The 72,089-nt window shown below is 36.0% G+C and overlaps 6 protein-coding genes and 1 pseudogene across 6 annotated transcripts; 2 read left to right on the top strand and 5 right to left on the bottom strand.

Annotated features, from left to right (window-relative positions):
• Positions 1–7,915: 7,915 nt before the first annotated feature.
• Positions 7,916–14,039, top strand: LOC143544669 (U11/U12 small nuclear ribonucleoprotein 59 kDa protein-like). Its single transcript, XM_077036719.1, has 9 exons — positions 7,916–8,151; positions 10,206–10,548; positions 10,639–10,722; positions 10,820–10,885; positions 11,020–11,092; positions 11,224–11,612; positions 11,984–12,024; positions 12,162–12,296; positions 13,916–14,039. The coding sequence occupies exons 1-8, from the start codon at positions 7,988–7,990 to the stop codon at positions 12,235–12,237; spliced, it is 1,236 nt and encodes a 411-aa protein (XP_076892834.1). The 5' UTR covers positions 7,916–7,987; the 3' UTR covers positions 12,238–12,296; positions 13,916–14,039.
• Positions 14,040–15,269: 1,230 nt separating this feature from the next.
• LOC143544662 (RING-H2 finger protein ATL67 pseudogene) lies at positions 15,270–15,914 on the bottom strand (annotated as a pseudogene).
• A 1,617-nt stretch (positions 15,915–17,531) lies between these two features.
• LOC143544673 (late embryogenesis abundant protein Lea14-A-like) lies at positions 17,532–18,851 on the bottom strand. The gene is made up of 2 exons (XM_077036722.1): positions 18,646–18,851; positions 17,532–17,799 (listed from the first exon to the last, which is right to left on the bottom strand). The coding sequence occupies exons 1-2, from the start codon at positions 18,849–18,851 to the stop codon at positions 17,532–17,534; spliced, it is 474 nt and encodes a 157-aa protein (XP_076892837.1).
• Positions 18,852–23,296: 4,445 nt separating this feature from the next.
• Positions 23,297–29,458, bottom strand: LOC143544672 (uncharacterized). Its single transcript, XM_077036721.1, has 10 exons — positions 29,185–29,458; positions 27,516–27,652; positions 27,260–27,433; positions 26,150–26,386; positions 25,969–26,069; positions 25,171–25,243; positions 25,025–25,093; positions 24,837–24,944; positions 24,642–24,767; positions 23,297–23,835 (listed from the first exon to the last, which is right to left on the bottom strand). Exons 1-10 carry the CDS (start codon positions 29,456–29,458, stop codon positions 23,641–23,643), a joined length of 1,494 nt encoding a protein of 497 aa, XP_076892836.1. The 3' UTR covers positions 23,297–23,640.
• Positions 29,459–49,681: 20,223 nt separating this feature from the next.
• On the top strand, positions 49,682–53,632 carry LOC143544667 (3-methyl-2-oxobutanoate hydroxymethyltransferase 1, mitochondrial-like). Its single transcript, XM_077036716.1, has 5 exons — positions 49,682–50,107; positions 51,198–51,404; positions 52,141–52,287; positions 52,482–52,535; positions 53,263–53,632. Exons 1-5 carry the CDS (start codon positions 49,694–49,696, stop codon positions 53,500–53,502), a joined length of 1,062 nt encoding a protein of 353 aa, XP_076892831.1. The 5' UTR covers positions 49,682–49,693; the 3' UTR covers positions 53,503–53,632.
• LOC143544668 (probably inactive receptor-like protein kinase At2g46850) lies at positions 53,500–55,989 on the bottom strand. The gene is made up of 3 exons (XM_077036718.1): positions 55,194–55,989; positions 55,026–55,109; positions 53,500–54,747 (listed from the first exon to the last, which is right to left on the bottom strand). The coding sequence occupies exons 1-3, from the start codon at positions 55,987–55,989 to the stop codon at positions 53,663–53,665; spliced, it is 1,965 nt and encodes a 654-aa protein (XP_076892833.1). The 3' UTR covers positions 53,500–53,662.
• A 5,354-nt stretch (positions 55,990–61,343) lies between these two features.
• On the bottom strand, positions 61,344–63,533 carry LOC143544661 (WRKY transcription factor 22-like). Its single transcript, XM_077036713.1, has 3 exons — positions 62,806–63,533; positions 62,323–62,433; positions 61,344–62,042 (listed from the first exon to the last, which is right to left on the bottom strand). The coding sequence occupies exons 1-3, from the start codon at positions 63,207–63,209 to the stop codon at positions 61,658–61,660; spliced, it is 900 nt and encodes a 299-aa protein (XP_076892828.1). The 5' UTR covers positions 63,210–63,533; the 3' UTR covers positions 61,344–61,657.
• Between the last annotated feature and the right edge of the window lie 8,556 nt (positions 63,534–72,089).

Raw genomic sequence — 72,089 nt, 5'->3', positions numbered from 1 at the left:
TATGTGGATCCCACGCCATGGAGATCTTAGAGGTCTAATCTTAGACGAAGCTCATAAGTTAAGATATGCGATTCATCCAAGAGCTACAAAGATGTACCAAGACTTGAAAAGAGATTACTGGTGGCCAGGAATGAAGAATGGTGTAGTAGATTATGTCAGTAAGTGCTTAACTTGTTTACAAGTCAAAGCAGATCACAAGAAGCCTTATGGGAAGATGCAACCTTTGGAGATACCAGAATGGAAATGGGAACACATCACCATGGATTTCATAACTAAGCTACTTCGTACAGCTAAGCATCATGATACCATTTGGGTGATAGTGGATTGTTTGACCAAGAGTGCTCACTTTCTGCCAGAGACCATCTCATCAGAAACGTTAGCAGGTTTGTTCATCAAAGAGGTTGTATCTAAGCATGGTGTACCGTTATCGATCGTGTCTGACAGGGATACTCGATTCACTTTGAGGTTCTGGAAGAAATTCCATGAAGCTATGGGAACGAGATTGAACATCAGTACGGCGTATCATCCTCAAACCGATGGACAATCTGAAAGGACGATCCAGACCCTTGAGGATATGCAATGTGCTTGTGTTTTAGACTTTGGTGGAAGTTGGGATAATCATCTGCATCTAGCAGAGTTCACCTATAACAACAGTTACCATTCAAGTATTGGTATGCCACCGTTTAAGATGCTTTACGGTAGACGATGTAGAACCCCAGTATGTTGGGGAGAGATTGGTCATAAGAAGATGGGAAGTTTAGAAGTGGTTCAAGAAACATCTTCAAAGTTCGATCAGATTAAAGCAAGAATGAAAGCTGCTCAAGACAGACAAAAGTCTTATGCTGATAAGCGGCGACGACCTATTGAGTTTAACGTTGGTGACAATGTGATGCTTAAGGTCTCGCCTTAGAAAGGGATTATCCGTTTTAGGAAAAGAGGAAAGTTGAGTCCGAGGTTGTAACACCGTGAAAATTTCGAGTTCAAAAGTATCAACTTTCCAAAGTCTAGAGACTAAAATTTCCAAATTCCAAACTAGAGGGTTTAAAATGAAAATTTTAATTTCCTGACCCGTCGCACTACGCGATGAGTCAGAGGAGAGCCCCATCGCGTACCGCGATGGGGTGTCTGACACATTGTGACACGTGTGCCACGTGGCACACGGTGGCACTAGGTGCTGCCACGTGTCACCACGTGCAACACTGCCGACACGTGTCGCCACGTGGAGCGGCGACTGCCACGTGTCGACACATGGCAGGCCTATATAGGTGACTCACCTGGGCTACATCGCGGTACGCGATGGGCGCCCAGAAGCCCATCGTGTACCGCGATGGGATCCGATTTTTCGTCTATAAATAGCAAGGTCCGGGTTCTCATTTTCCACACACCAAACTGAGTTCTCAACTCTCTCTCTAACATCTCACTAAAATACCAAGTTCGTATAAACAATTCACCTCGATTAGCATGCCCCGAGTCCTTGTTTGTGTATCGTTTCCTTGAAAGTTTATACCACCCTCCACCCACATACAACCAAGATGGTGTTGGTTCTTGAAGCTCGAGTTCACGAGTGTTGAAGATTTGGCATTCCTCGATTTGCGTGTCGAGATAAGTAAAGCGGCGTCGGAGTGCTGCTTAAGTCCCTAGAGTTTCCTTACGCCATTTGAGGTTAGGCGTAATATCGAATTCAATATAATTAAATATTATATTCAAGGCTTAAGCCTTAAATCGGGGTTATACTCGATACCTCGATAAAAGAAGAAATAATCATAACAAAGAAACAAATGAAAGTATGATCATGAATATAATGAATACGTATATATGTGTGTAAGTATATATGTATATATTCTTTGTTATGAAATTATTATTTATTGAATAAGAGAATTCTTAAATAATAAAAGAAAATGATTACGTTTCTTGGAGAAGAAGAAACGTCGGATTTTGAATATAAACTAAAGGTTTATAATTTACTTTTAAACAAGAGGTTTTCAAGTAAATAAGAATTGAACTAAATGTTCAATCGAGGATTGAGATATAAGACTAAAGGTCTTAAGCCGGATCGTGTATCCGACTAACAAATATTTATACTCGTAACTATAGGTTCGAGATAAAGTAAGGGAAAGACCCTTAGACAGTGAGTGAAGCCGATCCTAAAGAGACAAGGTGAATACGCCCCCAAACTTTTAAACTTGTTTTCAAATTAAGTCAACTTGTTATATGAAATTGTTTACAAGGGACTATGTGTTCCTAAAACCGTTATAACTATGGGTATAAACCTAGCCCTCAGGCTGTGGTATACATATGTCTGGATCCTTACATAGGTGGTACTATGCGATGTATGGGCATGATCTCACCACCCTTGGTCGTAGGACACTCCACTGCAGGGAGTACGACCCTATGTGTATATTTACGGGTACTTAATTGAAGTCGAACGCTGCGGTGTTCGTGATGTGACCTAGTGTAGAGGCTCTGGTTTATAATGTGTTATTTGACTTGGTTATTCCTAAGCCACGTTGGGCTGAGGCAGGCGTAGCCTCGAGGGGTAATTAAGTAAAAGAATTATTTTGCGTCAGCGTGTTCACCAGCATTCGTTGCTGACGTATTTTATTACATTTTGCAGGTGAACAAGTTTAGCACTTGGAGTGACGAAGTGCTTAGATATATCCGATGGCTCGGATTTCTTTTTGTAAACTTAAACATATGATGGTTTGTAAATTATAAACACATAAATTTTTTGTTAACTTAAACGGGTGTTTTAATCCCGACTTTTGATATATGTAAATATTACATTTTCGATCCTTAAATTTATAAGTCTTCCGCTAATTAGACGCAACTCTGATTTATTTACAATTATGATACCAACTTATGAGTCATACTCCTAGGCCTTAGATGGGGGTGTGACAGAGGTAAATTGGACCGTTTAAAATTTTAGATCGCGTGGGTGAAGTAGCTTATAAGCTGGATTTACCCGGTGAGTTAGTGGGAATTCATTAGACCTTCCATGTTTCCCATCTGAGGAAGTGTCTAGCTGATGACACGTCTCACGTGCCATTGATGGATATTGAGGTTGATGAACAGCTGAACTACATTGAGCAACCGATAGAGATTGTTAATCGCAAAGAGAAGCAACTTCGTCACAAAGTTATACCATTAGTGAAAGTGATATGGAAGTATCGCAAAGGGTCAGATGCCACTTGGGAAGCTGAGGATGAGATGCGAAAGTTTTACCCTAGTCTGTTTAAGTAATAGTTAGGTTTCGGGTACGAAACCTCTTTAAGGAGGGAAGACTTGTAACATCCTAAAATTTCAAGTAATAATATTATTGCTTATAATAACCGAGTTCACTTGATTTGGTAAAGAAATAATAAAATAATGAAGGAAAGATAAGTAGGCTAATTAAGGGAATTAATCATGGACTAAAAAGGAAATATGAGCCTTAGGTCCATGGGCTTAAGGGAGTATAAATACCCCTTAAACCCTAAATCTTTCCATTTCTATCCATTCTACACATTTGCCTACACTTTAAAACACACACTTAAGCCAAATATACCTCCCTTAGCCGGCGGCCACCATCCGAACTCAAAACCAAGCTTTGTAATATTGAATCTTCGATCATACAAGTAAGCTAACAAGTCCTAGATCACGTACCAAGCTACACACGGTTTGGAGAGAATTCTAAAGGTACGTTTTAAGCTTAAAGGTTACATTTTTATGAACGTTTTGCCATGAAACTTGACCCTAGAATAGATCGGGTCTAGATGTTTCATAAAAATACAAACTTGATGATTAAAATGGACGAAATGGACTCAGAGGTATAAACGGTTCATAAAGGAAACCCTAGATCTAGCCTAGGACGTTTTAACCCTATAAAGGTTTGAGCTTTATGTCTAAAACAGGTTAGATCTTGAAGCTGGGGTGGTAATTGGTGTAAAACAGTTATGAATGATGGCAAAAAGGGGTTAAAAGTTCATGAATTGAACCTTAGAACAGTAACTGAGCAAGGTAGAAACATAAAAATGAAAAGATGAGCTGAACTGGGGGTTCTCGGCCAAGATTGAGGGTTCTCGGCCAACCCATGTCCTCGGCCAGATACGGGATCTCGGTCAACGAGAGTTATCGGTGACCTGGGTTATCGATGACTGGGGTACTCGGTCAATATAAGATCTCGGTCAAATCTAAGTTCTCGGTCAGATCAGTGTTCTCGGCCATCTCTGTTCTCGGTTCTCTGTTTGGATTTGGGCCAGAGTCCAGTTAGGCCCAGATACCATAATGGACAGTTGGGCCTGAATCAGCTAAGTCCACATGAAGCTAACCCCATATCCAATTTAGACAAACTAGCCCATTATCTTGGAGCTTATCTAGACAAGGCCAACATAGATAATGATTTAAAATGATAATGGAAAACGTGTTAAGGCAGTTAATGAAAATAAAATTTTTCCAAGTTGACCTGACAGTTTAACCCCAGCCAGGGGCTCTGCCCCTTGGACCCCGCTAGGGGCTGCCGACCCTAGAACCCCGCTGTCAGGGGCGCTGCCCCCGGACCCCCGTTCATTGTGGGTTATATAAAGATAGAAATACGATATGAGTGGTAATAGTTAATTGATACATGTAAATGTTATACAGTTAGCCGTGCACAGCTCAAGAAGGGAATAACTATTAACGGTGAACGTAACCGCATTCAGGTGAGTTTCTAGCCCCATTTCCTTGTTATGTTTTCGGGGCTATGTGTATACTCGATGTGATAGTTAATGCACTTACTTTAATTGGTAAGTGTATGCCTTATATGGTTTATATGTTATGTATGTATATATTAAACGTGAATGAAAGCTTGTCGGTACGTGAACGATCTTCGGATATTGCACGTGCCAACAAGGGAGGTATGTTTATGATAGATGAATGTGTATGATATATATATGTACGATATATGAATATGTATGAATGATTAAAGAAAGTATGTATGTTATGGGTATGTAAAGACAGTATGTACGAAGATGAAGAAAGAGGGACCAGATCCTAATAATATCTGAGATAGAGAAGAAAGGGACCAGACCCTAATAATATCTGAGATAGAGAAGTAAAAATGGACAGACCCTAATAATATCTGAGACAGACAAGAAAGGGATCAGACCCTAATAATATATGAGATAGACAAAGGAAAGAGGGACCAGACCCTAATAATATCTGAGATAGAAAAGGAAGGGATCGGACCCTAATAATATATGAGATAGAAAAGGACGGTAATTTATATATAATGAAAGTAATAAAGTACGAACGTATGTATGAACTTATGAAATGAAAATAAATTAGTAAAGTAATTATTATGTATCTTCGGATGCATAATGGAAGGTAAGTGTATGTATTGTATTATGTGTGATTAACTAGAACTCACTCAGCGTAGCTGACTTTTAGTATGCACGCGGGTGAGTAGGATGAGACAGCTCGTTTGAGGGGACACGTGGCATTGAATAAGAGGCTGGCATCGGAAGACTCAAGACGTTTAAGTTTAATGTTTTGTTTATTGTGAAGGACGAGATGTTGCTTTAAGACAAGTTATGGTTTGCTATGACATGTTTTATGAAAGTTTTTATATTCCGCGAATGTTTTTATTAACTTTGATTATTAGAACCATGTTGATGAGTAAATCCAACGTCCAAATGTGAGGCACCGGTAACGGGGTGTTACACTCGTTTTCAATCGAGCGAAAAAGCGAGCGAGCAATTTTCGAGCGAGCGGCGAGCGAGTTTGAGCGTCGAGCGGTTTGGACAGCTCTAGAGTAGTAGATGTCTATTAAAGATTTCAAGATCCATTCTACTGATGGGCTTTTATGGACCCTATGCCTAATAATCAGGCTTAATGATGGGCTTTTATGGGCCTCAAATTGCTTAGCATTATTTATGACACGGAAAAGTTAACACGGTACGACACGTGTTTTAACAGGTTTGGGTTTGAGCTTAGCATGTTTCGTGTCTTAAACAGATCGACATGTTTAAAACATGTTAAAATTAGTGTCCTAACAGGTTAAAGACATGCTAACATGTTAGTAATCTGCGTAAATTTTTAATTTTAAACAAATAAATAAATATACATTCTTAAGGTCCTAAACCTAAGTAATATATATATATACACACACACACGACATTTCACTCATGTCCATCAAAACCCGTATTATATTTTTAATGGATGTTCTTATTTGTGTCATAACAAGTTAAAGACATGTTAACCTATTAGTAACATGTGTAGATTTTTAATTTAAAAAAAATAAAATAAATATACACTCTTAAGGTCCTAAACCTAAATAAAAAATATATATACGGCATTTCACTCATGTCCATCAAGCCCGTATTATTTTTATGAATTTGTGATTTTTTGTTTCATATATGTTAAGTATTGTGGTTTTTTGTTTCAAATAGGTTATGGATTATGTATTAATTTATGGCTTTTATGCTTGTTTTGAAAATTTTTGTTTATGTATTATTTATTGTATGTTTAAACACATCTCTTAACATGTCTTAACATGTTAACCTGTTACTAAACATATTCGTGTTTAAAAAAAATGACACGATTAGTTATCGTGTCGTGTTCGTGTTTAGTACAACAACCCTATTTAACACTTCACTATATGTAAAATGTAAATATGTAATAATAGGCAGGAGTGACGGCCTTTAAAATTCAATTCTAAGCCCAGTAGGAGGTTCACAATCGGGTCATTCATTTGATTATTAAATGTGCTCGGACTAATTTGAGCTTTAACAAATTGTTTCCGAGTCCTTTTCAATGATAGAAATGAAAAGAAATAGAAAGAAACAGTAAATAGTTGTGTTTCCAAGTTTTCTAAATGAGAAAAAAATAGATATAAAAGCTTTTAATAATTTTCTTTCCTAACTTTCTTCCAAAATGATAGGGTTTCGAGATAACTTAATTACCCTCCTAACATCTTTCAACATTCTTTAATTCCTTTTTCTTTCTTTCAAACTCTAAAACACGAACTTAGAGCAATTATAATGGAATTCTCTAAAGGTTAATCTTGGTTGTTTATTTAATATGATTGTTTGATCCGCCTAGGCCCAACATCCCCGTCTTTCCCCCCCACACCCAAATTATAAGAAAATTACGTGATTTTATTCATTTTAACTCCCACATTGAAGATCATATCCTTATACCTCATATTATATGGATCAATCAACTAAACCCCCATATATGGATGACCATTATTCATCATGTATCCTTTATTTTAATGTTGTTGTGAGTGAAAATTTGTATTTTTCATTGATTATTACTTGATGAGTACATATGGGAAACCAGATATATGATGTCTTTAAAAAGTGGACAATTTTATATGAAATAGTATATATTTTAGTTAAAATATTGGGATAGAAGAATGAAGCTCCATTGTGAATGCTCTCAATATTTATCTTTTCTTTTCCCTATTTTTTTTTTGAAACGACAATGCTTACATCATTTTAACTTTTAAAAAAGGGGGCATGCAACCCAACAAGACTGAAACAAACCAACCAATCAAAACATACATAACGAAACACCATCATCACTACACTACCTCCAAGTTAAAACAAACCAAAGCCTCCATTCCCCTAAAGGCGTATTGAAAAGTCAAAGAAAAGCTAACTAAATAATATCCCCAAAACTTTGTGTTACGGATAACTCTGACCATTAAACAGTAAAGTGAGTAAACACATTCTCATTACGATTATTTCAAAGACTCCATAAGGTAGCTTCGCCATTAAACACCAAATTTTCTTTTATCTCCTTAATTTAATCATTTACTAAACTCGAGAACACAGTAACAAACCAGTCTCGAGTAGCTCAGTAAACATTATATTCTACACAAAGGTGCATTCTGACGTCATAAAATGTTTGTTTACAGTTTTTACCCAACAACCGCTAGGGTTTACCCAAATAGCTGAATTACATGATTCATAACCGGTGATAATATTATTATTATTTAGCTCTGCTGAATTCATAATTGTTTGTATGAATGAATCCAAATCCAAATCCAAATACAATGATGATGCGGCCAATGATTCCACCACCGCCGTGGTTTCCACCGGCACCGCCGGTGACTAGTGGTTTCTGGAACGCCGATAACGTGCAAGGCTCTCTGAAGGAGCTTCGAAACACTCTTAATCTCGCAGAAGCAATGTGAGTATAAGATTTGAAACTGAACCTATTTATTTTGCCCTAATTTTAAGTCAGTTTTATACCTGTAAACAAACCGAACGAACACGAACTACGGCGTGTATGTCCGTGCTCGTTTGTTTGACTTTAAACGAACACAAACACGAACACGAACACTTAAATTAATTGGACAAGTATGTGTGTGTTCATGTTTATGTTCGTTTGTTTAAAATCTAAACGAACATATGACGAACAAAAACGAACAAAATTTGACAAAGATAAACGAGCATATATGAACAAACATAAATGAACATAAACAAAACATAGCTAAGCGAACATAAACGAGCATATATGAACAAGTATAAATGAACACAAACAAAACATAAATAAACGAACATAAATGAACAAACCGTAGTCACATAACGCAATTCGCTAGTGGTGGCGTATTCGGTTAGTAGGGGGTAGGTTCACATTGGTATGAACCGGTACGGTGTACCATAGAGGTCGGTTCGATCTTCCCACTTCAAAACAGAAGTTACCAAATTCCATAATTCAAATTACCAGAACATAAAATACAAATGGCCAAAATATAAATTGATTTTATTTCTGTAAACTGGTATTGATGAATTTATGTTTTATAATATAAATTGCTCTAAACTATAAACTGATTTAGTGCGGTAACTTGGTTGGTTATATTTGGAAACTAGTGGAAGGTCGGCTGTAAATTGATCGTCTATTGAATACCTAAGAATCGTTTACGATTGGAAACGAGGAGTTGCCTTATTTGCCGAATGCCGACCAAATTGATTGAATTGATTAAGTTGAAATCCGTTGGCTAAAAAAAACGATCCTGTACAATCGATTTCAGTTTCAGTCAGAACCGACGAACCAGTTAATTGGATTCCTATTCAATATCGATTAGAAACGCCGCACCAGTCAACTCAAAATGGTGATTGGGAACGTTTTGCGATTTCGATTGGGAACAAAACGATCAAATACGAAATACACGGCCTTCTTAGCGAATTATGTGACTATGATTTCGATTGGGAACAAAACGATCAAATACGAAATACACGGCCTTCTTAGCGAATTATGTGACTATGGAACAAACATAATTGAACGTTCACAACATAAATGCACGAACGAAACACGTGTTCATGTTTGTTCGTTTAATTAAATGAACACAAATTTTATGTTCATGTTTGCTCGTTTAATTAAATGAACACAAATTTTATGTTCATGTTCGTTCGTTTATTAAATAAACGAACATAAATGAACTTCCCGCCGAACAGTTCATCGAATGTTTGGTTCGTTTACAGGCCTAGCTAAAGGTTCTTAAGCTATTATTAGGAGGCTTCTGAAAGCATGAATTTTTGGTCTAGAAGTGAAATTGAACTCCATTGAAGTTAACAGATACCAGCTATATGCCCCTAATATTAAATTATCAATTTCATGTCTAGCCAACGGTTCTTAAGCTATCACCAGAGAATCGTGTCAAGCACATTAACTCAAGTACGACACGCGTACGCTACTCGATTAACCCAGTATTTTACCGTGGTTTCTAGCATCTTTATACTCTAATATGTACAAATTACAACCAAAGATACAAATGTATATAAAACAATTACGATTAAATGTCAAATATTATTCACATTTCTCTTTTATCTTCTAAATCTTTGCATAGAATGCCCAATCGGTTTAAGCTATGACATAAAACACATATGTTGTCAATTATAATATACAGCCAACCCATGGGTTGACCCGAAACTGACCCGAAGCAGTTTAGAGTGAACTTAAAAATGTGAGTCTCGTGTTAAAAATTCACACCCCTACTATAGTTGATTTTTCCAATCCGTTCGTTTTGCCACCTAACATTTTGAATCATAGTTTGATGTTTACGTATCATTAGGGATGTAATATGGATTATTGGTAACAATGAAGTTAAACAAAAGTAATCAAACTGAGATGCTTATGAATTTGTGATAACTTGATTAAGATAGGATCATTTTGAATATAGGAATTACCTTATGTGATTACAGTTGGTGTGATAGATCTCTAATATTTAGGGTTTCTTGCAGGGAGAAAGAGTTGGAGATGCTTATTGCAATGAAAGGCACCGAGCAGCATTCTGAAGGAACAGATGACAGAGCAAATGAAGCTGCTGTTGAAAGGTTTTCTAAGTTTCTAGAGAAGAACAAGATATCACTGGATACACAACAACAAATCACACAGGAAGCAGCTAATGGTCTAATAATGAAGCTTAGAAATGAACTTGAACCATTTAGGGTTATAACTGATGATAAAACACCATGGGAGGAGAGATCTGCAGCAGTTAGATTGTCAAATAAAATCCAAAAACACAAAAGAAACAAACTTTGGCGGAAACGAAAGAGACAGCGTGTCGGTGAAATGTTTGCAAAGGTGATAACTGAATTTGCACTTTCTTTTCTTTTCTTTCTTTTTCTTTCATCTTTTAGTTGTAGTTTGTGAAACTATGAGTTTCTACAATAGGAACGAGAGCGTTTTGATCAAGTTGACCAAGAAGCCGATGAATGGAGGGCTAGGGAAATTGCGAAGGAAACAGCTAAGCGTAATGTAATACTGACTTTTTTGTATTCTTAGCTTTTCTGTTATTTTTGCTATATCTTTAATTTCATGATCTGCAATTTAATTAGGGCAATTTTTTTTTCAGGTTGAGAAAATGAAGGAAATTGCAAAGCAAAAGGCTAATGAGGAGAGAAAGAGATTAGAATCTGAGGTGATAATCTTGTAATGTACAATAGTAGTTTATATATTGTTTATACGAGGTTGCTAGCAGCTGATGCTTCATTAGTTGTATTAAAAACATATGTTTTTTCTAGTTTGTTTAGATGATGATTTTCTCTATTTCAGCTTGAGCTTCTGTTGATTGTGGAGAAGTTGCAAGAGTTACGGTCCATCAGGATCCAGAAATTAACAAAACAAGGTTTGCAGTAGATTTTATTAAATAATAATGCTTTGCTATGATCAATGCATCATTCACAAACTCACTAATTTATGTTTACAAATAAGATTATCAACATGTGAACATCATTTACATATCTAATGATCATGCAGGCCATTTTCTCCCGGATGAGGACAACAAATTTATGGAGAAAATTCGTGCCGCTGTTGAGGAAGAGGAGAGGCAAGCAATGGCGGTCGCCGGCACAGATGCCGCCAAAGATGCCATTGCAACTGCTGAGGAATCTCGAAACGCAACAGGTGCAGATGCTATAAATCCAGAAGATCAAAATAATGTGGAAGATGGAGATAAAATAAATCAGGAAAAAACAACCGAGACTGAAGCAAAAGGTAGCTCAATGGCAGCCGTTGATATGGAATCCGGGAATCAAAGATCTAAAGTTGCAGCCTCGACAAGAGGATATGATTATTCAGCAAGTTTACCACTTGAATTTTATCATTATTATCATGGAAGCAATACTGATATGGGAACATTAATCGAGGCAAGTTTTATAATTTTTATCGTACATATCACTGTTAATTAAAAATCAAAATTGGGCTGAGTGATCATTATGATTTCTGTTACCTAGCTGAGTGAAACTATGAGATTATTTGGAAAAAAAATACACTGATGGTCTCTGGCCAGATAGCGGTTGAAAATTACAACTATATTCTATAGTCCCCCATTGTTCACTCGGTTGTAACACATTTGGTTTCTTTTTTACCAACTGATATTTAAATTCTGTTAACGTTTTATGAGATGACTATCGCACCACACTTATTTAAAGCAAAAGGAAAAACACCCAAATAACCCAAAAGAGTTTATGGATTTATAAACAAAATGGCTGATTTTAGACGATATTTTTTCTTACAGGTCAGACGAATGTGGGATGCATATATAAGACCTGGAGGAAGGCAAGCACGTTATTCTTAATAATGCAGTTAAAATCTGCCAGAAGCATCTTTCTTTGAGCATTAGAAAATTTCTTACATAGATACCTATCATCTCTTTGTAGCTTAAATTATTTGATTTCATTTGGCTTGTTTTGCAGTCGAATACCTGGTCATTGGGTTCAACCACCCCCTCCAGCTGATGAAATATGGGCATCCTATCTCGTGAAACCCTGATGATCTTCATATTACTTGCATTACACTGCTTAAACTTGGTAGCAGCTGCTGTATTGTTGGTATGTTTTTTTTAATGCTTTAGCAACTGTCAACACATTGCCTTTGTGCCTATCAATGAACATCTATCAGCCATTAGTGTATTTTATGTAGGTATAGTTTGAAGGATATAATCTTGATTTCACATATGAACACGGGTTTAGTATGGACAACCGAGAAGTGCAAGGGGTGAACTGAATAAAGTTTTTATAGATAAAGAAGATAAAGGTTAGAGACTAAATTGAATCGTTTATTTATTATTATGAGATAAATTGTTAAAAGAGTTAGAGATAATGGTTAGGGACTGACTAGGATTGTAGTATAAATAGGGATCTTTGTGATTTTGAAGGGTTTTCTATTATAGTTTGTTACTTAATAGTCTATGTTAATTGTGGGAGGGGGTAAGTGTAATTTCTATTTCTATAAATAATAATCAATAGTTATTTAGGGGGGTATGAAGAGATATTATATAGTTGTTAGGCTCATTGCAGTAGCGTGAGAAGGGCATAGCCCTGGACCACTTTGGTGGTTAGTTACCCAATTGTAGATCCTTGAGATCATCTTCTTCAATTCAATATATCTTACACTTTTGATTTCATCTCTTCTATATTCAGTTCCTATCAGTTCTGGTGGTGTTTTTGTTTTTCGGTTTATGCTAATACTAAAAGAGTCGAATGAGTTGTTCAAATTGCATGTGTTTGTGTTTGGTTAATAGACCTGATATCCAACATAGTTTTACTTGATAGGATACTTGTCTATAGGTGTATATAACTTTTGACAGAAATCCCTATTTTTAATTATTCGTCTCTTTAACCTGCCAACCCAAACATGACTTGTTATTCCATTTATCTAAATGAGTCATATGGTTACCGGTTGTAATCAATTTATAAATGGGTTAAAGTGTTAAACGGGTCATAAATGGTTGACCTTCTAAATATTTTTTGTTGCATTTATATTCTATTTGGCACTAACACAAGTTGACGGGTTAACATGTTTAATTCAATGGAATCAAGCAAGGCCGAGACTAAACACAACCCATTATGGGTTAAAAACATCAACGCGAACACCCTATTGATTAAACGGGCTGGACACGACAACCCAAATCATGATTATTTTCACGTTAGGCTCGGGTTTTACTATCCCCTTAGGCACTAGCTAATTCTTCTGTTTTAATGTCATTTAAAAACGAAGTTGATGTTCGACTGATAGTCTGATACTCAAATGCATCTAGAAAATTTTTGGTCATTGTACATTACATGTCAATCCCAATTTTCACCTCTATTATTTTCCTGTCAAAAACAAATATAATTTAAAATATTCTCTTTATATTCATAATGTGATCATAGTTTGAATAGAGGTAAACCCGACGAATGACAGCTGTTTCCTTGTTTTTTGTAACATGGCATCCACAAGGGGTTCATTACTACCCCCCAGGGTTTGACACAAACATTACAATTATAAAACTTACTTCGGTGCTACATATTATCACTTTTTACACTGGGTTGATACATTAAGTTTATGATTACATGATATTATTAACATAGATCTTTTTCTTACCCGTATAATATTCAATTGCACGGCTTTGTGTATGTACAGTTTTAATATGGGTTTAATCCCGTTTTTTTTTTGGTTTTAATACCAGATTTGTGCTAGCTTGGAAAAACAGACGAAGCGCGCCGGAGAACTCAAATGACAACAGCCACTTTGTTAATCTCTTATCTCTCTCCATTTACAAGCAGAAGTTTAGGCATAGAGATGTTTGCTAAAATACTGTTGAATCCACCAGAATCCAGATCACATCTGTTCATAAGCGGTTACGTCGTGTGGCTGCCAACAGTTTCCAGCAGCTCTGAACCAAAACAGAGTGTACCGGCCGCTATCTGAACGGTGAACATTTATTTATTTTTGTTAATTTTTTCATTATGATCTTATTAGCATTTGTACATTCTGTTACAAAGATGATACCTTTATTTGATGTGGTTAAGAAAAACACTAGGGAAGATAACGCCTGGTTAGTCTTTAAAAATTGGCGAATTTGAGTTAAGGAATTGAGATAATGGTATTTGAATCTCCTCGAGAAACTTGCAAAGAGAGACTTTAGATGAGCCGAGTGGTTAATGGGCTACTTGAGATTGGCTAGCTAAAAATTCACATTTAGTCGAGTTTGAGGTGGAGAATAATTTAAACTTTATTTTTTAAAGAGCTCAAGTTTTATATACCTAGTCTGTTTGAATATAAGAATATCCGTTTAGCATGATAAATTGTAGGCAAGTGAATCGGGAACATAAGAATGAGCATAAGAATGTAACGTGGTTTGTTCTAACTTGTCCTACGTCTACGGCTGCATTAAGGTTCTCTTTTTTATTATTTGGTGCTCAAGGAATAATAAATAAATTAAACAATATATATTATGGCAAAAGTAAAATTGCACTAATTTTGACGTTATTTTACTAATCTCGTGAAAATAACGTTAAAAGTGGCGGAAGGTTAATCAGGCATCATGTGGTGGCGTTGATAGCCGAAAGACAAGGGCACATGCACCGATCAGCCGGTGTCCCGATGATTGAGTGCTATGTGCCTTATGTCCAAGGCTTGATGCAAAACTACTATCGAGCCGGGGGTCTCACCGGAAGCAGCCTCTCTATCCCTATGGGATAGAGGTAAGGCTGTCTACATCTTACCCTCCTCAGACCCTACCATAGCATTGCTATTGGTGGGATATACTGAGTACGATGATAATGATATTATGATTCATAGAGAACTTATAATCATTATTATATATAAAACTTGGTCAAGTTTGTGAGGCTAGTAAAATTTGATACATGAAGCTTGGTCACAAACTCATTTATTAGATGAGCAACAGTTTAAGATTAAGCTCGAGCTTGAGACGGACCCGGCTCATTTACATCCACGATGTGCCTAAAAAAGAAAAAGATCACCATGAAAAGAACAATTCGTGAATAAATCTAATGAAAGTAACTAAAATAGAAGCTCCAAAGCAATCTGGATTTACACAATCACAAATAAAACCAACAATCAAAACCTAATAAAATTGACAATTAATCTAGGATAACAATTAGCAAATTAACAAGATCACCTCAAGTGACGACCATCGGAGGAGTATTGAGAAAACAGGAAAACCTCTGCCAACGGACTTGACGATGGCACCTGCAGAGGCCGGTTCCGACTAACAGGACAACTCGCTTTAAGCTCCAACCAAGCATCAACACAAATCTGGTGAAAACAGTGCTTACAATCCGGCAACATCCTCATCATCTCTGCCTCCCTATACTTGGATAAACATATTGCACACATCGGATCAATATCTTTGACAGTTCTCTTCAAGAATGGAAACTTAGGGTACGAATTGATCACTGGTTGATCCAGTCTAACATCATGAATCTCGTTGACGTTGTCGTTGTCGTTGTTACCTTCACCTATGATTATTATTCTCGGGTCTCGGTTAATACGCCAGTGATTGAAACATATGCAGCAGGATAAGACTGACAAAAATAGGACTAAGAAGCCAAAGGCGAGGGCAATTAAATTGCCAAGACTGAGGTTTGCGATGTAGTATTGTGAGGCGCTCGGAATTGGTGGTGGTGACATGGTGGTGAATGATGGTGGTCCATCTGTAGAGAGAGGAGAGATTAAGGGGGTTTAGAGGGGGGGGGGGTGGTGGTGGTTGGGACGGTGAACTGCATTATTAAATGGCAGTAATAGAGAAGGTCATTAATGACCAAAAAACCGTTAGATGTTTATATGTGTTAAAAAAATTATTGAAAACGGGTCGGGTTAAGTTTAATTTTCTAGTTGATGTTCAGATAATCATAAGAATTCTTATGGTTATATTGGAAAAGACTTTATTTCCGTGAATAGACTTTTAGAGAGTGTATCGCAATGATAACTCACATTTATAACATCCGTCAATTGCGAATAAATAACATTGCAAAATGAACTTTTATAACAAACAAGCTAGAAACAACCTCAGCTAAACGAGGAATCAGTATATTCATAACATCTTTTATAAAAGATTTGGTTTTGCAATCCAGAAGGGGCTAACGGCTTGACACAATTGGTACCTTATAATCAATAGTGTTTCCATATTCATGTTTGTAACTTGTCCATTTACCTTATATTTTGATTGATGTAAATTAAATCAACTTTTAATATAAAAAAGAAAAGAAAATAAACTTTATAAGGTTACTTTTTTGACACAATTGGTACCTTGGATTTCTACAATTCACACAATTGCAGGAAACTGACAATTTTAGTAGTTTACAACAACTAGGGTTGTGCATGGTGCGGTTCGGTGCGGTTTTGGGCTAAAACCGAACCGAAAACCAAAACTTCAGTTTTTGGATTTTTTTTGAAACCGTTCGGTTTCGGGTTTTTCGGTTTTGGTTTTGGTTTTTCGGTTTTCATTTTGGTTTCGGTTCGGTTTCGGTTTTTTTCTGTTTTGCCATTTAAGCTTAAAAATTTTAGGCCGCAAAAAAAGTTGACAACAAATTTATGAATTGAAGTATATATACTTATGTTCATTGTTAACTAATAGACTATTATATACTTGACCAAAAATATTTGAATTACATATTTATTAAATTGTTATAAATTACTTAAAATAAAAAATAAATATTTAGTAATTTGGTTCGGTTCGGTTTTTTCGGTTTTAATTAAATGGAAAACCAAAACCGAACCGTTAGTTCGGTTTTTACAAAAAACATAAAACTAAACCGTCGGTTTTTTGTTTCGGTTCTGTTTTTTCGGTTTGGATTTTTTGGTTTTTTCGGTTTCGGAACGGTTTTTTTCGGTTTATTGCACACCCCTAACAACAACAACAACCATATCCAGTAAGATCCCACAAATAGCAATGCTATAAACAGGTTCTGGGAGGGTGGGATATAGGCTAACCGTACCTCTGTTCCAAAGAACAATGAGTCTTGGAAGTGTTGATTTTAAACAAGATCGTGTATCGAACAACCCCACTCGCTTCTTTTTAAACAAATTTCCCACCATCACTTTGACAAATCTCTTACACTTAAAATACAAAATGGTTAAACAATTTCATGGTGGGTGGAAGGTAGTTTCATTATAAAGAAATGTGTTGTTACATATCTTCCTTTGGAATTCAAGTATATATATACACACACACACTATAAGGTATTTAAAACAAACGTATATGTATACGTATAGTATAGTCGTATACAAGTCTCATATCATATGGCCATGAAATCCATATTGGGTATTCTCATTAATCGTTAAACCGTCTTTGAAGATCCGAATAAACTGGATAGTGTAGGGAGTTTAATCTCCCCAACACTGTTCACCGGAATGTTGAGGTTACCAACGACCGGGAGATCAACGGTGAGAATGATATTGAGTTCATAATCTATATCCCAATCAGCACCAATGTCCTTTATTAGGCTTATTAAAACGCTGTGTGGCACCTTAACTCCCACGTCTAGCATCGTGTCGGCATTTGCCTTTAGCGAGCCTGGGTCTGGGATGGAGCCTTCAGCAATCACCCTGATTTCATAAAAAAATAGCGCATTCGAAACAATCATAGATCAGAAATTGTATATAAGAATCATGTTGATCATAAGTAATAATTGGGATTAATTTGGTTCGATTAATCGTACTTATGATTGTACATTTATGTTCGTTTGTTTTTTTATTTATACATAAACGAACAGTTCATGAACATAAACGAACAAATGAAATCACAAAACACAAACGAATATAAATGGAAAAAACACAAATGAATATGGAGGAAAAAACACAATCGGACGTAAATGAACAAATACAAATGAATATTATTCATAAACAGACACCAAACGAAGTCCAACATATGTATAATAGTTTCTAAAAAAAATTATGAAATTACATAGCTGAATGGGTTAAAGAAACATAAACAAATGGGCATCGACGAACAAATGGAAATAAACGAGCTTACATGAACGTAATTAACGAATGAAACATGTGTTCATGTTGACATGTTCCTTCATTTAATTGCAATGAACAGAAAACATTGTTAGCGTTCGCTCATTATATAAATGGACATAAAGAAACGTCTTGTGAATGTTTCTGGGTCTAATCATACTGAAAGGATAGGCATTGATTAAAATTCAAAAGTAATAATCGTGATTCATTCGTTTGAATCAATCATATTCGAAGAATGATGCATCGTCATTTCGTCCAAAATCACATATCGGAATGTGTGTATAATAATCGTATCGATCAAAAACAAAAACCATGATCAAATTGTCTGACTCATTTGTGATCTATCGATCATTTGATCTATCCATTTGCGATTTTGCATAGAATCCGCAACGATCATACATGCATGCAACAACATGAACAAAACAGACGAACCTGCCGGCACTTTTGAATGTATACGAGATCTCACATATCGGAATAGCAGTGCTGTAAGGATTTGAGACATTGACGTCGGCTTTGTAGGTGATGCATTCGCGGCTGATGTCTTTGAGATTGACATTTTTCACGGTCGCCTCCGGTTTCTTCATGTTGGCGACCTTCTCCGCCACGAATTCCTTGGCCTTGTCTACCAATCCAGCCATCTTGATTATGAAATTAGAAAGAAAAAAAAAATAGAAAATGTATGAGTTGGTTAGGTTTGGATGATGAATTGGTTGTAAATTGTAAATGCTTGTTGTTAAATATGTATATATATGTTTGTTATTGGTTTTGGATGCGGATGGTGATGATTAGACACGTGTTGCTTTAGAATTACAAAAGTTTGTTACTTTTTTAATTGATATTACCATATACACAAACTAATATGTGAAATAATAACGAATTAACAACACAATATTGATAGGCCTGTATGCATCAAAGACACTGCATGAACATTTATGTGTATATTTATGCATGCGAAGTCATTTGTTTTTAGATATTTACTTCTTTTCGTTGAAGTGACATTGATAGAGACCGATTCGAGATGGTCAATCTCCCAATATACCCGTAGAGTGGGTTAGGCTCCAAGAACAAGAAAGAATAAGAGAAATCAAACTTGAGACAATTTTCTTATTTTTTTTCTTAAGCAATGATTACAATTTATAGGAAAACAAATATATAGAAATAGAAAAAGATAAATAAGAAAGAAACCTAGTTATAATATGATAAGGAAACTAAATAATAGATAAACTTAATTAATATATTAAATTCAAATAATAGAGAATCATGTATCGGTTCAAACATGAACATGTATGTGCCAATTCTTGTGATTCTCAATATACTACTGGTTCTGAAAAGAACATACCCTATCACATGTAGGTGTGTATCTTGTTTGGGACGTATTTTCATCCGATTAACTACGTATATTATAAAACCGCAAGAATCATATAAACACATGACATGTACATAATAATAATAATAAAAATGGTTTATTTGTTTTTTCTTACTTTTCTATGATTTTATCTCATGATTTATTTTAAAGTATACAAAAATAGCAAATGTGCATATATGTATGTGCATGTGTGTTTAGAAGAAAAAGAACTATCAATACCCAAATCTTTTTAAAGAAATTTCGAACATAATGAAATCTATTAAATGAATTGGCCTAGCGGGGGCTTTGGCTTTGCGACACCAAACTTTTAAATTATAATATATAATAATAATAATAATAATAATAACTACATTAAAACAATACAAGGATCACGGACCAAATACCAAATAAGTCTCCTGTGCATGTCTAACCAGCGAGAAGGGTGTGGTCATTGGTTGCGAATGGTCTTAAGAGCATATGCATGGGACTTGCGACACCCACTCTCCATGTTGGATGCTACCCTTAAGTACTTGACGAACTGGTACTTGTTTTTCTCCTCCCACAAATGGAGAGCCATTTCTCTCATTTTCCTCTCACAAAAGCACGGCCTTCGACTATTCTCCCCCATGAGTGATTCTTTCACCGAAAACCTCTTTCCTACATGTCTGTTATATATATATATATTCCATTTTAGCCATTTCCCATACAAATCGGCATCAGTGGACGTCGAGAGACCCCGTTCTCTTACCACAAAGCGAGGTTAGATTTTACCTTTTAAGGTTCATAATAATCCAGTTGGGCCATCAAGCAGTGTGATGACAAATAAAGTTTTTCATTTTCAAGGTTACTCAAATAACCAAGTCGGCATTATTTGATGATGATCACCAAATCGTATCTTAAAACTTCCATTACATGTAAATGAACCGATTAACCCATTAACTTCGAGATCACTTAGCTAAAAGCTTTAATTGAGCTAAGCCTAAGGATTATGAGTCAACCTAAAGCTTATATTAATTATATGAATATAATAATAAATTGATCTGTAAGATTTTTATTTTATTTTATTCTCAAATCGGCAACATTTTACAAAATATATAACCCCAAACTCGCACTTGGTCAGCAGTCCCATGGCTGAAACTGGTAACAAACAAGTTTGAACCAGGCAAGATCTAGGTTTCATTGGCCTTGACTTCCCGGTTTGAGTTTCGTCTGTAACATCCCGAAATTTCAAGATAATATTAATTATATTACTTAATAATAGAGGGAAAGTTTACTCGGGTTATCAGGAAATAAATAAAAGAGTAGGAGTTGGTATGGGTCGGGCTAGTGTCGGGTAATGGACGTTGGTTATAGATTTGGATTAATTGAGATGGGTTAAATGAGAATGGGATTTCAGGGATATAAATACCCCCAAAACCCCAAAATATCTTCATTTACGTCTATTCCATTCACACACTCAAAACACACACATTCAAACCGATCAAGATTCGAAGCCGAGACCCGAGATTTTGTTGATAGATCTGAGTTGGTAAGGTAAGAACAAATCCAACAAAGCTAATATTACTGAAAATGGTTAGGATTGGATGGGTTAACCGGACCCGAAACCCAAACTGCCCAAATCGGACCCCTAAAACGTCGATTTTAGGCCGATTTGATGGTTGGGATTTGTAGGCGCCGATCATACGATTCCGTGGGTACCAAAATCGAGTTATTTGGCTAAGAAACGAAGGAGTTATGGGCAAACAGATCTGCAGCGCGATAACTTCGCCTGCAAGATTAAGTTCGCCTGATGAACTTCGCCTTCAAGCGTAACTTCGCCTTCAAGCGTAACTTCGCCTAAGGTTTAACTTCGCCTGAAGCCAAGTTCGCCCGAGGTTTAACTTCGCCTGAAGCCAAGTTCGCCTAAGGTTTAACTTCGCCTGAAGCTAAGTTCGCCCGAGGTTTAACTTCGCCTGAAGCCAAGTTCGCCTAAGGTTTAACTTCGCCTGAAGCCAAGTTCGCCTAAGGTTTAACTTCGCCTGAAGCTAAGTTCGCCCGAGGGTTAACTTCGCCTAAAGCCAAGTTTGATTAGAAAATAAATTATAAAGCGATAAGTTAAAGTAAGCTAATACTAGGCCACCAGATTAGATCAGACGAGTATTGATACGTGTAACTTGTACAGTCAGTCGAGCTCAGATAGAGAAGGGATTTACAGCTATCAGAAAAAGAAGCAGAATTCAGGTGAGTTTCTAGCCCCATTCCTTGTTATGTTTTCGGGGCTGTGTGCATACTCGATGTGTTGTTAATACATTTATCCTAAGTGATAAGTGTATGTCATATGTGATATGTGTGATAGATATGAATGATTGCTTGTCGGTACGCGAACGATCTTCGGATATTGCGCGTACTGTCAGGTTAAAAATAAAGGTACGAACATTATATATCGAAGATGTATGAACATTTCAAATGAACACTTGTCGGGGCGTGAACGATCTTCGGATATTGCACGTATCGACAAGGGGTATGGTTAAATGAATGATGTAAAGAACGCCTGGAGTGTTCTTATGTTCTAATGTAATTATCGTATATGTGAAGTATGTGTATATAGGTACACGATTGGCATGTGAGTTCTATGTTCGACATGATAAGTTAGGATGGCAAATCCCTCTAGCTTCTGTCGGACATAGACTCGGCAGGTGATGGCGTAGTTAAGGACTGCGAGCCTTATACGTGATGTAGATGATAGATGTAAATGTAGATAGGTGTCAGCATAGGAAAGGGCTGTGAACCTTATACGTGCTGGTTTTGTAGCATAGGGGAGGACTGCGAACCTCGTACGTGCTATGAGTTAGGTTGCAACATAGGGAAGGACTGCGAACCTTGTACGTGTTGTGGATGTATGTCAGCATAGGAAAGGGCTGTGAACCTTATACGTGCTGGTTTTGTAGCATAGGGGAGGACTGCGAACCTCGTACGTGCTATGAGTTAGGTTGCAACATAGGGAAGGACTGCGAACCTTGTACGTGTTGTGGATGTATAATGGTATAGGGAAGGACTGCGAACCTTGTACGTACCATAAATGGTGAACATAGGTAAGGACTGCGAACCTTGTACGTGTTCACGACCTTGAGTACAGGTATAGACGGTGAACTATGAACGTACTCTCGGTAGACTGAGGTTAGTGATTGTAGATATGTATGTATGTATGGTAGCAAGTATGTATGTAGAACAGAAGGGTAACTAGTGAAGTATGGATACGTATCTACGGATATGTATGTATGTGTATGTATTGTATGGCGTTCGATTAACTAGAACTCACTCAGCGTAGCTGACTTTTAGTATGCACGCAGGTGAGCTGATTATAGAGTTAGCATGAGGATGACACACGGCATGGATTGAACGGCTGGCATCTGAAGAAAGAAGTAAAGATGTTTTAAATATAAAGTTTTGTGATGTGGTATCAAAGAAAAGATTTAACGTTTTGTAACAAATGATTGATGTTTTATATTCCGGAAAAAGTTTTAATAAACTCTGATTTGAAGAACTGTGTTTATGAGTAAATCCGACGCTAAAGTAGGGTCACCGGTTTGAGTTTCGTCCCAATGAACTTCCCTCGAAGACCGCTTCGCTAGCCGTTACATTTATGTTTTCTTGTGGAGAAAACTTGCTAACTCTCCACAACTTTTTACGAATCATCAAATCCCTAGAAAGACCTCAAGGATACAAGCACAACAAGATTAATTGAGATTTGGTTGCACTCATATCAAGCCGGGATTTAAGGAGTTCGAGCTTGAGCTTTATACACCTAGCTTGACCAGGCTCGCAAGCCTAAACGAGCATAATCGTTTATATAAATATAATAACTTATATTTAAAATACCAAATATATATTATACAACTCATTTACACCCTAGATATGTAAATGGAAGTGCAAAACATAAACACAAGCCTGTATGGAACTCATAAACAAAACATCTAAATTCTACTGTAAAAAACTTGGCCCGAGGGAGCGTCGTACGATCCAACCAGAAATCTGACTGGTATGGAACTATTTAACAACTAGAAGCAAAAACGGATAAATACAGTCAAGTCAAGACCTTGCATTCAAAAAAGTGGCTTCTTGCCGTTTAACAATCCCGTCAGATGATCCAAAACATGGGTCGCCCCATCACGGAGACCCGAGTGCATGTATTCATTAGTCACCCACAGCCGTATGCCTGCTATCTCTGCAGCCGTCTCCATTGCCAGGTTGAAGTTAACAAACATATCTTCATAATAAACTGCAGCAGCAACCGGCACCTGTCCAGTTTTTCAAAATTACATCAACTTCAGAAATCAAAATAACAAAATTTAGGAAAGTTTTTTATATAGAGAAAACCGGCAACATCATATGTACTCAAGAAAAGTGAAAACTTCCATGATATCATATTTATTCAACCAAAAAAACTGATATTAAATATACCCATTCAAAATACTTTCATTATATACATTTTATAGTATGACCATTATACCCTTCTCTATCTCCTTAAACTCCAAACTCTCATCCTAATGCAAGTTTAAAGGAAAGATATGAATGTCATAAATTCAAAAAGGGTATTAATAATTTAGGAGTGTTCACGATTCTAATATTCTATTTGGCCCGGTCTTGATGAAGACTCTAGGCTGAACCGCTAAATGTGGTTTCGGGAAACGGCAAACCAAACTGGTCCAGTTGGGTGGGTCGGCTAGACCGGATGGTTCTACTAGTTTGGCGGTTTGAGCTAAGTTTCTTATTTTTTTCAAACTCATTAGCTTGTATTAAAAATTTAAAAATGATAAAAATAGTTTGTGATTATAACACATAAATAACTATTCCAATAATGAAAATAACATTAATTTAAAATAAATAATGAAAGTTAAACAACCCGCTCCAACTTCCAAATCAGAAACCGTCAAAACCGAACCGTTTGGATCCCAACATGCTTCAGAAGTTCAGGTTGGACAGTTCATTCGGTTTCAACGGTTTATGAACACCCCTATTTGATATTACGATTTTTTTTTTGTATAAACATGAAAATGCAGCAAGTTTTGATAGACATAAGAAACTATCCCTAGAAAACACATACCGTGTTCTTATTCAATGCTGTTTTGTTATACAGAGGAGGCCAATCTTTCTTCTCAGCCAACAAATTAGCCGCTTCCTTAAACGGCCTCAAAGCATGAATTTCATCAAACATCCACGGGAACACCATCTAAACCAAGCAAACGATCAAACGCCTTTGAATCTAAATATATTGAAAATAAGGTTTTTTCTTAATTACCTCTCCGGTTAGAAATATGGGCCGGCCTTCTTTAGCAGCCTTTACAGCATCAAGTTTATGTCCATGTTCTTCCCTTATTCTATGAGCAGCCCACCGCGATGCAGCCCCCTTCGCGTTACAATCAAGATAAAGTATAACACAATAGCTTATAAAATAATAAATTAAATTCGTTTATTTAGTGCGCTCACCTGACAATATATAGACTCGTGCAAAAGAGCATATAGTGGGTTTGTATCAAATGAAAGCCACGCCTCAAACTGCATATTAGTGACATGTCAGCAAACAAATTATTTGCAGACATAAAAGGTAGACAGGAAAGGAAACGTGTTGTTACCGCGTTCAAGAAGTAATTACTGATTTGTTTCTTTCCTCCAGGAACGATGACCGGGTCCCACACTCTCTCAAACCTAAACAAAAAACACAACATCAAAAAACAGCTAGCTGTGCGCATGAAATAAAAAAAACAATCCGTAACCATAAACTGGCATAACCGAACCCAAAATTTTTAGGCCCGAATGCGTGGTAATTAACTAATCATTAATTAACAAAAGAATTAGGGCCAAAGTTTCAGGCTCAAATTCATTATTTTTGGCGCTCTTTTTTCGGCCTAAAATTGTTAAGCCCAAATGGCAAATCCAGAAAAGCGAAACCGAACCAAACCCATTGTGAAAACCAAATACCAAAACCGAACGGTTTTCAGAAACCCAAAACCCAAATTCTTGGTTTTTGGTTTGTTTGAGCTCAAAACCAACTCAAACTGGCCCATGCACACCAATTAAAAACAAATAAAAACCGTCGTCGTTTTCGCCCTTAAAAATTAAGAAACTTTGACGATTTTCATTTTAAGGAGGTCAGGTAATTTAACCTTTTGTAAATGTTGGCTTTTCTTTGCTGTGTTAACTATATCAAGGTTAAATGTTTCCTTAAACATAAAGATTTAGAAAAGTGTCACACTTTTTCATGGGAGAAAACAAATTTGGCTTATTGGCTACCCAAAATATAAGTTGAACCAAAGTTGATTACAAGTTTACGCAAATTAACCCATTGATTAGTAATCAATTAGTCAAACAATGCCCTTACATCGAGAAATGCAAGAGTATTTAAGAACAGAAGTAAGTGAATGAAGGCATACAAGTAATGCAAGCGCTCAAAACCCGTGCTAGATCCTAAGCCTGTAAGTCCAAGGAGTTGTAGGCCTCGGGGGGTTAATATACCACCAGATGGAAGAGGAACCTATAATTTACAAAAATTCACGATTAGAGACAATGTGCTGATTTTTTAGAATGAGTTGTAGAATTGTTTATAAAACTCACCCCGCCTCCCTCGGACTCCTGTAAATAATTTACAACATCACGAATGATCTCAATATCCTGAGGGTATCTCTTGTAGTATTTCTCATTTTGGGTAATAACTGGACCGATGCAAGCCTTGTAGACCGCCTCTGCTGTACATCCATCACCGATTGGCGGGATTCCACCCGTTAGATAGACTTCTTTCAGCCCTTTTGATGCAAAACTTAGATAGGTCACTCCACAAAAGCCACCAAAACTCTATGCATGAAAAAAATTAGTAGTTAATATATAGTGTAAACTTTAATGCAATAACTTCCTACGGCAATATGATGGTGAGCTATGGTCAGCTTTCTAATCACACTTAATTTGCAATTTCAGTAAGGGAAAACTTCACCCACTAGTAACCAAGTGTTCCACTAAAGTCACTCAGCTTTCATTATATGTTCAAATTCGGCGTAATTATTTTATAAAATGTTTAAAGTTTTATATATGAATCTCGGTTACTGATGATTAATAACTTTTTTTTCAACTAAGTTAAAGAAGAAGATAGTAGTGAAGAAAAAAATTCACTAAATAATAACCAAGTTTCATAATTGTTAAAATTAAGTCAGATTGGAAGAAAAGAAAATTGATCACTAAATGCTAACAAATATAAGTTATGTTTCATTTGGCTCACTTAATCTTGATAAACTTACATTTATGAAAAAATTACAAAGGATCAGAACACATAATGAAAGTAAGTTGAGTGACGCTAGAGAAAAAGAAAAAAAATAAGTTTTGAGTGACTTTAGTGGGACACTTGATTACTATTGTGTATACATACAACTTTTACAAATTTTAGTAAGAAAGTTCAAATTACTAAAAACTTCGGTTTAGGGAAAAAATGGCCGGATCAACTTGTCAACATGGTGACGTGGAAAATGATGACCATATTGACTTAATTTGCTGACGTGACGGTTTCCGGAAGGAGACTAATTAACTCACAAGACTGCCCTAGACAAAAACTTTTCAAAAGTTCAAGCCTTTTGTATGGTGCCCCAAACAGAAATCCAACAAAAGCACATTACTTTTTTATGCAACTTGCCTAGCTAAATATAAACCGAACATAAAGAACAAAAACAGTTATTATACCTGACCCAAAACCTTCCAAGGACCATCTTCGGGAACAACACGTTTTCTAATAAACTCAGCATCATTCACAATATTATCTGCCCGAAAGTATTTCAAGTAATCAACCAACTCTTGTGCAGACTTAATTTGAAGCATAGATGATGTGGTCAAAGGAGTCGACAGCCCTGTTCCACGCTGCATTTGATCACGTCAAACGACAGTATAAAAGTTAAACAACCATATTAACAAGCATGTAGTAAAAGTTTAACAAGCATGCCTGATCCAATAGAATAACACGATGTGCTTCACATGCTTTACTCAACCACCCGCTAGATTCAGTTGGCCTCGGTGATTCAAAACCTGGTCCACCTTGTAAGTATAACAGGTATGGCATATCTTGATCTTCCTTTCCAACTGCACCACATAATTTTCATCAGTATATGTTAAAAGCAAAACTTAAAACACTAACTGTCACAGTGTCACTCTAATATTTGTTTTACCTTCAAATAACATCAAAATCCAGATCCAACAAATTTTTCACATAGAAGTTAAGAATTTATACAAAACTCAACTTCTAAAGGCAAAAATTAGAAAATTCTGATGCAATTTCAAATTATTTGGGACTATAGTAGTATAGTTTAAGTAAGATCAGTTGTGTTGCAAAATTTGAGATTAGGCACTGATTAATCGAAAATCGATAGGGCTGTAAACGAACCGAACCGAACCGAACTGAACAACGCCTTGTTCATGTTCACGTTTGTTCGTTTAGCATTAAACTTGTTCACGAATGGTTCATGAACGCTAATCGAATGGATAATCATGTTTGTGTTTGTTCGTTAAGGATTGAACTTGTTCACGAACGGTTCATGAACGCTAATCGAATGGATAATCATGTTTGTGTTTGTTCGTTAAGGATTGAACTTGTTCACGAACGGTTCATGAACGTAAACGAGCATGTGCTATTTAAAGGAAAAAAAGAAATAACACAACATTCTTAATCCAAAACATTTGGCATAATCACCTTAACTAAGTATAAAGTTGAGCACTTGAGATAATTATCATAAACATAATCATTCCACAATTGGCAGTTTTATTTTAATAATGTCAACAAAGCACAAGTTAGATTTATTGTTAGTTAAAACATAAAAGCAAGACTTTATAAAACAAACCACTAACGAAACGAACTGAACATAAAAAATAAAATTATAAAATTTAAATATTAGGTTGGTTATTACAAAAAATAAATATTATAAAATTATAACACAAACCTTTAACTAACGAACACAAACAAATTAACACACTACCATACATTCACAAACACAAATAAACAGACGCAGCCTCCGTTCATGTTTGTTCATTTAACTATACGCATGAACGTAAACGAACTTCCAGCTGAACGGTGCACGAACTGTTCGCATAAACGTTCGGTTCGTTTACAACCCTAGAAATTGGAGTGCTACCGATTCAATTTCACCTAATCGGACCCAAAAATTGTTACCTGTCAAAATTGGTAAAAAAAACTTCAACCAAAACCGATCAAATTTGGTCAAAATCTTTAAAAAGTTATACTTATTTAGAAAAATTATATGTAGAATTTTGTGTGTGTGTGTGTATATAATTATGAGAAATTACATATACAATTCAATCGGGTTAATCCGTATTAATGGTACCCCGCAGCCTAAGCTGACCATAATTAGGAAAGAACAATGGCTTAACTTTCAACTAACACGTACGATAATGAATCCAAACAGTAAAACAAACTCAATGACCAGAAACAGATAACTGTTGTTGTTATTAAACTATTAACATAGCACCAAAATTGGATATCAGTTTGCATGTACATTATTATTATTATTAGAAAACACTTGGTTCAATTCTAAACAATATTATTATTATTATTATTATTATTCATTCCTAAATAAAAAAATAAATAAGTGTATTATTACCAGAAACAGCCTCGCGAGCGAAGACGGAGATCTTAGGAGAAGACTGAGATTGAGAGTAATCGAGTGGGACCGTGAAGCGGTGGTCTCGAAGACGGAGGTCTGGAACGGAGTACCATGGTCCGGTGACGTGGTCTGACTCGTGGTGGTTCATGGTGGATCTGAATCCGATGATCAAAGAGTACAAGTGTTTGGGGCGGTGGAACTGGAAGAGTTTGAGTTTGAGTTTGAGTTTGAGTTTGACGGGGAGTGATACTGATGATAGTGTAGTTTGCATCGTCAAGGGGTTGACTTATCATCACTTGCATTCACAGGATTATCCGTTTTTACTTTTTTAAAAGTCTTATAATGTCTTGTTTTAACTTTTCAGGTTTTCTTTTATACTAAATTTTTTTGTTCGTGTCATATAATACTTGATGAAAATTATATCAATGTAAAATACATTTAAAATCCAATTCATTCATATATTTTACATCAAGTATTATATAATACAAACAAAAATATTGTCGGTTAAAGTTAAATAAGAAAGACTTGAAAAATCAAAGTAAGACACTTATAATAGGACGGATGGAGTATTATTTTGATTTTTCAACATATCCTTCTCGTGTTGTCTTTGTAGTTTAATAGGATGTCAAACAAAATGAAAACCGAGTTATTCCAAATTCTCGACGCCCATGTTCGTGCTTATTGTATCTTCTCATGTTTCGTTGAGCTTGTGTTTTTGATAGAAAATTACTATCTAAACACACATGAGAAAATTACTATCTATTAAATAAACCACATATAGAAAATTTAAGCAACAAATTTCGTTAAACAAAATACATATTACAATCAACCTTGACTGACTTCATCTTTTGAAAACAATCAATTACAACTTTATTCGTAACACTTGCAAATGTTTCTTTCTCAACACTACAAATTGCACATGCGTTTAATAAGTTCACGGATACGATTACAGAAATTTGTAATTTGTCATTATGATCATCATTTTCGAAAAAAACCTCTTTCAATCGGTGTGGTTGTTGTCACACCCCGACCAAAGGCGGAACATGCCAGGGTGCAACGTGATTGGACAAATACACAAGACACTATTTAAAGTGACAATATTTAATCAACTCATTTATTTCATAAATCAATAATCAACGCATCTCGTTCACACAAACAAAACTGAATACAAGTAACAATTATATTATTTGTTTTACTAATACCCTAATAGTCTTGGTAACGTTTTCATCAAGTCCTCAAGTCAACAAAAGTCAAACCTGTAACATTTCATAAAATAAAGTTTGTCAACACAAAGGTTGGTGAGCAATTCATAAGTTTGAGCATATAAGTATATAGTAATAAAGAGCCACAAAACTTGTATATAAAACAATAAATAAAAGCTATAAATTTGGATAAAATAGTTATCGCTAACAAGTTAGCGACACCTAACTATAAGGGGTTGCCAAATAGTTTAGGATTTTGTAGACAGTTGCTAAACACATTAGCACCACCTAGCTACAAGGGGTTGCCGAGTAGTCTAGGATTTAATAGTCATCGTTAATTGCATTACGTTAACGATACCTTGCCATAAGGGGTTTGCCAAATGGTATATGATTTATAGTTCCACCATCCAAAAGCGATAAATACATACGCATATAAGCATGTAAGCATAGAACACCAAATCGAGCAATTATTCAAGTAAGGTATACAATCACATTTGTGGGTTTAAGATTCAAGTAAATAAAGCATTTAGTTTGATAAGTATGAAATGTCATCCCAAAACGAAAGATGGAAAAAGAGGTATGAAAGTACTCACATCGATTGACGAATCGGGAAATAATAAATGATCGACATATAAAAATCTTGTGAACGAAACGAACGAATCCGACTTGAAAGCTAATTGAAAACGAATAAATAAAATATATTAATGAACTTGAAACCATAATGAAACTATATTGGAAACATCGAATGAGACGGTCCGATTGTTAATCGGGTTACCGGTTAGTTTGTTAATGATTAGGGACTCGTACATAATTAATAATTAGAATAAAAATAATATTATTTTATTGGGGCTTTTAAATAACTAAACCAATATTAAATAGAAACAAGACGGGTTTTAAATCAAGAGTTCGGTTTCATAAAATGAATTGATAATAAAGTTTATAATAATATTATTAATGATAAAAGATAGAAATAATAATAACGATTTTAAAGTAGGTTTTATATATATATATATATAGATATATATAAGATAATGATGTTAATAATAATAACAATTATAGTATAATTATTCTAATAATACTAATATAGTATAACAATATATATATATATATATATATAGATATATAGTATAATTATTCTAATAATACTAATATAGTATAATAATTATAACAATAATTATTATTAATAATACAATTATTAATAGTTATAGAATAAAAATCTTTGTATTAATTATAATGTTGTTGATAGAAATTATAATAATAATAATAATAAATAAATAAATAATATTGATAGTAATAACGATACCATACTCGATGTCGGTTCGATTTTTAAACGAGTTCACAAAAAAAACTATAATAATATTGTTGCTAGTAATTTATGATAAAGTATGATTTTAATAGATAATAATAATATGATCCTTAATAATATTAATAACAACTTTAATATTTATAAAAATGATGATAATAACAATATTTGTAATAATAATAATAAAATCTAGATAATAAATATAATGTTAATATTAACTTAAATAACTTGATAACAACAACAAACCAAAGTTGGTCACATAAGGAAATCGAACCCGTGACCCCGAATTTAAACACACGCACCAACTAACCGCTCTAAACGACCATCTAGTTAGAATTTAGGAAGCATTAGTCTTAACCCTTACACGTAGCATCATCATTTCCAAAACAAATTAAAACCCAGATCCGATTAGTTCGATTAATTACCAGTTAATCTGAAAGTCATAAACAAGTTCAATGTAAGGCCCCGTTACCGGTAGCCCTACTTTGGTGTTGGATTTACTCATAAACACAGTTCTAAATATCAGAGTTAATTAAAACTTTCGCGGAATAATATAAAACATCAACCATTCATTACAATTATCCATAATTTGTCTTTTAAAACATAACATAAATTATAACATTCGAAACATCATGACCATCTTCAGATGCCAGCCTCTTCAAACCTGCCATGTGTTCATCTCAAACCAGCTGTCTCAATCTGTTAACATGCGTGCATACTAAAAGTCAGCTACGCTGAGTGAGTTCTAGTTAATCACACATTATACCATACAGACACTTACCTTCGATTATGCATCCGAAAACACATAATCGTTACTTTACTAATTTACTTTCATTACATAGGTTCATACATACGTTCATACTTTATTACTTTCATACTAAATAAATTACTGTCCTTTTCTATCTCGGATATTATTAGGGTCCGATCCCTTCCTTTTCTATCTCAGATATTATTAGGGTCTGATCCCTCTTTCCTTTGTCTATCTCAGATATTATTAGGGTCTGATCCCTTTCTTGTCTATCTAAGATATTATTAGGGTCTGGTCCCTTTTTACTTCTCTATCTCAGATATTATTAGGGTCTGATCCCTTTCTTCTCTATCTCAGATATTATTAGGGTCTGATCCCTCTTTCTTCATCTTCGTACATACTGTCTATACATGCCCATAACATACATACTTTCTTTAATCATTCATACATATTCATATGTTGTACATATATCTATCATACACATCCATCTATCATAAACATACCTCCCTTGTTAGCACGTGCAATATCCGAAGATCGTTTACGTACTGACAAGCTTTCATTCACATTTAAGATACACATACATAACATATAAATCGTACATGGCATACACTTACCATTTAAGGTAAGTGTATTATCTATTACATCGAGTATGCACACAGCGCCGAAAACGTAACAAGGAAATGGGGCTAGAAACTCACCTGAATGCGGTTACGTTCGCCGTTTATAGTTATTCCCTTCTTGAGTTGTGCACGACTAACTGTATAACAATTACACGTATCAATTATCTATCACTACCCACATCGCGTGTCTAGTCTAATTATAACCCTCAACGGACGGGGGTCCGTGGTCAGCGCCCCTGGCAGCGGGGTCTAGGGGCGGCAGCCCCTAGCAGGGTCCAAGGGGCAGAGCCCCTGGCTGGGGTCGAGCTGCCAGGTCAGCTTGGAAAAATTTTATTTCTATTAACTGTCGTAACACATTTTCCATTAGGATTTTAAATCATTATTTAATTCGCTAACTCAAAAGTTCAAGTGCTTAATTGTAATTAATTCATTCTTTTTCTAAGTCCAGGGACTGTTCTGTCATTTTGTTAAACTTGTAGTTCGTTACTCAGTTCTTAACGAATTAACTATCATAACAAACTGGTCCTTGTAACGAATTGGACCTCATTCCTTTGGTCTGGCTAGCGAATTGAAATTCATAGTGAACTGAACCCTTATAACGAACTGAACCTAAACGAAATGGGGTTCATTTGCCAGTTCCCCCTTAACGAACTACTTAACGAATTGGCATACGAATTGCTTAACGAGTTAGTTAGCGAATGAAGCTAGCTCGTTAGTCTTCCATAGCGAATTGGCTTAACGAATCATGGTAGTTCGTTAAGCTTCCGTAACGAATTAGGGTTAGGGTTTGTCAAAGAATGTCAGGAACATTCCCTGACATCCTTAAATACATGCGCCGCCTTTTCGGCGCCGCCGTGCCGGAAAACCAGGCGGTGGCCGGAAAAACGCGGGTTACCCCATTTTACACCGTTTTTCATCGTTTTTCGTCCCGTTCGATCCGGATCTGAGCTAGGGTGATCCCTAAGCTCATCTTAGGTTCGGTTTATACCCGATAATACCCGGATCTCTTAACTTAACGGTTTAACGGTGTCGGCTCGTCGTTTCGTGACTAAATCTAACGGGTTTAAGTTTATAAACATCAAACTATTATTACCTCGGGTCGGTGCTCGGTTTCCTTCTTGGTTTCGGCTTAGAGAAAGGAAGAACTAGAGAGAAAGCTTAAGCGTGTGTTTTTGGTGGTGTATGGAATATGTGTGAAATGAGGGATTTAATGGTGATTATGGTTTATATATTTAGGGATCATGGGCTTAAGCCCATGGTCTTTCCTTCTTTCTTTATAACCCAAGTCCATAACCCATATCCATTTAACCCAACACTAGCCCAACTCATATTCTATTTATCTAACCCGATAACGACCCACTATAAAATAGACGAAGTTTATTTTATTATTATAACCGAAAGTAGGATGTTACAAGTCTTCCCTCCTTAAAGAGGTTTCGTCCCCGAAACCTAACTATTACATAAACAAATTTGGGTAAAACGTGCGCATCTCATCCTCAGCTTCCCAAGTAGCATCTAAACCCTTGCGATGCTTCCATATCACTTTCACTAAAGGTATAACCTTGTGACAAAGTTGCTTCTCCTTGCGGTCAACTATCTCTATCGGTTGCTCAATGTAGTTCAACTGTTCATCAACCTCGATGTCCATCAATGGCACGTGAGACGTGTCATCAGCTAGACATTTTCTCAGATGAGAAACATGGAAGGTTGAATGAATTCCTTCTAACTCTTCTTGCAAATCCAACTTATAAGCCACTTCACCTACACAATCTATAATCTTAAACGGTCCAATGTACCTCGGACTCAACTTCCCCCGCTTCCTAAAACGGATAATTCCTTTCCAAGGCGAGACCTTGAGCATCACATTGTCACCAACGTTAAACTCAATCGGTCGTCGTCGCTTATCAGCATACGACTTCTATCTGTCTTGAGCAGCTTTCATTCTTGCCTTGATCTGATCGAACTTCGAAGAGGTTTCTTGCACAACTTCTAGGCTTCTCATCTCTTTCTGGCCAATCTCTCCCCAACACACCGGGGTCCTACATCATCTACCGTAGAGCATCTCAAACGGTGGCATACCGATACTTGAATGGTAGTTGTTGTTATAGGAGAACTCTGCTAGATGCAGATGATCATCCCAACTTCCTCCGAAGTCTAAAACACAAGCACGTAGCATATACTCAAGGGTTTGGATCGTCCTTTCAGACTGCCCATCGGTTTGAGGATGATACGCCGTACTGATGTTCAATCTCGTTCCCATAGCTTCATGGAACTTCTTCCAAAACCTCGAAGTAAATCGGGTATCTCTATCGGACACGATCGATAACGGCACGCCATGCTTGGCCACAACCTCTTTTATGAACAAATTTGCTAACGTTTCTGACGAGATGGCCTCTCGTATGGGCAGAAAGTGAGCACTTTTGGTCAAACGGTCCACTATCACCCAGATGGTATCATGATGCTTAGCTGTACGAGGTAGCTTAGTTATGAAATCCATGGTGATGTGTTCCCATTTCCATTCTGGTATCTCTAGAGGCTGCATCTTTCCATAAGGTTTCTGGTGCTCTGCCTTGACTTGCAAGCAAGTTAGGCACTTACTGACATAATCTACTACATCATTCTTCATGCCTGGCCACCAGTAATCTCTTTTCAAATCTTGGTACATCTTCGTAGCTCCTGGATGAATCGAATATCTTGACTTATGAGCCTCATCTAAGATTCGACCTCTGAGATCTCCATTGCGTGGTATCCACATACGGTCAAACCTAAGCTTAACACCATGAGTGTTTTCCATCAACTCGTCATTCTGGCCAAAAATCCTTTCGTTCTTCACTAGCCCTTCATCTACCAACACTTCAGATTGTACTTTGATGATTTCATCAAACAGACTTGAATTCATAATCAACTGGTATGACTTCACTGTTGCAATGACTTGAATTTCATCAAACAGACTTGAATTCATAATGATTTAAAACTTATATAACTTTAAAGAATTTCACTTTAGTCCCTAACGTTTACTTAACCGAGCTTATAAATTATAAATAACTGTATTTGACAAACCCCACACACGCTAGAGTTATAACATCAGTAATTTGATAAAATGCCGGTTCGGGTTTACAAGTTTAACCACAACTACGAAGGATAATTTATTAAATAAAATGCGAAAAAAACCCGACATGTTACAAATTACAAAATGAATATAAAACGAGACTCAAATTTGACGAATGTCACAGTATCCACAACTTTTTAGAAATTTCGTCCCGAAATTAAAATAAAATCAAAGAAAAAGTAATTATTAATTAATATTGTCTTTAGTAAGATAATTACATGAACAAACTTTAAGCAAAGAATAACGTCAAATCCTAGCATGACTCGAAAAACGCTACAGATGAGAAACATGATAAAGGCATTTATATATAGGAAGTACCAGCGGCGTATCCACCATGCTTTTATCACGATTCGCATTTCCATCGTTTTTCTGCCATCATCCTCGGGTCTGAGTTATTGCACACAAATGTACTTACTATGGCTTCCATACGGGGATTTCGATAATTAAGTGTGCACCCATCATTATTTAGATCGTCGTATGGTCCACATGGTTCGTCCCATTGTGTGGTTTAAAAAGACATGTTTATATTTATATATATATATTTTTTGAAACCTTAAACATTTGAAACGTGCATAAATCTGTTGAATTTTAATGAGAACTCTGATAGAAGGAAATGAGAAATCCAATAAAGGAAACAAGAATCCAAAGAGTGAAAAATGAGAAACCCGATAGGTGTAAATGAGGAACCCAAAAGCGAGTACGTTAGGTAGGGGTAAACAACGTTACAATTATCAATTATGTCGTACAATGAGTTCCATATGTGTACAAACTTGAGGTTATAAGTAATTGAGAATACGATTTCGTGAAATCACGAGGATGAGGTGAGTTTCTTTGGGGTGATGCATACGTGTATCAATATAAATAAAATAGTATTGATTAACAACCAAAACAATCAATGAAATGTGATAAAACGTGAATACGACCACTATTGTGAAACCATTTATATAATCATCATTATAATAACGGTTTCTAATAGCGCCAAAACTTGTAGACGGCCACACATAGGCCGTTAATAGATTAGATAAAAATGAAATAGAGTAATGTATAGAATCGCGTTTACACAAATGCTCTAATATAAATAACATAGTCATGATAATATCGTTTGAAAGATAAACAAGATTTTGGCGAAGTTAAGGTTTTGAAAGTATTACACAAATTGCAATTGAATATTTTGCATTCGGTCACGGAAATCAAAACACAAAAATGAAATCTCATGTGCATAATATTGTCATCGAAACATCTCATCAAATGAAATAAAATCGCAATAATTGTGAGACTCGAATTTGATGTCGAAATATGTAAATCGCGTAGCGTATAATAGACTAAAACTGAGAATGAGGTCTTAAGTAAGGCCGTTTTATTGTTTCTAAGAAATGTACATAATAACGAAGCATCGCGATAACGCATTTCATATTTAAATCATTATTGAATGTAAATCTTGTAACCCAAACTGTTAAAGGAGTTTGTATACATAAAGCGGCTGTGATAAAAATCTATTTATAAAATAATGCTTGCGATAATAAAAAGTAATAGTTTGCATAAATCGTTATTGAGCAAAAATTTTGTGTAACAACATAAAGTATTTATAAACGCGTCCCAAAGGATTTGCAAAGCCATGGTTATTGAGTTCATACAAAATTATGAAAGTTGTAATTTATTACTAAATAAATCCCGCATTCAACATTCAAAATGAAACCTCGTATTTATAGAGTCATTAAAAGATTTATCACCTTATGTGGCAATATTTAAAATCTTGAAATCATATACATAATCGTTAAACAACATTTGAAGGCAAATCCTCATAATCAAATTTTTTTTGTTGTCATGACAATACAATATATATATATATATATATATATATATATATATAGGGGAGGGTTATTTTGAGAACCATGGTGAGTTTTAAGAACTCAATTTTGAACCACACATTTAATTATATGATATGAAATATGTGGCTGAGATTAAATTTAATTAAAAAATAAAGCAGGAGAGAGAATAAGTATTTTTGATAATTACACAAGTTTAAACGTTAGTTACACATGTGTAAAAAGTCGATTCGGTGTGTAAAAAAATACCGTAATTTTTTGTACATCACTTACACTTACGTATTACACATGTGTAAAAAAAATTCGGAAAAAAAAATTGTTACGTTGAGTTCTTTCGAGTTCTTAAAACTCAAAGTGGTTCTCAAAAGAAATTAATCCTATATATATATACACAAATTTTTAGAGTGTATAATTTAAAAGTGATTATTTGAACTCATGAGGTCATTATAAATACATTTTTTGTATATATATAAAAATATTTTTAGGGAAAAACGAAGCTTGCATGCGTAGAGAGAGGTCTTAGGTTTCTTACGGTGAATGGGTTGGAAATTTAGTAGTAAGTGAGAGTGTTTAGGTCGGCTTGGGTAGTTGAGTTTTCTTAAGTTAAATTGATGGGGTTTGTTGAGTTTAGGTCTTTTGAGTGGGTTAAGCTTGGATGATTTGTGTGAGTAGTGGTTGAGCTATTAGGATGATGCTTGCTTATTTGAGTTCGGGTAAGTTGACGGGTTGTGTAAGTCGACCTTGACTAGTTTGGGTTTGGATTCAGTTTATACATGTATTTAGTAAGGAGTGTTTGGGTTTCTATTTTTATTGGATGTGAACGGTGTGGCGATATGGTTTGGTGAATTGACATAGCATGGGTCGAAGAATTTGAGTCATAATTGGGTAAGCTTTGGTTATTGTATGTTCAAGGTATTTTGTGGGTGTGTTTGTCGGCGTCTTTGAAGTATTTGGATAGTGAGTTTGATAGGTGTTCGTGGCGTAAAGGTGTCGGTATTTAAGGCTTTTTTTTGTTGGGTTAATGTTGTACATCTTGGATTTTGCATGGGGTTTGAGTAGGTGAGGATATAACGTTGATGTGTTAGGTTTCGTTCATATCGAGGGAGGATTTGAGTGCTCGGGAAATTTTTGAAGTGGAATGGTGGTTTGATTTAAGGCGGTAGTTTGTAATGGATTACGGGTGTTTGGGCATTTGTGGTTGCGTCTAGGGAGATTTTTTTTACTAATAGTATGTATTAAATTGAAAATATCAAAATTTATAAATAATGTTTGAAGCATCAACGAAGGTTTTGATAATAAAATTTATATGTTAATATATATATATGAATATATATTATATGAATAGAATTTGTTTTTGATATCCGAGTGTGTGAACCACACAAAACCCTTTTTTTTTTGTAAATATTACAATAATATATTTTTTTTTGCTTATGGGGAAATTTAAAATGCGTAAATTGAATGTCAAAATTTGTTATGAGGTCTCAATATTAAATGATGAATGTCGTTTTTGGGAATGCAAAGTTGCGAAAAAAATCTTTTTTTTTACCAAGTCCATTATTTAATATCCTGTGACGAAAATATTATAGTAAGTTAGAATGACCGGCATTGTAAATCGAGAAATCAAAACGATTTTTGTCTTTTAATTAAAATTTCTATGAAGTGTTGCATGAGAGTTTCAAGAAGATTACAAGCTATAAGTTTGTGACTTTGTTGAAAGATCATGGCAAAACTATCATAAGAATTTTTAAAACGAGTTGTATCATAAGATGCAAATTTTATTGGTGAAAATTTATGATGAAGCAAAAATGCATAATGAAAGTTGTTGTAAAATAGATTTTAGGTAATGAGAATTCTACCATGGATATTATGTAATATAATTAAAACGTCGTGAAAAGTTTAAATAATTAATGTTGTGAAATGATCGTTCAAAATAAACGGAATAGTTATAAAAATGAAATTTTATACAAATTTTTTTTGTACAAGGACTTTAAATAAAATTTAAAGTTTATATAATACAAGATTTACTTGAAAATTCAAAGTAAAATTTGTCATGAAATCTTTTTAATATGATGAAATTTATATAATGAGAATTTTGTTTGTAAATAGTCTTAATGAAAATAGACGGCATATAAAAAAAATCATAGTGAATAGATCGAAAATGTATGTATATACATATATTTATCGAAGAGGTCGCAATGGATGAAATTTATATAAATAAAATCGTTGTGAAAACAAAATGAGAAAATTGGCGTAAAACTTTACTACGTAAAATCGAGATATAAAAGAATTATTCACAATATAAAATTACCTTTATAAATGAAGACTTGTGATAAGGATTTATAACAAAATAAAGGGAAAATGGTTTAAATTCTTGAAACGTAATAATAATGTTTTAAGATTTAAAGGTGGAAAAATCGCGCATGAACCACCATGACTTGATATTCCGACACTAAAAACATTTTTACAAAACTACCACGTTGGGGTCTAAACATGTGCATGTAATCACCGCGACTTTTTCATGTTTTAGACTCAAATAACAATGATAACACAATAAATCGAGATACAACGTCATGCCAAAACACTAGTCCACGAAATCACCGTAGTCCTATTGTTTTAACACCAAAAATTAGGATGGCGAGCGGAACGCTCGCATTCGACTACTTAAAGTGGTCATCTCATTTGAGACAATCTTTAAGGAGATTTGAAACAACGGGATCTAAGTTAAGCTCGTGATCCATAAAACACAATAAAAACTAATGTTTTTGCGTTTTAAGGTAAGGATACCTTGGAGTACTATGAAAGTGTGTGTATGTGTATATTTATGATTTGATAAAATAAATAAGTATATAAATAAAAAAGCGTATTGAACAATCAAGTAGGGTAAATACGTATAGGCAACACGTATAAGGACCCTAAAGTAAAGACTATATTAGGTCGTTACGTCTAACCACCTATCCTATAGTCTTGTGGCTCTGATACCAATATGTCACACCCCGACCAAAGGCGGAACATGCCAGGGTGCAACGTGATTGGACAAATACACAAGACACTATTTAAAGTGACAATATTTAATCAACTCATTTATTTCATAAATCAATAATCAATACATCTCGTTCACACAAACAAAATTGAATACAAGTAACAATTATATTATTTGTTTTATTAATACCCTAATAGTCTTGGTAACGTTTTCATCAAGTCCCCGAGTCAACAAAAGTCAAACCTGTAACATTTCATAAAATAAAGTTTGTCAACACAAAGGTTGGTGAGCAATTCATAAGTTTGAGCATATAAGTATATAGTAATAAAGAGCCACAAAACTTGTATACAAAACAATAAATAAAAGCTATGAATTTGGATAAAATAGTTATCGCTAACAAGTTAGCGACACCTAACTATAAGGGGTTGCCAAATAGTTTAGGATTTTGTAGACAATTGCTAAACACATTAGCACCACCTAGCTACAAAGGGTTGCCGAGTAGTCTAGGATTTAATAGTTATCGTTAATTGCATTACGTTAACGACACCTTGCCATAAGGGGTTTGCCAAATGGTATAGGATTTATAGTTCCACCATCCAAAAGCGATAAACACATAAACATATAAGCATGTAAGCATAGAACACCAAATCGAGCAATTATTCAAGTAAGGTATACAATCACGTTTGTGGGTTTAAGATTCAAGTAAATAAAGCATTTAGTTTGATAGGTATGAAATGTCACCCCAAAACGAAAGATGGAAAAAGAGGTATGAAAGTACTCACCTCGATTGACGAATCGGGAAATAATAAATGATCGACATATAAAAAGCTTGTGAACGAAATGAACGAATCCGACTTGAAAGCTAATTGAAAACGAATAAATAAAATATATTAATGAACTTGAAACCATAATGAAACTATATTGGAAACATCGAATGAGACGGTTCGGTTGTTAATCGGGTTACCGGTTAGTTTGTTAATGATTAGGGACTCGTACATAATTAATAATTAGAATAAAAATAATATTATTTTATTGGGGCTTTTAAATAACTAAACCAATATTAAATAGAAACAAGACGGGTTTTAAATCAATAGTTCGGTTTCATAAAATGAATTGATAATAAAGTTTATAATAATATTATTAATGATAAAAGATAGAAATAATAATAACGATTTTAAAGTAGGTTATATATATAGATATATAAGATAATGATGTTAATAATAATAACAATAATTATTCTGATAATACTAATATAGTATAATAATTATAACAATAATTATTATTAATAATACAATTATTAATAGTTATAGAATAGAAATATTTGTATTAATTATAATGTTGTTGATAATAATAATAATAATAATAATAATAATAATAATAATAAATAATATTGATAGTAATAACGATACCATACTCGATGTCGGTTCGATTTTTAAACGAGTTCACAAAAAAAAACTATAATAATATTGTTGCTAGTAATTAATGATAATGTATGATTTTAATAGATAATAATAATATGATCCTTAATAATATTAATAACAACTTTAATATTTATAAAAATAATGATAATAATAACAATATTTGTAACAATAATAATAAAATCTAGATAATAAATATAATGTTAATATTAACTTAAATAACTTGATAACAACAACAAACCAAAGTTGGTCACATAAGGAAATCGAACCCGTGACCTCGAATTTAAACACACGCACCAACTAACCGCTCTAAACGACCATCTAGTTAGAATTTAGGAAGCATTAGTCTTAACCCGTACACTTAGCATCATCATTTCCAAAACAAATTAAAACCCAGATCCGATTAGTTCGATTAATTACCTGTTAAACTGAAAGTCACAAACAAGTTCAATATCTGAACTCGAAGCCGGAGAGGAGGAACACAAGGGCTCGCCGGAGCCGATTCCGGCCGCCGGATGCGCGCCAGAAAAACGGTACAGAGAGAGAGACGAGGCGGAGAGAAAGAGATGGAGAGAGAGAGAGAGATGAGGCAGAGAGAGCGCGCCAAAGAGAGAGAGAGGCCGAGAGAGAGAGATGTCGAGGAGAGAGAGTGAGCCGGAGAGGGTGAACCAGACGGCGACACACCGGTGGCCGGTTTGTTCCGGTCACCGGAAAAACATGTAGAGAGGGGAAGGAGCTTCGGCGGTGGTGGGGTGGTTGAGATGGTGGTGGTGGTCGGCAGGGGTGGCGGCCAAGATGATGGTGATGCGATGGGAGGTGGTAGCCGGAGGTGGTGTTGGCTGGTGGTGGCCGGAGCTGGTGGCCGGAGGTGGTGGCCGGATGTGAGCTCGCCGGAAAACGGCTGGGAGAAGGGGTGACAGCTGGGAATGTTAATATGTTAGGGTTAGGGTTTGTTTGTATATACAGGTGGGTATAAAAGTTACCCCGTTGGCCCCTCAAGTTTGATATTTGGTTTATAATGATTTAAAACTTATATAACTTTAAAGAATTTCACTTTAGTCCCTAACGTTTACTTAACCGAGCTTATAAATTATAAATAACTGTATTTGACAAACCCCACACACGCTAGAGTTATAACATCTATAATTTGATAAAATGCCGGTTCGGGTTTACAAGTTTAACCACAACTACGAAGGATAAACGCGAAAAAAAAATCGACATGTTACAGATTACAAAATGAATATGAAACGAGACTCAAATTTGACGAATGTCACAGTTGTAATAGGCAAAACTAATGTTAGCTTTAATAACTGATAAAACTCACACAATCTTATTAACATGTTCATCACCCACTCCCGTATAACTTGTAGATTCCAAATTTTCGATTCATAAAATGGTTAGACAATTAAGCAATCTATGCTGAATTGTTATATTCAAAACAAAATAAAGCTTACGTTTGTAAATTTATCTCAAACCGTTAGGGTTGGGCCACTCCAAAAAAATGAATGAGACACTTCGGTCTTTTAGCCTAATATATTTATAGCATTATACTTTACTTTAAAATATGCTAGTGTGCTACTTTACAAGGTTAGTCAAGGAAAATTGATGTGCGAAAAATGTATACGTTAAATGATGATTATTAATCAAAAGATTAGGAACCAACATGTTCTAAACCTTCGAGGTTTACAAAGCATAACCAAAATCCAAATATTAATTTGGAAACACGAAAATCCAAGAGTATTAGATCTCTTCTTCCTAACAACCAAAGATAGGATAAAAAGATTAACTCATAAACCAATGAAAAGATAAACTTAAAAACAATATAAATAAAAAATTCAAAAAGAAAAAAGAAACATTAAAAATTCAAATTCTCGAGGCTATCGACATAAAAAATCTTTACAAAATTTGATCTCTCAAATAAGTTATTATTATTATTATTATTTTAACAATCCACTCGAATTATTGACAGATCACTTACTCAATCGAACTGAAAATAATAATATCAAATACAATTGCAATGATTGTTTTGTTTGTGGTTCAAATAAAATAAACTAATTTAAAAAATTAAATAATTATTGGGTGAATAAAAATCATTAATCTAAGACCAAGCGTGCCTAGTATAACCCAAAACACCCCCACCTCATCTCTATTGTCGCTTTCACTCATTGGGACCCGCCTTCCTCTTCATCTACATTGTGACCAGTGTTTTGAAACCAGGCCCGGCCCGGTTGGTCGTACTGGTCCGACATGGACCAGGTCTCAGAACGGGGCCGGGTGAGGTATTTGGCCCGTTTTCTAAAAACCCGGCCGGGTTTAGCGGGTGGCGGTCGGTCCGGACCCGGTGACACGGCGGGTCAACCGGTAAAACCCATTTTCTTTCATTGAATTTAAAATGAAATGTGCATGATGAGATTCGAACTTGGGTCATTTCCTAAATAGAAGCTTAATAATTACACATGAGCCAACCAACCAAACAAACATTAAAGTTTGTTATTTTTATTATTTTTGGTTATTATTAATTTTATATGTATATGAATTACTAGTTTTTAGCCCGCGTGTTATGCGGGCTTATTAAGGTTTTTTTTAAAATATTATTTTGAATATAAAATTTGTTACGTTACATTAATTTAATATGTTGTTTTATATTTTTGAGGTATTGATAACTTTTTGTTTTCATATATGGGTCATTTTCCAAAAGCGATTTTTTTATATTATTGTGAATATGTCGTGTTGTTTCGATTGATTACAACTTATTTTTATTTCTTTATGAAAGTACACAAATGTACGTGTACTACATGGGTATCCCACTCTTATATACGCAATCCGTCTATGTAAATCTACAGGTAATTAAATTATGGGTGGGTTAATTAAAATGTTGAAAATCTTAATAAAACAACATAATATCACACTAAATGTTATGAGTGAGTCAAAAGTCATACTTTGAAGTGTAAAATGTAATGTAATGTAAACTTAAAATCAAGTGTTTTCACAAGATTTGGTGTCAGACATCCTTGTCGTAGTCCAACACTATAAATATCTACCTAAAACAAAATCATTCGGTGAAAATAAACAATCGTTTTTGTATATAACTTTGTTCTATTTTGGATATAAAAAAATTCCTAAAAATATACCTTTATGACTAAAATCAATACACCATATCATGTTTGTGGTAAATGAAAGTAAACATGAAACCTCCGTCATATACGTGTCGGGTTAGCATAGCATAGCATAGCATACATGCATAGATACAATTACTATTTTTATGTTTCAAATCATGCAAAAGTCTTAGCTTAATTAAGGTGTGGCCACATTTTTATTGGCTTGGGGAGCCATCTCTTCACCCTTGATTCAAGGCTCACTACCTTTTACATCCCCACTTCTTTGCTGGTTTTTGACTAAAATAGACACAGTGAATTTATGTATTTATTATTTAGACATATACTCCAGTTTTATTTGAAGAGATACCAACCTTTCATTTGAAAAGATACTAACCTTCCAAAAAAGTTTTTGACCATACAGTTTTGAATCATCTTTGAAAATGCTGGAGTACCATAAAACGCAAACGTCCTTATAGCAGTCATTTTAATTGTCGGATCATCTGTTTGACAATGCCAAAACAGTTTTATTAAACAAAGTAATGAATGCAAACATAACTAAGTGAACTATCTATAAAAACATAATATAATTACGTCAATGTTAAGCACATCTATTTGAAATCTACAGCCTCTTTTCACCATGTCTACCAACCCTCCAGTTGATGCAATTTGCAACAACAGGCACCTAAAGTTAAAGATTCATTAATTCTTGTGTGCATTATAGATGATGCAACACACCTAAAGTTGCAATATTACTACTATACATTTAAAGTCAACATAAAATACTGAATGTCTAATGGAGGAGGATTATTAGATGAAAGAAATAATCGTCTTTTAAAATACTCTATCTGGATCAGAGGTTTGTTTATAAAAAAAGGTCATAATCACATCCCATTTGAATACTCTTTTGTGTGCTTATTTCGTGTGGCTGGTCATTATGTGAGCCACTTTTGTAAACCCTCGAATAATTTGTTTACTAAATATTTTTAGTTTAAATTTATAATGTAATGTCGCTTACCTCCCATTTGCAGACATTCAACTTCAATGCGCAGTAGTAGCCCAAATCTCAGCGTTTGCAGTTAACATGCTCATCTAGGATAAAACATCAGCTAACTTTCAAAGATCCAACTTTATATCTGGCTCTGAATTTTATTTGACTCTAATTCAAAAGATTCTCAGAATTTAAGAAAAGCATAAACCACTAAAGTTACATCTAAACACTAAATATAAAAATGCCTATGGTTTTAAAGGCAACGGGCTCGGAAAACTGAGCGTTGTTGAAAAGTAGCTACATAAATTGCTTGTTCAAACTTGATTTTCATAACAGCGTTTTGACGCATCTGTATATGTGTAAAACAAAAGCAACATGCATTGTTATCAAGTGTTAAAATGATTAATTAAGTTGGAAAGAAGGTTAAATAAGTGATGTATTGTCACACTATGTTACCAGTTTTGCAAAATTTGGTGTCCTCAGTGGTGCTGAATATCCATCTAAGGCAACCGGTCAGTTGATGACCATTTGAGTAGGTTCAGCTCACTTGGATTTTAGCAGCTTTTATTGGTACACCACCAGATTGTAGAGCAAACATTGAACCATCTCCTTTTTCAACCACAAATTCGGCAACCGCTTTCCCCGTGAGTCTAAAATATATAAATATTAAAAACGAATAACGATTAAAAAAATTGAAAAATCTTAGTGAACGTTTTACTTAGACGGGACCCGTTGAAAGTCGGTTAAGCTTTATTATTATTAATGAATGCAACCTCCCGAAACCATCCAAACTGAAGCAATCCAGCTGGTTTGGCCGGTTAAAGATCCAAAGCATGCGGTTTTAACGGCTCGGTCTAGTTTTGAACTTCAAACCAATCGGGTAAACCATACCGGCATATGTATTATAATCATAAACTAATTTTATAATTTTGCATACAAACTAATGATTTAGAAAATAAAAAACAGAAATCGGTCCAACTGTGAAAACCAATCCGTGAAACCGGTAAACTGAATGGTTCGGTTTGTGGATTTCCAAAACCGGACCGTGAAAACCCCTAATTGTGTATAAAGATTTAAATTCTGAATTATAATTATATTGTTCTTGTATCATCTTATTGCGTTTAACTAATAAAAAACAATTAGAAAATTGTTTGCGGGTCAACCCAACCTAACCCATCCAGATTCAACTTGTTAAAATTTCATGTCTAAACCCAAAAACCCATTTTGACCCGTTACCAAAACAGATAATATCAAACTATTTGCCAAAATTACTCTAAAATTGTAAGTATGATACAAATAATACACAATAAACAATGCAAAACCAACAGACACAATCTCCTTACTGATTCAATGGCATTCAATAAGTTATCTAGCTTCATATATACAGATAGACAAATAAATAAAACTCACTTCAACAATAAAAACATGATGCATCAAAAATACATCATATAGATGTTATGATTAACCATCAAAGACAGAAATTCAATCCATTGATGTGTGTATGTCGATTGATGTGTGCATGTTGATTTAGATGAACAGAGCAAGTTATATAATTATCAAAACTGAAAATTAAATGAAGGCGAGGCAGTAGATCCCTTTTTTGACCCATTTAGCCTTTAAACGGGTTATAATATCTCTTATTCAATATCCCTTTATGAAACCAAGTTTCATTGAAACCCTAAGTCTTCATTATTCTTGTCATACGCATTGTTCTTTGCATGTACTGAAATCCAAAAAACCAAAATTTCAGTTTTTGGTTCGGTTGGAGCCCAAAACTAACCCATACACACCCCAGGTTTGCTCCAATCCTCGGACCCAAATTTCATCATCTTGAGTCCTGATTCGAACTATTTTACTTTACCTAGTTTTAACAACTTTGATTTATTTTCCTTTTAGTATATATAAAAAGCCTAAATCTTTGATCCACGTTTAGGAAGTTAATTTGATTTTCATCATAAATATGATGAAACGCCAAATATTTACCTTATATTCCATTCATTATCAGCATGAACTGGGATTTCTATAGTTGATAATTGTTCCTCCATCTTTGCTTTGAGAGCTGCATCCCTTGCGGGTTTAATGAGCATGTATTCTTTCTGCATAACTATTTAAAAAATTATTAAAGAAACCAACAACCTTAAACGGATCAAATGATAAAACATCGATGGTATCAATTTACCTGGTGCCCGTTTGAACATTGAGGGTTTCGTGTTCATTCACCACATCTTTCTCCATGTTCCTAGAAACCCTAACCTTTACACGGGTCAAGAAACCTTCAGATCCAATGCTTCCTTCTGTCGTCAGAGGATTTCATCAATTTCCATCTACTACTGATTACTACCTGCAAATCATCCACTGATTACATGTTCGTTAGTTTCAATTATCACCAAATTGATGAGAGTAGTAGTTTGGCCGGAATTGAGGTCTAGGGTTTTGTTAATTTGGGGTGATAGGGTGGCTGAGAGGGAGGGTTCGATACCAGAAAGAACAGAGAAAATATTAAAAGGTGTTCTGACCCATTTAAGTGTATATGGGTTTGGGTTTGGGTTTGGGTTTGGGTTTGGGTTTGGGTTTGGGTTTGGGTTTGGGTTTGGGTTTGGGTTTGGTAAAAATGATGACCCGCGAAATTTAAACCTTAAACGAGGAAAACCGGGTTAAATCAAAATCAAGCAAACCTGGTGGCTCCACAAAAAGGGGGAGCGACCACATCGCGACACCTAGGATTTTTTGGTTTTCGTTTATATATATTATAGATATATATATATATATATATATATTCAAATTAATTATGACGTCATCCGGGTCAAACACCGGTCCGCGCTCCCGAGTCAGTCCGACCTTTGACCCGGTAAGGCGTCCGGGTCAACGCCCAGGACAGGTCTGAAAACATTGTTGTGTACACAACATTGGATGACTATTTGAAACCCGAAGACCTCTTCCAAAACTCTCCATTACGCTTGGTCTAACATAACCGAACTAAAATAAACAATTTCAGCTTTTATATTAAAAAAATAATAATAATAATAACCAACAACAAGAGTTTGATTTGGATTACACTTGGTTTAACAACAATAACTACAAAACTTAACTATCAAAACCAAACCTACCCCCTACCAACATCTTCATCACACTAACTCATGTTTCATCATAACCTGCAACATCATATAATATTATTATAATCAATCATTTAAATATCCACCACCACCACCACCCAATGGCTGCAATCTTCAACCGAATACTCTCAAAACCAAAACCCACTTCCAAAATCTCCACTTACATCCAACACATGAGCAACGTACCAGAAAACACCGTCTACGGCGGCCCAAAGCCTCAAAACCCCGACCAGAGAGTCACATTAACCACTCTACGGAAAAAACATAAGCAAGGCGAGGCCATTACAATGGTGACTGCTTACGATTACCCGTCGGCAGTGCATTTGGACAGCGCTGGGATTGATATTGCGCTTGTGGGTGACTCTGCATCCATGGTGGTTCATGGGCATGACACCACGCTGCCGATTGGTTTGGAGGAGATGTTGGTGCATTGTCGGGCCGTTGCGCGTGGGGCCAAACGCCCGATGCTGGTCGGGGATCTTGCCTTTGGGACTTATGAGTCTAGTTCTCAACAGGTAGTTTGTTGTTTGACTAAAAAAGTCAAAGTTGTATGTTTGTTGGAATGTGATAGGTATACAGGATGATAGTGCGAAAACGACCATATGGGTCGCATTAGGGTCAAATAGTTATGTGTTTGACTAACAAAGAAATTGACTGATGTGACGGCATAGGGACCCATTCTTGTGAGATTTGATATCAGTATGCAAAACTGCATTTTTGACTTTCAAGGTCTAAAATTATAAACGTGTTGATCAGTTCTTCATGTTAGTAATGGAAAATCATGAAAATGTGATAAATTGTATGTTCATTAGAATATAAGGTAAAAAGCAGTCAAATGGGTCGTATGATAGTTATACTGGATAATAGTTCGAAATTGATCATATGGGTCGTGTTGTGTATTATGCCTTTGACTTACAAAAAGTCAAAAATTGCACATTTGAAGTTTGGATGTTGGTTATACTTTTGACCAAAAAGTCTAAATTGCATATTCATTAACGTGTTATATGGTTCGTTTGATAGGGCAAAATGTGGTCAAATGGGCTATATAGGTCGTATGATAGCCAAATCATGCAGTCATTTGATTGACAAAGACCGATTTGACTGCAAACAAAGACATTGGTCTGTTCACATTTGAATTCAGTATGCAAAAGTACAAAACTGCATGACACCATATCTCGTATAGACTTGCATATGTATTGTTATTTGTGTATAGAGGCCATGACTACTTTTGTGATTTTCGATTATAATGCACTAGAGTTGACTCAGTGATCTAATGGCTTAAGAAAAAAACCATCAATAAAATAAAAGTGTTGAATACTAGTGAGTTTACATCAAAGTTTTAATCTTTAATAAGCATGTGTCAAGGTCAAGCTTTAAAAGCCGAAAATCTGAACCTGTTCAATTTTAATCTTTAATAGCATCAATCAACGCTTTAATTTTTAATAAACGTCAAAGCTTTAATCTTTAGTACGCATGTGTCAAGAACAAGCTTTAACAGAACCCGAAAAGTCAAAACCATAGTTTCCTTATGCATTTATACATTTGAGTGATTTTCTTGTATTTTGTAAGAAGAATGATTAATATTACTATATTTTATACGCGCAGGCCGTTGATACCGCAGTCAGAGTATTAAAAGAAGGTGGAATGGATGCAATCAAGTTGGAAGGGGGCGCACCATCAAGAATTTCTGCTGCAAAACACATCGTTGAAGCGGGAATTGCAGTTATGGGTCATGTAGGGTTGACCCCTCAAGCCATTAGCGTTCTTGGTGGATTTAGACCTCAAGGGAGGAATGTTCTCAGTGCCGTCAAGGTCCTCAAGTTGTCATCTAATATAAAGAAATGAGGTACAGTTTGACTTTTGAGGTCAAACTTATGGCTTCCTTGGTCAAAAGTTGATATGGCTTTTCCAGTTTTCTCATTAATAATAATTAAAGCTCTTTGCGGTTGTAGAATCTATTTCACAGATTAGTGTAATTGACATTTATTTATTTATTTGTCAAAGTACTAGACGGAAAAGTCAATTTTGACCGCAAAAGTCAAAGTAAACCAGCTTTTAGGAGGTATAAATCTATTTTGGTCAAGTGATGGTATAGATATATATATGTTTTGTAGGCTACAATTTGACATTATAGAAAGGATGCATAATTTGACTTTTGAAGTAAAGCGTTTTGTTTTTCAGTTTCCTCGAATCTGATACGTTTTGTTGTTCATATTGCAAGAAAAATATTCCCATCTGTAGAATTTGTTTAATTTAGTGGCTTTTTAGAACATTTTGCCAAAGATAAAATAAGCCATATCATTTGAATCTGGAATAGTGCATGTTTGACTATAAAAGTCAACTGTTTGACTTTCCAGTTGTCATATTGCAAGAAAAATATTCCTATTTGTATAATCCGATTTTAATACATTTTCTTTCTCGAAGTTAAAAGAAGCCATATCAATTTTGAAGCCTGAAAAGTCCATATTTGACTTCAAAAGTCAAACTGTACCTCTTTATGATACATGTAAACATCCTAAATGACATAAGACCGTTGTCTGATGTGTAGGTTGTGGAGACGGCACTAGCATTACAGGAAGCCGGTTGTTTCTCTGTTGTTCTTGAATGTGTGCCTCCACCAGTGGCTGCAGCCGCCACTTCTGTTCTTCAAATACCCACCATCGGTATTGGGGCGGGCCCTTTTTGCAGCGGACAGGTTCATATATTTTCTTGATGATATAAGTTTCTTACACAACTAGAAAATGGTTATATAACACATATAGGAAAATGAATATATTTGTGATTTTCTCTTCTTTAAATGTATATGTTATTAAAATTCGTGTGTGAATAAAATAACTTTTGAGCAACAACTATGGATGTTCTTCATTGCTAAACTATTAATTGATGCAGGTTCTTGTTTACCATGATCTCTTGGGAATGATGCAACATCCACATCACGCAAAGGTTTGCATCAAACATAAAACTATATTATTCTTGATTAGTTTTACTCCGTATTCTCAATGAAAGTTGCAAACAACTTGCCATTTCTGACAAATTCTCAGCTTACAATTTGAGCTCTAGCTCGGGTCGTTTAACTCAATATAGATCAAGTTTGGCTTGTTTCGAGGTCTATATCCAATAATGCTTGAGCTCAGCTCGGGTTTTACTCGTTTATTAGTTGATTATTTTGTATTGCATATATAATTTTCTTTTATATTTAATATAATTGTAGTTTTATATAAGTAATATGATATATTGTTTACTTTTTCTATCATAATTATACATGTAATAAACTAGTAAATAGTAATAATATTATAACATTTATTATTATACATAAGAATTATTTTATTTGTATAAATAATAGGCTTAGGAGCCTAGTCAAGTTCAGTATATGCAGCTCGGGCTCATTTATTAAGCGAGCTTCAAGGTAAGAGCTCATTAAAGCTCGTCTCGATTCTAGATTTTAGTGAACCGATCACGTTAGTTCACGAGTGGCTGATTTGGGTCCACAAGAAGTTTTAAACTTGTGATTTCTAAATGGTATATTTGGCATTTCACAAACTATTAAAACATGTTTCTATACTAATCATCCCGTCAGACATCGTTGTTTCTAGGTTATAAATACATATTTGCAGACTATTCAATGATTTTCTAAAAGAGGCTGCTATTATACATACATTATTTTTTATAGGTTACTCCAAAGTTCTGCAAGCAGTTTGCTCAAATAGGTGAAGAAATAAACAAAGCTTTATCAGACTATAAACAAGAAGTCGAAAACCGTTCATTTCCAGGGGTGGCCTACAGCCCATACAAAATCAGTCCGGCGGAGGTTGACGGGTTTTTGAAGGAACTGCAAAAAATGGGATTGGATAAGGCTGCAGCCGCCGTGGCAGAGGCGGCTGACAACGTTGAGGCAAGTAAGAAGATTTAAACTGCAGAATTTGTAGCATTAGTTTTAAGTTAGAATGCCAGTTTTGTGGAGTTAAACTTAAAACAATAAACATGCTATACAATTATTATTACATTCACATTATCTTGAATAATAGCATCTAAACATTATATTCTCAAAAACATTTGGAATGTTATTACATTTATGCTGCATAAATCGAGTCCGGTGACAATGATATCATCTGCAAAAGACTTGAATTAGAAAACGTTTCTTCGAGCCCCGCGGGCCCTCTTTTACTACCGACATTATCAGCGCTCTCTTTCGTTACATGTACCAACTCTCGTGCCACATCATGCATCCCCAACCGTCCGTCATCACCGCCAAACAGTAAGCATCGGGTGGCAACATCCGCCACAATCCCCATCTGCTCTTTCCTATACGTCGGTTGTTCATGGTAGTACAACATCGGGTCCACCACCTCCTCCACCTTCCCGTTTCTAATCTTACTTAACGCCACTGTGTCAAGGTCAGTCGACTTTCGGCCCGCTAAAATCTCCAAAAGCATTACACCGAGAGCGTACACATCGTTTTTGTTTGAAAACGGTGCGGTGGAGTTGGAACCGGAACCGCACGTGTCTGAACCATGGTCCAATAACTCGAACCCGACTAGCTTTACCGACATGTCGTGGTCTAACAAAACGCACCCGGATTGTAGACCGTGGTGGAACACGGGTGGGAAGATCTCGGTTTGTAGGTATGCGAGTACGCTTGATATTTGAGCGGCGATTTTTAATCTGTTATGCCATTCTAGACCGATTTTACCGTCGATCCCAGCTTGGCATAAATGTTGTTCGAGCGTACCGTTTCCCGGGTGCTCAAAGACCACAAGTGGGGTGTAACCCGAGTCTATTGAGCATCCGAGGATACGGGCCATGTTTGTGTGGGAAACTTCTGATAAAACCTTGATACGCGATAGGACATGAATGAGGTCGGTTTCAGTTGTGCAATGTACTTTGTGGATTGCTACCTCGAGTCCGTCTGTAAGGGTGCCGGTGTAGATAGTGCCCCCGGGCCTGATGTTTACGAGTTTTTGATCGTTAGAGAATCCTTTTGTGGCTTGTTCTAGTTCCGTGTGAGTAAATAAACGAGTTCTACATGCTTTCTTTAGTGAAGCACTGCTTTGGCTGTGCGTTTGATCCTGATCGATGGTTCCTGTCTTGGACTGTCGTTTTAATAAGCAGAAGAACGCGATCAATGTTATGAGCGAGAGGGCTAATGCGAGAATACCTGTATCAAAGGAAGCCGCATTAAATTCATCGGTAGTCATATACAATATACTAGGGATGTTTACGGTACAGTTTAGCTGGTTTTGATAAAAAATTTCAAAAAAACATTTAGAAACGGTTCTTTTGACGGTCTAAGCGCCGCTTTTATATATTTTTTTAAAGATCATTAGTTTGCATAATGTTGCATTTTGTTTATTAATCATGTGATTAGTTTGTAAATGATATGTTTACAAACATTATACATATACGTAACTGTGTATTCATATACAAGGTACGTACCCGCTATAAGCATCTGTTTACCCTTACCATGCCGCTTAGCATAACATGTCTTGCCATACACGACCGATCCGTCCCTAACACAATCTATATAAGTATGAAAACTTGCATTAAACTATATAATCAACAACTTTAAAAACTAATCGCAAAGTAACGAAGAAAACGACTCACATTTCAAGCAACCGGTCCCCTTAGCGAACCCATCGCCTACAAATCCATCAACACATTCGCACCTCATACCGAAAATCACCGAACTCGCGTTAACAATTCGTGCATTTGAATCACAAACGTCTTTGATCAACGAACTTGGAACCGCCCATTCTAACTTAACACCACGCTTCATATCACTCTTGTCATAACTCGAGCCTGAGCTTGAGCCTGAGCCAACCCAGGAAGAGAAACCCTTACACCCGAAATCCTCGAAAACCGTGAAACTATCACCCACCTGCCAAACACCACCACGATCTTCAGACAGCGAGTAACAACACCCGCTATCTGAAAAAGTGGTGGCGGTTGTGGTGGTGTTAGCGTCCCGACATCCACCACAGTCACTCCGACACAACGACGAATCCCCACACCCGTACAAACCAACCACATTATCCTTCGATATACCAAAATAATCATTCGCCTGAAACCTAAACAACCTAAGATCATAATACCTTTGACACAACGACGAATAACGAGCCGTCTCATTACCAAAAGCCACTAACAAACCGCCACCATCCGGGAAAAAATGAAGAACTTGATACTTATATGATCCAATATTAACAAACAATGAAGTTGCATTAACACAAGAGACACGAAAAGCATCCGAAAGCAACTCCCCACAACCCGAACCATTGTCAAGGCGAAACGGGTACGGTATAGAGTCAAAGGTTCCGCATTTCTCAGGCGGGCAACTGCGGGTACCGCTGCCACTCGCAGCTGGTGGCACCACCAGCAATAAGAAAACAATGAGCATGATCATATTGTTTGTTAAATGTTACTAATACTCTAGAGGAATATCAAGATTCCAGTATATGCATCATTAGAATGACACATATAGATGCATATATAAATGTTATATATGAATATATGTTTGACATATAATATAATAATATATATTGGAAGGTGAGATGGCGAAATATGGTCTGTAAAACGGGGTACCGGGTTGCATTGTGTGATGGGTTTTCATCGCCATGTGAGCTTGAGGACACATTTATTCATATAGTTATTGGATTTGAAGCCTTAATTTTCGAGATTTGGGTTACTTTTTACGATTTTTATCTATTATTTAACTTATCATATGATTCAAAAGACGTGTGAGTTAGCCTTTTCTATGGAATGTACTATTTGCTAACAAAATAGATTTTGAGATACAAAATCTTGTTAAAATCGAATATAGACTATATATGCTCGATGTTTTTTTTGGTAATTAGTATATGACTACGTGTTATTGAAAAACTTATGGAAATGCATTGATAATCTACTAAATGGTGGGATCATCGACCGGGTAAAATAAAACATATGGTGATACAATGGCAGGTAACCTTAAAAAAAGTTAAAATAGAAGACAAGTAGAAGCTAGATTCAAACTTGGTTTGATAGCTTACAAGGGATTGAATTGTAATTGGATGCTGTTAAACGTACCCCCTTACATCATTTTTACTAAATAGACACCCCCCTTAACTTATTAGATAAATTACTATTGCATCTTAACAATATTTATATGCATATTAGTCCCTACAACATTTTTTTCATTTAATAATCTCCATTACATATATCAAATTAAAAACTAATTAATATAACTTTTTTTAGTATTAATATTGTAAATATGTATAATATCTTTTTTTTTAATTTTAATAGTATATATATTTATAATATCCTTATTTTACCTCTTTATCTTTTACAAAATAAACCTGAAACTCAAAAATCTAAAACTCTAAACCCGAACCCTAAACCCTAAACTCTTTCATTTGCGACTTTTTGTGTGTGAAAACCAAGGTGTTTTCTCTCTAGATAGACGATTCCTTCCTCCATCAATATTCCTCTCCGGCCGCCCTCCTTCACATCCGTGTGATGGAGCCTGATCATTCTTTGGGGTTCCTAAGTAATGATCGAGCATTCCCTTCGGGAATTGATGTCAATCGATCCACTTTTGGATTGTTACCCATTAATACTTCGGTATTTATGGAGCTAGAGGGGTTAGGGTTCCATGTTTCTTGGCAATCAATCCAGTTTGGAGATGATTTATTGTTCATTCACAGTGGTGGTTTGTTCCAGTGTTTTAAAAACCGGTTCAAACCGGCCGGTTGAACCGGTTAAACCGGATTTCGCACAGTAGGCCGGTATTTTGAGTTCGGTATTTTTGACCGGTTTGCTAGAACATCGTACTAGTGGTTTTTGCCTAAAATACCAGTTTTTACCGGCAAACCGGTTTTAAGCCCGAGAAATTTTTGATATTTTCGGTCCATATTTTTTCAAAATTACTTCTAACCCAATAATTAACATTCAAACATGTAAACTTTAGCACTATTATTTTCAAACTGAGTGCTTTTGCACTATTTTTTTTTATATGGGTTAACTTTTGGATTATTTTTGTTATAGGAATCATATAGTCTTGGGTTATTTTTGGATTGAAGTTACATTTATAGAAAATTATAAGGTAAACTATCCAACCGGTTGAACCTCCCGGTATAACCCGGTTCAACCGGTTGTACCATTTTTTAGCCCAATCCGGTACAAGTAAAATACGGCTAGGGTTTATCCTTAACTGTAACCCAAATACTGGTGCTATACATCCAAGAAACTTATGGAGTTGATGCTGGTTTGGGATCCCTTGATAGTTTGAAACATCTTGTTGTGATTCATGGTAATCCCATCCAACAGCCGGCTTCCACTCTTTCTGGTTGGATCTAGGATGGGGTTTGGAACTTGTTTCAGCAACCGGCCTGTGAGGATCCCCTTTGAAGATTAGGGTGTGGGTTTGGACGTGGAGCAGATCATGTTCCTTGTTTCCATATGCTTAAGATGCTGTGTTTATTTCTTCCGGCTTCATGATCTGAAGATGCTCATCCTATGGAAGTCGTGACTATATGATTAATGGTATGATTTTGCTTCCGATTCATTTGTTTCCTGGTTATATTTCTTGTCCTCTATTTTTTGGTGGTTGGAACTGGAGACATCACGCATGTGTGGGTTAAATCCGGGTGTTGGAGTATCAACAGGTTGTTCTAGCTCGTGGTTTGAAGTGTTTGAGGGATTAGGAATGGAACCTGGGGAAGTTTGTCTGTTTTGGGGTGTAATTGTACTTGTTATCTTGGTTTTAATACGATCTTGAGCGTTTTTTAGTCCGGTTAAACTACGCTGAAGATCACAAGGTTTTGTGATCAAATCCCATCATGACTCGGCATTTGACCATTGATGGTTGCTTAAGGTTTTCCTGGATTAATTTTATGATGTTCTTAATGTTTTGAGCTATTCTTGGGGCTGGAAGTATTTGCCGTGAGGGTTTTGCTCTTGGGGTGGTATGATCAGAGGATTTGATGGATGGTCCTGGGTCTTGGACTTTGATCCGAGAATGATGATCTGGGCTGGATGACTTGTTTGACTTGGAACCTGTTCAAGATATGGAGGTTTGATCTTGGAGGGCCTCTTGGATTCACGAGGATCTTGTTTATGGAGCGGGTTTGGAACTTGGGTTCAGGTATGGATTTTGTCCAACCTTGGCCTGGGCTAGTCCATTATGATCCAAGTTAACTGGGCCTGGAGGTCTGATGATTTAGTTTGGATCCAGCTCTAATTCTCCAAACCTTCCCTGGACTTAGTTTATGTTAGCTGGACTTGGAGAACTGGGGGCTCTCTCTAGCGGGGGTCAAGACTTGGGCTGGGTCTCAAGTGATGGTTCTGCTTTGAAATGGGCTTTGGAACGTGCACGGTAAGGGGTTGGGCTTGGCCGAATTCGGTTTTAATGCACATTTGTTTTCTTGGGCGTGGTTTTGGGGTATGATCTAGCTTTGTTACTCGGCTAGAGTGTTGCTTTAAATGGTGTGTTTCTTGGGTCTCTCATACTCAATGGAAGCTACATATAATGGCCAAGTAAGTAACGTATTTCAATTTTCTCTAGAATGGGGTGAAATATATTTGGGAGTGGGACCAATTTAACATCTAGTACTGTTGAGGAACGTGTTAGTTAACTGCTTGGTATCATTATTTTATCCCGTGTATGTGCCTGAGATATGGGACCGGGGTTGGATCCATGTTTGGGAATCGATTGGTAGCGAGTACTTGGGTGAGGCTCATTTACACCCATTTTCCTTGAGGGGGTGGGCCTTATGTTCGTCCAGGTCGCTTTCATTTTCTTTGCCTGGATAGTTTGTGGAGTGGTGCTGTTGGGCCTGGATGTTGGTGTAATGTTTGGTTTGAATTCAGATATGGGATTGGAATTGGTTTTGGGCTAGAGAGGTTGCACAGGATTTTGTTGGGCTTATGTCTACCATGTTTTGCTCCACGGGTTATGGGCTGAAGGTTTAATAATTTGGGCTTGTGGGGCATGACTCTGGGCAAGGTTGATCTCTAGCCAATTTGCAACACACTTGGGCTTGGTTTTCTGGTTTGTCTCATGATGGGCTCGGCCGATTTGCTTGGAGGAGATTCTTATGCTTCTTCATTTAGATTAGGTCTAGTCTTATGGTTGGTATAGTTTTATGTTCCAAATTGTATGCCTTCGGCCTGAGTATTATGTTTTCTTTTATGGTCTACCCCTTCCATGGTAAATGTCCAGGAGGGGGGGAGATGCACTTGTTTGTACTTTTTATTTTTTCAGTAAATTTTACCAAAGGCAATCCCCTTTTACCAAAAAAAAACCCCTGGACCCGAAACTCTAAAACCAAACCCTAAACCCGAACCCTAAAACCAAACCCTAAACCCGAAACACTAAACTCGAAATCATAAAAAAACGCAACTTGTAAAAAAAAAAATATGAAATCCTTATTTTTTTGCTAATTTGGTAATTATATGATTTCAAGGGTTAATATAAAAGTTGGTTTTTCCAATGAAGGGTATGACAAGCAACCACGTAGATATATTTAGCCTGACCCATTGTAATAATATATCGGTAGAGATATAACACAGATGTACAATTGAATAGAAGATTTCAACAATCATTCCATAAATAATATTAAATCATTCCATGTATGAGATGTTGAGACTTGGAGACATAATTTAAAAATGATTTGAATTATATGTAGTATCCTACTATCCTTTAGAGGTGAGCTTGGTAGTACCAATCCCGAACGGACTTGTCTCATGATAGGAAGAGATGGGCCGGTGATTAAATTATCATCGTCATAGACAAGAATATAGATGGGAGAGGAACTCGAGGTGCAAATAAAAAGAGAGGAATCAGAGATAGTGGGATGGAAGTGTTGCGAGTGAAGCTAGGCTTTGAGCTCGTCATACCATGCTTGTGAAGCTTGTGGAAGGCCGTAAATAGCTTTGTTTAATTTGCAAAATATGTGAAGCAAATGCTGGACTGATGAGTGGGTTGGCCCATATAGACATCCTCGAAAAGGGTTTCTTAGAGAAAAACATTATTGATGTCAAGTTTTTGACGGAAGCTCCGGCTATGTGAAACAACCAAAGATAATAGGAGACTTAGAGTGGCGAGTGTAACAATAGGACTGGCGTTTCGGCATGATTGGTATTCCCAATCATTGGTGAAAACCCTTGGCAACAAGGCGCGCCTTAAGTTGATCAATTTGGCCAACGAGTTTTATTTGATGTTTACCTATTTGCACCCGATAAGATTTGAGTCGGAGTCTAGTGGAACGAGAGACCGTGTAGTTTGTTCTAAGCAGTGTTGTAGAAATCACTAGACGCTAGTCGGTGGAAGGGTATGGACTAGCGATTAATCGGGATTAATAGGAATTAGTCTGGATTAATTGGGTTGGAATTTATATTTTCAAATATACATATATATTCCAAATTTATATGTAAAATTTTCAATTTTGACCGATTTTAAAAACTGGAGATTAATCGGCGTCAACTTGATAGGGTAGTGACTAGTGATTAATTGGTGTCTAATCAGGATTTTTACAACACTGGTTCTAAAGGCTTCGAGTTCTTCAATCATGGCTTTTCTTTTCTCCAAGATGGGTGTTAGAGCTTGAGTTATGGTGGTTGGGTCATTTATTGGACTGGGCTTGCGGTTTTGGGCTATGGAGTTGGGGCAGTATGCCATGCCATGTGTCAAATTTTTTCGAGAAGGCAAATATTTGCCATTCAAAAAACACATGCACAATTAAAATTAATTATGATATTTATTCTCTCCTGTCACATTACATAAATGTTAAACATGGTTTGAAAGTTTGCTTTGATCCGGAAAAAGAAAACATACACTCTTTACCAAAAGAGGTGAAAACACTTTACAACAAACTCTGCACATTGTACAACAGCTGATGCACTTTGTACAACAAGAAAATACTTTTAACATCATCATCTATGACAAAAGCCTGCATCACTTACAAAAATAAATACAGCTTCTTTTCCAATGTCAAATTCATGTCATGTTTCACCTTGTCAGCAAAAAAAAAAAAAAACAAATAAAAAGAAAACAAATAAAAAAAAGTCAAATAAAAATGTCAAAATGCTAAAAGTCAACTCCCACCGGCGGCGGTGGTTGTCGCCGCCAAATTTTTCGACAACCACGGAAACATGTCGCCGACATCCGAATCAACAAGCTCATCCAAATTATCGAAAGTATCGAAGTTGTTATCATCGTCGATTTTTTCGGTCCCCGGAGGTACGCTGGCTGCCGGAGAAATTGGCGGTGACGGGGTGGGTTTGTTTCCGTTGTTATCGTCACCGGAAGTGGCGGCGGCTTTGTTGCGGGTGCTTCCGGCTAATGAGTTAACTTGAGTCGGCACCGGGTGGGTGTGTTCGCCCGTGTAGGTGATTATTAACATACCCGGGTCGGATCTGTTACGTTCCACTTGTTTTCGGGCCGAACAACCCTTTAACGTGCTACACCTATAATATCCCCTGTTGTTAACCGAATATATGTTAGGATCAAATATAAACAACTTTAAACTTGGGTTAAATTATTTATTATTACATTATTTTTGAATTAGAGTAATTATTATTATTTATTTGGTATAACAAAGTTTGTTATGATGAAACATAATAATTATTACTCTAGATATTTATACATTTTTCATGGATCAACTAAAAGAATATATAAATTAAAATTGCAAATACATTATAAAGATATATAAAAGTTGCAAAATACTTTAAAAAATATGGAGAGAATAAGAATATAAACCTTGGGTATGGGGATCCTTTGATGGGCTTTTGACCATATTTTCTCCATGACCACAAATCAGGAGATGATCCATCAGCTGGCACTTGGCAAACCTTTTTAATCTGATTCTTCCTATAAATTATTTTTATAAAAATTACAATCAATAAACATAACAACATTATAATCAAAGCATTTATTTCTACAATTTCTAAAAAGATTATGGGAAAATAAATGAATAAAAAATTCAAGATACTAAAATAAAGTTCCTTAATTTTACTGCATGTGGGTAGTTGCTATATTGTTCATGAACATACTATCCAAAAAGCAAAGAAAAAAGTATATAAAATTATAAATATCACAAAAAAGTATATAAGTGTTGCTTGAAAAACAATTTGCCTCAAGGGTTTTTCATAATTATAGAAATGAACAAAGACCCACAAATGGTTTGTAAAGAAACAAAAGAAAAATGGCTAAAAAAAGCAATCTTGTATTTTTTTCTTTTACCTTTTCTTGATCCTTGTTGTACCCTGTGCATGAGCAGTTGTACATCTAGATATGCCCAAAGATTGCTGCTTTACCTCAAACTTATTATCTTGTTTCTGGTGGTGGTTGTATGGTGGATCTTGATGTCCTCCAAGATAAGAAAAAGGTGATATTTGAAAACTTTGTGGTGGTGGTGGTGGTTGTGGTGTTTCTTGATTTTGAAAGTCAAGGTTATTATTAATATTAATATTGTAGTTGTAAAGATTATTATTCATGAATGGATCTGGGACAAAACCATTAAAACTTTGTGCATAAAGCGTTGACTTTTGTGGAGTATACTCATCTGTGGTGGTGGTGGTGGTGGTGGTGGATACGGCGGAGCAACAGCCTCTGACCACCGCATGAAGGTCCCAATCAGCATCCATGTGAGAAGAAGAGGAAGAAGAATAGAAGATGAAGACAAATGAAGGCGCTGACTTTTTGTATGAAGAGAAAAGAGGATGTGTGAGATGATATGATATAGAAAGTTGTTACATTTATTTTTCTGATTTTAATAAATATAGAAAACAGAATAAAATGAAAATATAAAAGCGTGTGTTTGTGAGAGAGTGGCAGCTGGCCTTCACAAGAATTAGGGTTTGGGATTTCTTTTGCTTTATCCTTTTACACAAATAATATTTTAGTCCAAAGGTTTTAGCTATTGCTACAAATCAATACTATACCTTTTGTTTCTTTCATATTGACACTTTAAATTTACAAAACGTAATACCCGTGCTTATACTCTAAGGGTGGGAATTACGTTTTCGTGTTGATAAGAATGTAAACAGAAATGTGTAATAGTTAATTATGTAGATGCTGATTAATTCGGCCCATAAAGGTCTTTATATCTAAATATCTATTGCGATGTAATTTTCTCACATCCAATCAAAAAGTAATGTTAAAAATTATGTTTTTTTCATCATTGTTACATTGGATGTGAGTATGCGACTGATGATACTTGATATTGCTCTTGAGATGTTGATAAAAGCAATATCCAAAAACCAACAACAAAGAAGTTGTGAGGATGATTATAGATAATCTTTGCAATCTTTAATATCTATATGTTTTAGTTAACATAATGTGCTAAAAACTTCTAACATGAAGCCGGTTTATATAGACATCCCTTATAATCAAACTTACACGCTCCTATTATCTGTCTATAATATTCTATTTGAACCATTTTGTAGTGGCGACTCTATAACCTATCAAAAATCAAGGCTTTAAAACCTATTAAACTTGAAAGGCTCTTATATTTGGAAAAAAATATATGCATATATTGATAAGTAATTAGTTGTAAAGCTTGGGTTGGAGAAATCTTGCTTTTAAATAGTTATATTGTTTTCTAAAGTTTAAGTAGTTTCTTTTTATATTACTTTCTTTCATAATTAAATTAAAGATAGCCGAGTGCTTAAGGGCGGATGAGGTATGGCATCATATAACTCGATGATGTAAGATTCCTTCCATCTTTGCCTTCTCTTTTAACGATGCATGGAACTACCATTTATGGTTTGGCCGAGATCACAAACAATCAAGTTAACATAAGCTATCTTTCGGGTTACGATTTGGTGTATATGAAAAGAAAGGAATGACAAGATCTTTAACAAGAACAATGCAAGCGCGACTCAAATCATGAAGAACAAAGATTCAAAGCTTTCTTTGGGTGGTATTGAGATTGAAAAAAACTTGGAGTTGATTGAAATAATTGGTGTGATTTTAATGTTTTATAGTTGTAAGTTTTTTCATTTGTTTTCGTTCTCACTTTTTGCTATTTCGTTTTGTTGTGAATATAATACCGCCATTCCTATTATTTTTACGATATGAAATGGCATATTTAGTTGATTTGTTACAAAATTTGACAGCCATAATTTTTATATGAAAAAATACACAAGACTAATATTTGATTTAGCATCGTGAAGTAGATTGTTTATAGTAACCCCTGCCATTTTAGAAATATATCAATAAATTTAGTCCGTTTATAGAACATTTGATGAGTAAACGAACACCAAGAAGAAAATATTGCTCCACACAATTACAACTACAAATACTTGTATTAGTAACATCTTGTAAATAAATACAACTACCCCTAAATACTTGAATTACTAACATCTTGTATACTCCAAAATAGATTTGGTTGTATTCATAAACAAATAAACGCGAAACCGCACAAGAGCACATAGTTGCTGTAAAACTTGTGTCAAAACTCAAAAAGCAAAACTTCAAACACCAAAATGCAATAATACAAAATCAACATCACAGTGAATATAATTACATTTAGTTATCTTTTAGGGCCTGTATTTATGTCCTTTTGTACAGTTAGAGGGGGAGATTGACTTTTGAAAATGTCAAAGGGTTACTTATTAGTTATTACAAAAAAGTCAAAATGGCCCCTTATACTTTGACAATTTCACTCCTTTGTCGCATTCTGATTCGTGACGACGTGTATTCTAGTAGTTTTATAATATTGTCACTTGCCGACAAAATTAAATAAAAACATAAACTAAGTGTTTAAATTAAAGACAAAATGAGCACCTCGTCTTTGAAGCCGTACACTAAATGGTTACTATAAACGCGTGACGGTCCGATGTGGGATCTTTTTAATTTTTTATTTTATCCTCACTCACATTCTCTGCTATTGAAAATATAATAAGGAATATTGGATTTTGACGATTTCAATTTTGATCTAATGATCAGCGTTAAACTAAACTTCATAAATGTATCATGACATTCTCAACTTTAAACCTATTTTTCTTCACCGAACTTTTTACTAACGGAGTCTAACTCCATTAGTTTACGTGTCAAAAACGATGACATGGACTGCTTACGTGTCAAAAACATTATATATCCAAACACACACCCCACCACCAACGCCCATACCATCTCCACCCACCTTGACCCAGTTCCAAACTTTCGGAGTAAGAGAGATCTACACTTGTATTTAATAAGTTGTATGCTCACCTCGCAATAGGAGTCACCGCAATGGTTATCGAAACCCTAACTAGAAACATGGACTTATTACACAGTCACTAGAGCCAACGCATTGCCGCTTTACGCCGCCAACTTCGTCGTCTGATTCCTTTGCTTTGATTCCGGATCTGATTGTGACGAATTTGAGATTTCAACTTCTAATTCTTCCTTAGGGCCGCACGTATCGACTTTATCGAGAATCAATTCGAAATGTTTGAACTGGACCTTTTCTAACGCCGATTAAACATCGAGGTTGTTCTTGGTAATGATAACTATGTAGAGGCCTAGTGATGCTTGCGTGCAGACACGGAGAGGTGAACTTCGAGAGAGAACTTCCTGTATTTCGTCAATAGCTCGCGAACTCGATCTAGAGCCATTTATTGAAGTGTTATTGGTGATTTACGGGTTGTGACAGGGTTTTAGATGTCGAAGAAGAAGATTAGTTGGTCTAACTTCTCCGACCCGAATTTCTCTCTCCGACTCTCTCACTCTCTTGAAGTTTGGAGGTGGGCGATGGTGGTGGCAGCGGTTGCCATAGTGGAGGAGGCAATGGATTATGACACATTACACATTAGCGGCGATTAGGTGGCAAGAGCAACAACACATTAGTTGTGATTTGTCACCGCTATTAGTATCACCGGTGACACTTGAGGTATTTAGCGGCGTCGCTATTTCTCATAATATTTGTAGGTATCTGTACTTGTTACATCCCTAAAACTACACGTCATTAATATAACTAAGGGGATTATTAATGAGTTTTTTTATAGATATTTGTCACCGCTATTTAGTATTACAACACATTAGTTGCGATTTGTCACCGCTATTAGTAATACTGGCGACACTTGAGGTCTTTAGCGGCGTCGCTATTTCTCATAATCTTTGTAGGTATCTACACTTGTTACATCCCCAAAACTACAAGTCGTGAATATTAACTAAGGGAATTATTTAAGGGAATTATTAATTTATTTTAAAAAATATTTTTAATGAGTTTTTTATATTTTGGGATTGATAGTGGGCTAGGGCTTGCTAATGGGCCTAAGGTGGGTTGTAAGTATAAATACTCATCCTTAAACCCTAAATAGCCATTTCACCAAAAATTACACCATGATACACACACTTAAGCTCATCTCTCCTAAATTCATAATTTCGGTTTAACCTCAGATTCAAGAATGAAAATCATATTCATATAGATCTACGAAAATCATCAATGAAACATGAAGGAATCAAGGTCAAACAACTCCAAGTTTGGATCTTGTTCGGGTTCGTTAAAGGTACGTTTTGTAACTACATCCCAAAAACTTTCGGGCCAATTTTGACAAGTTACAAAAGATCAAGGACTGGAAATGAAACATCTTATTTCCAGACCAATCGCTCTACGCAATGGACCAGAAAGAAGCTCGCGATGGGAGTCACACACAACCCAACGTATGGGCGGTGTCGCGCTATGCGATGGACCTAGTTCAAGACCATCGCGATATGCGACGTGGTCACCACGTTCATGTGACACGTGTCAACACGCAACAGACCACGTGGCAGGTCTAGGGTTGACGACGCAACCCTATTGGGCAGTGTCGCAATACGCGGCAGCCAAACTCTTCCATCCATAGTTATACGCGATGGATTAAAATAATCAAAGGCGGTATATTAACCCATCGCTCTACGCGATGAAGTGTTTTATACTCCATTGCAATATGCGACCAGACCCGAAATTTGGCCTATAATAGGGTGATCGGTGTAACATTTGTGAATATTTCAAATCCGAAAACTCGATCCATTTAATTTTTTGGATCTTCTTTTAATTTATAAACTTGATCGTTTACCTTATTTTACACTATAATCAAAGTCGAGGGGGGGGGGGGGGTTAAAACTACAATTTCTAAACTTTCTACGGAAACTTGTTCTTTGCGTAATCACAATGTAACATCCCAAAATTTCTAAGAATAATATTAAATATATTATTTATGTTGGAAGAATTAAATGAGTTAGTAGATTAATAAAATAATAATAAAGATAGAAGATGATAGGCTAGTTAAATGAAATGAATTATGGACTAAAAAGGAAAGATGAGCCTAAGTTCCATGGGTTTAAGGGAGTATAAATACCCCTTAAACCCTAATCCTTTCCATTTTCATCCATCTCTACACCATATCCTACACCTTAAAAAACACACACTTAAGCCAAACACTCTCTAGTCTACTACATTCAACGATCCGAGACCAATAAGAAATAATTTATCTTAGCTGACCCAACCTATTAGAACCCGACACCGCAACCCCGTGATGCCATATGAGCCGTTTGGATCTAGATCTAGCTTATTTCTGGTGTTTAATAAACCAAAAACGAGCTTAAGTACCGCCTTAGCTCAGATCTGGACACCCCGAAGCTACTCAGACCATAGAAGATCAAACCCCGACCAACCATGGTGGTTAACGGCGGCTGACGGCGCCGGAATCGAAGAAAAACCTTAAAAACGTGAAATAAGAAAGCTGAACTGAACAATGGGTTATAAGTTTACACGCCGTATAAGTATGGACCGTATAAGTAGGGACAGGACGTATAAGTATGTGCAACACATATGTATATTTAACGTGTAAGTATAGGCATCGTATATGTACATGTAGCGTGCAAGTATATCTAGTGTGTAAGTATGTAACGTATAAGTATGCAGTAGGCACCGTATATACATGCAACGTATATGTATACATATACACCGTGTTGTGTGTAGAACATATACGTATGACTTATGCGCTAGAAGTGTCGGACCGGTGCGGGACACGGTTTCCCAACGATTCACGGGGCAACGTGTTAGAGTGCGGAATCCTCTAACACGGCGATTCGGTGGTGATCAACAACGCACGGTTACGATTCCTAAGACGGTTTGACACCTAGGGACGGAGGAAAAGACCGACACGACGAAGATTGGCAGAGAGGATTTTCGGCAGTAGCAGGTTCGTGACTGTGTGTAATGTGTGCTCTCTCTTGTGAAATTTCCTAAGTTTCGTTTATATATCGTATACTGATTCGATCGAATGAGTATCTCATTCGATCGAATGAGTCCTGGTTCGATCGAATCAGTCACTGATTCGATCGAATCAGTTTCTTTTGACATTTTCAGTCCGTTAACTTGGTTTCACGATCGTTATTTTCATATCGAACCATCCTGATAGAACTGGGGACATACACATGACATTTCATGTCCTAACAAACTCCCCCTTGGAGCCAGTTCTATTTACTTATAATCAATCGAGTTCTCTTGCTCGATCGTAACTCCCCCTTGGAGTTATCTCACTCTCTCTTTTCTCAAAGCTAGTGGTGCGCACGTTGCATCCACGAACTCCTTTCTTCATGAAGTTCTCTCAAGATCAAATGGTTCAGTCAGTCAGACTTACCATAGGTTCCGCAAATCCTGAGAAGCTGTCAATTGAATTTTTAGATAAACATTTAAGCACAATCTATCACAATGTTCCAAAACAAATTACATTCAACTCAAGAACAATTACAATCAGAAGATTAAACCTTGAATTACAACAAGAAACAAAATAAACATGACAATTAAGCTTCAGTTTCTTGTGCATACTTCTTCTGTTGCTCTTTCCAGTTTGATCCTGCATGTATGTCATAGGCAAAGCAAATCCTAATGACATTTCTATACGTTAATGCTTGCTCTCTGTCTTCGGGGGCATAAAGAATCTCTGTCTTGTATAGTGTATAGACATCCTCCCGTGACAAGTTTGTGAGCCACATAGGATCAAATATGCGAATTGTGCTCCAATTTCCATTGTCGTTGAGCACGATAACTGCTTCATGCAGTCTTCCATCATAGTACCAATGCCTGAATGCTTTGTAGAAGTCCTGCTTCATCTTTCTTAGAGGAATCTTCTTCATCGTGAGTGGTGGCATGTACTTCAAGATAATCATTGGCCTGTTGGTGATCGGATCGATCTCCTTTTTACTTGTATATCTCTTTGGCCTCTGTGGAGTGATCATCTTCCATTTTGAGTTGTATTCCTTTCGCAATACACTCTGATAGTACGTGGCAAATGGAGATGAACTGGCGTAAAGCATATCAAGATAGTTCAGACGGTTTAGATCATAAGTAGGAAGAGTCTTCAAGTCAGTGATACGTTGAAAGTACTCAACCCCTTTTTCTCTCTTGATAGCAATGCAATTAAGATCCTTCAGACACGCCCAAGCAATAATCTCTCCTGAAGTTCTACGACCCTTCATCTTATAAGACGTTGTGTGAGGAATGGTCGGCTTTGCTTGTCGTCTGGACCTTATCTTCTCAAGAATAGCGTTGAAAGCTTTCTTGCATTCTTCTGTTTTCTCAACGAATTCGGCTTGATCTGCTTCAGAAGGCTGTTTCATTGTGTTTGACCTTTTGTCAGCCTTCTTCTGTATTTCCTCCTCTGTTACATTTTGGAAGAAACTTGCAGAGTTAGGAAGATTGTCAGTTTGAGACGTGTAGTATTCTGGATATTCTTCCTGTGTCAAGTCTTCCATTTCAACTTCATCAAATTGAGAGGGATCAGCGGCCGTAGATGATGTTGAGTCAGGTGTAGCAGCCGAAGAAGATGTTTGTTCTGTTGAAGGCAAAGCCAGATACTTGCCTGTTTCTTCATTGTATAGCTCAAACATTTGTTCCAGTTCTTCTTCTGTGAAATTGTGTGAAATTTCACCTTCTTCCAAGTCTCCACTTGCGAAGTTTTGCTGCTCATATGGATTGTCCAGTAAAAACGTGAAATATTCCGCTGCTGTTTTTGATTGCAGCGGTTGGACATTAAACGGATCAGCATCACCTGGTTGATTAAAAACCACAATGTAACACAAATTTTAAATAAACATATGTAATATCATAAACATGAAATACAATACCATTACATATGAAACTAAGTTTACACACAAATCATTAATTAAAAAGATTTAACATTTAAGTCGTCACTACATTCACTCAAATTCCTCTTAAATACCTTCACCTCCATCATCAGAAGAGTCCAGTTCGTCTGTGTCCACATCGACATTGGTTGGACCTTCCAGACGAAGAACATCTCCTTTCAGCTCGGTCACTTTTGCTTCAAGGCTTAGATTTGACTCTTTCAGCTTGTTGATCGAAGATCCTTGTTCAGCGACAGTAGCATTTAGCTGACTGTTTTCAAGCCTGAGCATTTCGTTCTCAGCTTGAAGTTTAGCAATCTGCTCATCTCTGAGTCGATTCTGTTCTTCTTGCTCTGTCTTGAACAATAACATCTTCATCATAGCCTTGTGAAGATCAGCAATTTCAGATGCAACCTTTTGAGGTATAGACATTTCCGGTTGAGGTTGAGGAGTAGGTTGTGGTGCTGACTGCGGTGTTGGTGGCTGTGCTGGTTGAGCAGGAGGGGCAGCAGAAGTCCCAACTGATGGTACCATTGAAGGACGTGGTTGATCGGAAAATAAACTCCGATACTTTCTTGTAACCTTCTTCTTCTGCCTCTTTGCAGGCCTTTCTTCAGTCGCATCTATCTCAGCCGGTTGTTTCTCGGCTCTAACTTCTTCACCAGCCTCCAGATCCTCAACATTTAAATACCAATCAGCCTGTTTTTCCTCTTCTGTCCTTGTGTCTTCCGGGGCCGCCACCTCCTCAGTGTCAGAATCGTCGCTGGATTCCTGATACGGTAAATTCTCGACGTCTGAATCACTGGCAGCATTTCTCCACTTCCTCTTCGGAGGGGCCCTGTAGGACGGATTGACTATATGCCCGAAGCATCGTTTGAGTGGTGGCCTGGTGGGACGTTCTTTGTAGGATTTGAGACGGTTGAGAGTCTCATTCTTCATGTGGTCCAGTTTCACCACATCACCTTCATTTTCTTTCAGTAGACCCGGTGCTTGAGTATCAACTATCATCTGAACGAACCTCGGGTACTGAAGAAACTTCTCGCTCTTCCCTTGTTTCAACGTGATGTTTTCCACCATATGACCAAACGTCATTTGAGAGAAGTTGTAGGGGCGGTTCATCACTAGAGCAGCTACGGTGAACTGCATGCTTTCCCTCAGCTTGTCAAAGCTAGTTCGTTGAGGCCCCAAGCAATGCATCACCACGTGTGCCAGATACTTGAATTCGGGGCACAGGTTGGCTTTGTGAAGCAGACCGGCATTGAGATCGCCGTCATACTTCATTCTTGCGAAACATCCTCTAGTTGCCGCAGGATGTAATGATGTAGGGTCTGATTCTAAGTCTACAAAGCCGCAGACTTCTCGGATTACCTGGGCAGATATTACGATGGCATGCCCTCTGACCGTGGAGCGAATAACCGACGGCACGA

The sequence above is a fragment of the Bidens hawaiensis genome, unplaced genomic scaffold (genome assembly GCF_021521415.1).
Source record: "Bidens hawaiensis isolate Kalapana, Puna unplaced genomic scaffold, B.hawaiensis_p1.1 tig00013678_1, whole genome shotgun sequence".
In the NCBI taxonomy this organism is placed as follows: Eukaryota; Viridiplantae; Streptophyta; class Magnoliopsida; order Asterales; family Asteraceae; genus Bidens; species Bidens hawaiensis.
The sequence above is the reverse complement of the archived record's forward strand: the minus strand, read 5'-3'. Positions and strand labels throughout refer to the sequence as shown.

What these genes read in the sequence shown, in the direction of transcription:
- LOC143544669 (XM_077036719.1), top strand. Translation starts at nt 7,988, where the DNA reads ATGAATCCAAATCCAAATCCAAATACAATGATGATGCGGCCAATGATT. An exon ending in CTTAATCTCGCAGAAGCAAT is followed by an intron (nt 8,152 to 10,205) that starts GTGAGTATAAGA and finishes GGTTTCTTGCAG; the next exon opens with GGAGAAAGAGTTGGAGATGC. An exon ending in GAAAGAGATTAGAATCTGAG is followed by an intron (nt 10,886 to 11,019) that starts GTGATAATCTTG and finishes TCTCTATTTCAG; the next exon opens with CTTGAGCTTCTGTTGATTGT.
- LOC143544672 (XM_077036721.1), bottom strand. Translation starts at nt 29,458, where the DNA reads ATGCAAACTACACTATCATCAGTATCACTCCCCGTCAAACTCAAACTC. An exon ending in CTTGGAAGGTTTTGGGTCAG is followed by an intron (nt 26,387 to 27,259) that starts GTATAATAACTG and finishes TTTCATGCATAG; the next exon opens with AGTTTTGGTGGCTTTTGTGG. An exon ending in ACGAGTCTATATATTGTCAG is followed by an intron (nt 24,945 to 25,024) that starts GTGAGCGCACTA and finishes TGTAACGCGAAG; the next exon opens with GGGGCTGCATCGCGGTGGGC.
- LOC143544667 (XM_077036716.1), top strand. Translation starts at nt 49,694, where the DNA reads ATGGCTGCAATCTTCAACCGAATACTCTCAAAACCAAAACCCACTTCC. An exon ending in ATGAGTCTAGTTCTCAACAG is followed by an intron (nt 50,108 to 51,197) that starts GTAGTTTGTTGT and finishes TTATACGCGCAG; the next exon opens with GCCGTTGATACCGCAGTCAG. An exon ending in ATGTTCTCAGTGCCGTCAAG is followed by an intron (nt 51,405 to 52,140) that starts GTCCTCAAGTTG and finishes TCTGATGTGTAG; the next exon opens with GTTGTGGAGACGGCACTAGC.
- LOC143544673 (XM_077036722.1), bottom strand. Translation starts at nt 18,851, where the DNA reads ATGGCTGGATTGGTAGACAAGGCCAAGGAATTCGTGGCGGAGAAGGTC. An exon ending in ACATTCAAAAGTGCCGGCAG is followed by an intron (nt 17,800 to 18,645) that starts GTTCGTCTGTTT and finishes TTATGAAATCAG; the next exon opens with GGTGATTGCTGAAGGCTCCA.
- LOC143544661 (XM_077036713.1), bottom strand. Translation starts at nt 63,209, where the DNA reads ATGGATGCTGATTGGGACCTTCATGCGGTGGTCAGAGGCTGTTGCTCC. An exon ending in ACAACAAGGATCAAGAAAAG is followed by an intron (nt 62,434 to 62,805) that starts GTAAAAGAAAAA and finishes AATAATTTATAG; the next exon opens with GAAGAATCAGATTAAAAAGG. An exon ending in AAAGGATCCCCATACCCAAG is followed by an intron (nt 62,043 to 62,322) that starts GTTTATATTCTT and finishes GGTTAACAACAG; the next exon opens with GGGATATTATAGGTGTAGCA.
- LOC143544668 (XM_077036718.1), bottom strand. Translation starts at nt 55,989, where the DNA reads ATGATCATGCTCATTGTTTTCTTATTGCTGGTGGTGCCACCAGCTGCG. An exon ending in GGGGACCGGTTGCTTGAAAT is followed by an intron (nt 55,110 to 55,193) that starts GTGAGTCGTTTT and finishes ATACTTATATAG; the next exon opens with ATTGTGTTAGGGACGGATCG. An exon ending in TAAACAGATGCTTATAGCGG is followed by an intron (nt 54,748 to 55,025) that starts GTACGTACCTTG and finishes CCTTTGATACAG; the next exon opens with GTATTCTCGCATTAGCCCTC.